Below are 69,282 nucleotides of genomic sequence, written 5' to 3'. Positions count from 1 at the left end.
ATTTTCAGTGCAAAGCTCTGGAACCTTGGATGGGGTGTGCGTCTGGGCTGTGTGCGGCCGAATGGCAAAAGTGGGGCTAAGTATGGCCCGGCGTGGCTGGTGCGGACATCTGGGGTTGCTGCCAACCCTGGGGCAAGCGGTGGGGGGTCCCCCGAGGTCTGTTTCTCCTCTGGACCTTAATGACCAGGCTCCCAGCGAGGAGCCAGCAGCTGGGGCAAGGGGAGTGATTTCAGCGCCCTCTGCCCCGAAGCAGGAACTGCAGGGCCAGCCGGGGGGCGCCCAGCTTGAGCTCCAGGCACATCTGGACATCTGCGCTTTGCCCAGAGTTGCTTTCTCAGAGGCTCCAGTCAGAGAAAAGTTGTGCTGGTTTTTCCTGCTGTTTCCCGTTGGTCCTCTTTGGCCTCCGTTTTTGTTCCATGTCTTCCTGTAGTCCAGGTTCTTTCTTCTGAGTCATGTGGGACAATCCGGATGGGTCTCCACCTTTAACACCCTGGAGCACGCACAGCAGAATGCTCTCCGGTGGAGGGAGACTTCACTCCATCGTCTTTTCCTCCCTTTTCAACCATTGAAATCCAGGAAAAAAATCGCAGCCCCGCCCTTCAGCACTGGGGTGGTTTTGGAGGCGTCGCCTGCCACCTCCTGGCAGACGCCACTGTGGCAGCTTCGCGGCCACACAATGGCGCGGGAGCGCGGCCAACATCCCGACGATGTTTGTCTCTCGGCCAAGCAGTGTTTTTCTTGTGAAATGTTGCTCGTTTTTTATTCCCGTTTACTGAGGAAATGGTGACAGAACGAATGTCGGCCTCAAAACTGAGGATTCAAGGTAGTGATTTTCCAAAATCACTCAGCAAATAACCACCATCTGCTCCTCTGGATTCACTGAAGAAAGGACAATTTGCCTCCCTCCTGCACCCTCCCTCGTCCCTGCTAAATTATACCCATGAGTGTATGAAGTGAACTTAAGGCACTGCATATAAGCCACGGACTCTAAAGCAATGGGATGTAAATTTCTTTCCCTCTTACACCAGGATAAAATGGGCTTAGAATTACTTGTCAGTGTAGGCTGGGCGCGGTGGCTCACGCCTGTAATCCCAGCACTTTGGAAGGCTGAGGTGGGTGGATCACGAGGTCAGGAGATCGAGACCATCCTGGCCAACGTGGTGAAACACTTTCGCTACTAAAAATACAAAAAATTAGCCGGGTGAGGTGGCGGGCGCCTGTAGTCCCAGCTACTCGGGAGGCTGAGGCAGGAGAATGGCGTGAACCCGGGGGGCGGGGCTTGCAGTGAGCCGAGATCTGGCCACTGCACTCCAGCCTGGGCAACAGAGCGAGACTCCGTCTCAAAAAAGAAAAAAAAATTACTTTCCAGTGTTTACATTGCTTTTTCTAAACAAGGACAAAGTAAATACATGGTTTATTCTTGCACTGTTATTTTGTAACAAGAGTCAGCGGGAGTATAACCCAGGGAACAAATCCCAGGAGATTGGTTTTAGGCTGGAAAGATCTGAGCTTCCTTTTCCTGACTCCTGCTTCTTGAGCACTTTCCTGAGGTGTCTGGGGAGACTGGAACGGGATGAATTTGCGTTCTCCAGGCCGCCCGTCCACCTGTCCTCTGCTCTAGCCTTTGTGAGCAGTGTTGCGGGCAGCCACTTGCATGTGCAGCTCTGGGCAGGCCCAGACCACAGCGGGGCCCCGGAGCAGATGCTCAAATATTCAAATGTCAGCCTGGGAGGACGCTGTCCCTGCAAACACCGTCCCCTGGAACATGCCAGAGCATCCCACCCTGCCCCCCGGCACGTGAACCATGCTTAGTCATTTGCTTCTCCCGAGAGGAAGTTTTACCAGGAAGTTGGGGGAGTAGAAAAGAAGGGGTGGGGGCATGGTTTCTCCTGGGCACACCAGCGACGCACTTGACCTCCCTGGAGTGAGCAGCTGAGGGGCTCCCAAAGAATCCAAACCGTTACGGGAGCCGCTGGGCAGAAGGGTGTGGGGAAGCACGTCTGGTGGTGTTCTCAACTCCAACCATGTGTGTGGCCGCAAAAGCAGTGCTTAAAGTGAGTCCCATACTCCCCCCACCCACCCCGTCCCCACAGTTCCGTATAGATACAGTGACCAGCATCAGCACCTGCCCTGAAGCACCTGCCCTGGCTTCATCCTGGTTTGCCCTGGTCCCTGGAGGGGCTGAGAGAACAGAAGGGCCCTGCCGCTGTGTTGTGGGCGTTCATCCTCAGAACCTTGGCCTCTAAACATTGGGGGGTGAGACGTAAGTAGGGCTAACACAGGGAACCAGGAAACAGTGACACTTTCATGACAAATGCAGGGTAAGGCTGCAGATTTTGAAATTCAGTTTTCTGCATAGACTTCCGTCTCTGCAAAAATCCTCAAAAAGATATCTGCAGAGGTGCCAAGGTCTGACACGGCCTGTTAAATTAAGCCATTTCTATGGATACATAAACAGTGGCTCAGTGAAGGCATGAACAATCTCAAAGACAGATCATCTGAGCCCAGAGCAGGGCTACTGGATGCCAAGAGTTTAGCCCTCAGCTTCCTGGTATTCCCTTAGCCACGTCCTCGTTACCAGGCCAAACGTGACAGGTACTGTGACACACCAACCACACAAAACAACTGTTTAATGTAATCCGCTGCTCATAGTTTATTTTCCACTGACCAACAATCATCTGTGAGTGACGTGGCTGTGACCTGTAACTGGTGCTTGACGATCGCAAACGCCCACCAGCTGGTGGAGCGGACGCCTCCCTGCCCAGGTTGATGACAAACCCACCAGCTGGTGAAGCGGACGCCTCCCTGCCCAGGTTGATGCTTCAGGAACTTCTGGGCACGAAGTGCTCCTGGTGGACAATTTTTAAAAACACACAGAGCCACGTGGGTCACCAAGAGAAAAAAGATAGAACCTTGAAATCAGTGATGCGATGGGAAGAATTTGGACCTGTTCTTTCTGAGGAAGTTCTTATTTTTCCCGTAACCGTGTGACGCATCACACCTGCCCCCTGAACGTGGGGGCCATAGTCACTGACTCTGCCAGCCTCCAACCCGTGTGCTGGTGTAGGAGGAGCTGGAGACGTCCTGAAGCAGGAGTTACTTCTGCGTCCTTCTCAGTGGTAACTCCTGTCCCTGCTCAAGTGCTCCGCCCTCCCCCGCAGCTGTCTTTTCCCTTCGAAAAGCAGGATGCTTGCCGCCATGGCCGAGTTGAGGCTGTCCACACCAGGCACGACGGGGATCAGCAGCCTCTTGCCACCAGTGCTCTCGGCCAGCTGCAGGGACTCCAGGCTCACGCCGTCAGTCTCCCCGCCAATCACCACAGCTGCCGGCGCCTCTGTCCAGTCCGAGTCGTAACTCTGAACCTCAACATCAGGCAGCCAATCTTGACTGGCTCCCGTTTCTACATGTTCCTCCTCTTCATACTTCTGAAACTTCAGCAACCGTTGGTTCGACACCCAGCCATGGTCACTGGCTTTATTAGACATCTGAGCCTGGGCATAAAGGCCACAGTTGTCAGCCACATAGACCCGGGTGTCAGGGGGCAGGTAATTGGGCACCGTTTCCCACTCCAGATTATTGATAATGGGCACCTGGAAATGTGCGCCCATACCCGCCCGCAGCACTTTGGGCTCCCAGGGATCCACACAGCCTGGAAAACAAAAAGACAGGATACAATCAAGATGTTACAAATCTTCCCAGACCAGGGGACTGTGGAGTAAGTCAGGTTAATTTTGGATCAGGAGATGAAGTTATTCTACGAGAGCTTTCTTGAGAGCTGGGACCTTCTGCCTCTCTGACTGTGACAGCATCCAGCAAAGTGACTACAGGAGTCATTCCTGCTAGTGCTGAAAATATTTTCTCTATCCTTTCAACATCTCCCGTACACACGTGCCAGACACTGCACAGAAGATGCAGAGAGAATTCAAGTCCCCAACCCCAAGGAACGCACAGTGTAGTGGGTGGTGGCCCTGGGTGAGTATTTAAACAGATGACTACAGTATCAGTAACTGATGTAAAAGCAGCACCAACACAGTCATAGAAAACCCATGGACAAAGCAGGGCAATGAGAAAAACCATCTAAAAGACTAGGACACGAAGAGAAAGGCCCAGGCAGAGGACAGGGCTAGAAGAAGTGGGAGAGTGGCGCAGCCTAAGGACTGTGAGCAAGGTGAGTCTGCCAATCAGCAATGGGGCTTTGGTGGCACAGGAGGTGAGCCGGCCAATGAGCACTGGGGCTGTGGCAGCACAGGAGGTGAGCGGGCCAATCAGCGGGTGGGGGGTGTGGTGTCAGGTGAGCTGGCCAATCAGTGGTGGGGATGTAGTGGCACAGGAGGTGAGCCGGCCAATCAGTCCTGGGGCTGTGGCGGCACAGGAGGTGAGCGGGCCAATCAGCGGGTAGGGGTGTGGTGGCACAGGTGAGCCGGCCAATCAGTGCTGGGGCTGTGGCGACACAGGAGGTGAGCGGGCCAATCAGCGGGTGGGGGGTGTGGTGTCCGGTGAGCTGGCCAATCAGCGCTGGGGCTGTGGCAGCACAGGAGGTGGGAGGTGGGCTGGCCAACACGCAGGCGGCCGCCTATGGGAAGCTGAGGAGTTTGGCATTTTATCTGAAGACAGTATCATGCCACTGAGGTATCTTAAGCAAAGCAGTGACAGAACCAGATCTGTGTTTCATCAAGACCCACCGGGCTTCAACGTTCAGTCTGCACTGGAGCAGGGAAGGCCCTAGAGAGGAAATGAGGCAAGAGGCCACCCCGGCAGCAGCCTCAGCCTGGCCTTTGCCAGGGCCTGCCCCTCACCACAGGCGGGCTGGAGAGCGGCCCAGGGTGGGGCCCCACAGGGACTGCATCACCTCCCACCCTCCCCCGCACAATTTGTTAGCGCAAGTCTTCTCCTGACGAGTTATTTTAAAAGTTCATTTGTCAAACCTCAGGATAGACGAACCAGGCAAACCAGATTTTAAAAGGAGAATAAGACACAGAGGATGTAACAGCGCCTGCAACCCAACCACGGCTTTCCTTTCCCTCTCCCTGCAGGAAACCAGAGATGGGCCCAGATGTGTGAGAGGAGCGGCCCAGGCTGACCCCTCTACCTGGAGGGGAGAAGGGAAAGGCGAGGCTTCTCCCGTCATCCTCATGTCCTGGTTACTGGGCACCACACCAAGTATCTCCTTTCTTTCCCCATTTCTTACACACCAGCCATCAGTGTCAATGTGAAAACCACACTGCTTGGATTATTTAGATTTATTTCCAAATCCCACAATAGCTATCAGAGCACTAAATAACGGGGCGAGTAAGCGGGGTACTGGTCACGGAACCCCGGCACGTAGCTCTCACATGGCACAGAAACGTACTCTAGCAAGGCGTGATGAGAAAGAGGGGCGAGCAGCAATTCAGGCAAGTCTCAACAACGGGTGCCACTATTAGTTTACTTTTAATGGTGGCTGGAGTGTTTCTGATGAATGGTACTCTCTGTCCTCTCACCCCCAAGGTGTAACAGACATTTTAGGCATGCCCCAGCTGTCAGGCAAGTCTGTTTAGAGCCAAGCCGATTAATCCCCATTTCTGATGATGAGAGACAGAAGTGTAATGAGGCGGATTTGTGTGTGGGGCATGTGACCCACGCTGAGGCTAAGGGAAACTAAGGGAAACGGATCACGATGACATTAGGATTCAGAGCTTCTGACCTCATTCCTAGCAGGTTTCATGATAATTTTAAAAGATAATAAACATCGGCTGGGTATGGCAGCTCACGCCTATGATCTCAGCACTTTGCGAGGCTGAGGCAGGAGGATCCCTTGAGCTTAGGAGTTTGAGATCAGCCTGGGCAGCAGAGCAAGACCCTGTCTCTACAAAAAACATAATTTTTTAAACAGAGAATCGGCCGGGCATGGTGGCTCAAGCCTGTAATCCCAGCACTTTGGGAGGCCGAGACGGGCGGATCACAAGGTCAGGAGATCGAGACCATCCTGGCGAACACGGTGAAACCCCGTCTCTACTAAAAATACATAAAAAACTAGCCGGGTGAGGTGGCGGGCGCCTGTGGTCCCAGCTACTCGGGAGGCTGAGGCAGGAGAATGGAGTAAACCCGGGAGGCGGAGCTTGCAGTGAGCTGAGATCCGGCCACTGCACTCCAGCCTGGGCTACAGAGCGAGACTCCGTCTCAAAAAAAAAAAAAAAAAAAAAGAGAATCAACATTTACTGAATTACTTGTGTGCCAGGTAAGGTTGAAGTACCTTATGTGCATCATCTCACTTAATCCTCATAATGACCAGGGAGATTCTGTTATTCCTCCCACTTCACCAATGAGGAAGCTGACACTTCAGGGACTACTGCTCAGGGACCGGAGCTAGTGAAGGCAGACCAAGATCCAACCCGTGTCTGCCTGCCCGCCCAGAGCCCGAGCTCACCTAACAATGGCCGAACCTGGCTGGGCGTGGTTGCTCATGCCTGTAATTCCAGTGCTTTGGGAGACTGAGGCAGGAGGACTGCTTGAGCCACAGCCAGTTCAACACCAGCCTAGGCAACATAGTGAGACCCCATTTCTTTTAAAAAAAAGACCTACTAATCCACCTGTTTTTTTTTTTTTTTTTTTGAGAGGGAGTCTCACTGTGTCGCCCAGGCTGGAGTGTAGTGGTGAGCTTGCTGCAGCCTCAACATCCCAGGCTCAAGCAATCCTCCCACCTTAGCCTCCCAAGTTGCTGGGACTACAGGCACACCCCACCACACCCAGCCAATTTTAATTTTTTTTTGTAGAGACGAGGTCTCACTATGTTGCCCAGGATGGTCCTGAACTCCTGGGCTGGAGTGACCCTCCTGCCTCGGCCTCCCAAAGGGCTGGATTACAGGTGGGAGCCACCGCGCCCGGCCTTGGATGCTCTTACCTTTGGTGAGTAGCACTTTGCTGCAGCCCGCCCCAGCTGCGGATCTCAGAATTGTCCCCAGGTTCCCAGGGTCACGGAGATTGTCACAAATCAATGATAAAGGCAGTGAATGCTGAAGCTGAGTCTTTGGATATGCCATCTTAACATGGTCCGGCTTGGCAAAAATCCCTGAGGAGACAAAACAGATGCCATCTTAACATGGTCCTGGTGTGGGCACGGGGAATAGTCTGACTTTTCATTTACTTATCAATCTTTATATGGTCTTAGTTACATAAAAATACATGAATACGGGCCAGGTGCAGTGGCTCACGCCTGTAATCCCAACACTTTGGGAGGCCAAGGCAGGTGGATCCCCTGAGGTCAGGAGTTCGAGACCAGCCTGGCCAACATGGCAAAACCTCGTCTCTAATAAAAATACAAAGATTAGCCGAGCGTGGTGGCGCGTGCCTCTAGTCCCAGCTCCTTGGGAGGCTGAGGGCAACACGGTGAGACTCCCTCTATTAAAAAAAAAAAAAAAAAAATACATTCTGATTGGCCAAATTCAAACAACATAAAATTCTACCATTACCACTCTCCTCCCCTCAACTGTTCTGCAGTGTATCCTTTTAGAACTTGTTCTATGAATCTACCTATATATACACACACCTGTCCATATATAAATGTATTTCTTTTACATTAGGTGTCATACTCTGTATTATTCTGTAACCTATTTTATGTAACAACATATCTTGAACTTACCACGTCAGTATTGTTTGACTCTACTTTTTTCCTTTAACTGCTGTAGGCCATTTTTTTTTTTTTGAGACAGAGTCTCATTCTCTCACTCTGTCGCCCAGGCTGGAGTACAATGGTGTAATGTTGGTTCACTGCAACCTGTGCCTCCCGGGTTTAAGCAATTCTCCTGCCTCTCAGCCTCCCAAGTAGCTGGATTACAGGGACCCGCAACCACACCCGGCTGATTTTTTGTATTTTTAATACAGACGGGGTTTCGCCATGTTGGCCAGGCTGGTCTCAAACTCCTGACCTCAGGTGATCCGCCCGCCTCAGCCTCCTGAACTGCTGGGATGACAGGGTGAGCCACCGCGCCCGGCCTGTTTTGTAGTATGAATGTACCTCAGTTCATTTTGCTCTTCCCCTATGGACTGTTAAATTATTTGAATTTTTCTGTTACAAATAATACTGCAATGGGTATCCCCGTAGGACTGTCTGTCCATGTGTCTAAAGATTTCTCTAGCATAAATACCTTGAGTGAAATGGACAAATGATGTGTGTCTGAACGTTCACACGGGCTCTTTCTGTTTATTCACATCAGGAACCCATAAATATCTGCTTCTGGCCGGGCGCGGTGGCTCACGCCTAAAATCCCAGCCTTTGGGAAGCTGAGGTGGGCGGATCACAAGGTCAGGAATTTGAGACCAGCCTGAACAACATGGTGAAACCCCGTCTCTAATAAAAATACAAAAACAAAAAACAAAACAAAACCTGTTTTCCAGCCCAAACCCTTCTCAACAGAGGGTCTATCACTTGTTTCCATTTTTCCCAGTGTGACAGAAAAAATGGCATGCCATTATTTTAACTTGCCTTTTCCCTGATTACTAGAGAAGCTAAACACCTTACTGACCGATTGCGACCTTCTTCAGTGAGTTCCTGTGCTCCCTTAACTGTCTTGTTTCTATAACCTGTGCCCATCTTCCTTCCTACCAGGTAGGCTTTTAAGAAACAGCTTGTAGGTTTAACTTAAATATTTAAAAAACAATTATTAACCTGCTATACTCTGATTTATCCGACCTTTATCACACATTTTAAAATTAAAAGTACATTCCTAGGAAAAAATCTGAATTTCAAAACTTGAACACATCAAAGTAACGACCCCTTTTTCAAATACACTGGCTCGGAAGCACTGTCTTAGGGACATACTCTGCAAAACAAAGGGGCTGTGGGTGCAGTGAACGCTTGAGTCACTTGTAAGGCCTCACACTGGAGGTACAGAAGCCTGGGAGCTTTAGAATGGGTATAGCCACTTACCCGTGACCTCTCTGTCCTCAGTCTGATACAAAAGAGTAAAATGGAGTCTGGGACTATCTGGGAAAATGAAAACCCCAAGTGGCCTTCTTAGTGGAAAATTCTCTATTTAATCTCTATATTATAAAATTATATATACATTATATAATAATCTACATTATCTAATCTGCATTATAATCTCTACATTGTAATAATCTCTAAAGTTTTATGGAAAGAATTTATGGGAAAAGAGAAAAACTGGAAAAAGGCTAACAACAATATTAAAAATGGCTTTAGAGCACATGAGATTTCTGTGGTATAGACGAAGTTATTCACATGGATGTATCACATATCCACAAGTTTCTTTTTGAATCACCATGTTTCCTGGTAGAGGTGATAATGATAACCTTTTAGTAAACATTTAGTAAAAGATAAATCTTTTAGTAAACATTTTTTTTTAGGCCAAGCACTACCTTGAACTCTTTATGTATAATTATCAAATATTCAAACCCTTTGTAGTCTGCTCCCAAGGGACTGTACAGATTTTTTTGAATCTTACTAGTATTTTGTCATATATAATTGCTCCAATAAATGGGCTACTGACTGAAGTCAGGAGATGAATGAACTAGTACTTGTACTGAAACAATCAATAGTACTTGTAATGATACAATCAAAGATTTAGGATTCTTTCTAAAGACAGTGCAGGTAAAAAGCCTACCCACCACTGAAGGCAATGGAAGGGTATTAGGCGTCTGTGTGCTGTGAGACAGCCTCCACTTCCGAGTCACAGATGGCCACAAGCCATTCGGTAGGGCAGGGGATCTTAGAAGTCCTTTACGTCTACTTGAATGTCTGTGGTGATAGGAACCCACCATACAGAGACCCTACTTACGTCACTGGATTCTGGAGAGTGTCTGTCTAAAGCTTGACAGGTGCTGCCAGTTCCTATCCATTTCTCCCTTATTCCTTGCCCTCAAATCTAAAATACAGTAACATAAGGATAAGCTAAATAATGTAAAAATTATAAAGCCAGGAAATGATGAAAGCAGGTATAATGATGAAGTTCAAGATGGGATGGCCACTGTTAGCACACGTGCCCAAAGTGAAAAGCTCAGTAAAAATGAATGACATGTTCACTGAAGCATCGAGTGTGGATTAGAGGGCTGTATCTAGTGAGAATATGGTTACTTAGCATGAGTAATTCCAGGTCCTTTAGTAATCCAAGTCCCCATCCTAGGATCTAAGAGTTCTGATTGTAGAGGCACAGATCCCTGTGACTCACTGGATTACAGAAACAAGAGACGGTCCCCCAGAATCTCCTCTCCCAACAGTTCAAGGGTTCAGTTTTCATATCTTAAATAAAACTCCAATGTCAAAAACGTATGAAAAACTTATCTTCTCATATTAAGACCAAAGACTTTGTAATTGCTAATCGACATTAGATAAGGTTAAGTTAGATTCAGCCAAATGAAGAAACAGACTAGAAGACAAGGTTCTCCGTTTATTGGGCTTAACAGGGCAGTATATTATGGCTTATACCTCACTTCTTAGATCTGCTTCTAGAATAAGGAATTTATTAACAGTTATCACCACATCAGCAGAGTTTTTGCGGAAATGAAGGGCTAACTCTTTTAGTAAACATTTTCTTAAGTTTTAATCTGACATAAAAAGTTGAAGACGTAATCTAAAAAATACAAGGTTTGAGGAATAGTGGTTCTTCCTAGAGATTATAAAGACCCACAACACAAATGATAGTGAAAAACGGGTTTCAATTTCCATTGAAAATATTCTAAGATACACAGGTTTGAGAATTATGTTTTTCTAATTGTAACATTTTGAATTTCATTTCAATGAAATCTGCTGTCCTAAGACAAGTATGAGAAATTAATCCTAGGTCTCCACACCTTAAGATACACTGCGTAAGGCTGGGCACAGTGGCTCATGCTTTAATGCCAGCACTTTAGGAGGCAGAGGCAGGAGGATCACCTGAGGTCAGGAGTTCGACACCAGCCTGGTCAACATGGTGAAACCCCATCTCTACTAAAAATACAAAAATTAGCCAGGCGTGGTGGTGCATGCCCGTAGTCTCAGCTACTCGGGAGGCTGAGGCAGGAGAATCCCTTGAACCTGAGAGGCGAAGGTTGCAGTGGGCCGAGATCGCGCCATTGCACTCCAGCCTGGGTGACAGAGCAAGACAAAAAAAAAAAAGATACACTGTGTAATAATCACTGACCCATTATTCCTTGTGGCGTTACGAGGTCGGACCAATCCTTGATATCCTCAAATTTCACCTTAATGAGGCTGACACCTTTCAGCTTATCGACTGGCAGCTCCTTTAGGTATTCCAGACGGCTAAAGAAGAACATTTTTGGCACAGCTCCAGCCTTGAGAGCGTCTGTAATGAGCCTGCGACCTTCCAGCAGGATCTTCCCTTGTTTTTCCCGAAACGGCCTGGACTTTACTATTGTCATTACACTGCTGTAGATGGAAATAAAAAAAACAGGTAACTATCAACATCCTTGTTACTGAGACACGCTTAGTTGTAACAGAAATAAAGAAAGCTAAGGAGAGGGCCGGGCGCGGCGGCTTACACCTGTCATTCCAGCACTTTGGGAGGCCGAGGCGGGCGGATCACCTGAGGTCAGGAGTTCGAGACCAGGCTGACCAACATGGTGAAACAAAAACAACAACAAAGAGCTGAGGGGAAACAGAAGCTAATTCCAAAGACACGTAGTCGGCCCTCTGTGCATAATACAAAAGCCAGCGGGCTGTACTGGAAGAAGTCCTCCGTCGGGAGAAGGAGGTTAAGGCTCCGCTGTGAGGCGGGAAGGGAAACGAGAACATTCGACAGGCCTCAAGACCCACATCACCTCAGCCTCCTGTCCCCGGGATAAGCTTTATCGTAGCGAAGCCCAGACTCTTCCCAGGTGCTGGGAGCGTGGGATGGGGACTCCTCAAGCGGTGGTTTCTCTCGCTGCTCCTCGGCACTGGCCTCAGATGCTGCCTTGCGGGGCTGCTTCCCGGGAGCGCGCTTCCGTTCCACCACCTCTCCGGAAGGAAACACCACTTTCACTGGGCTCCGCCGCAGCGCCCGGACCCAGCGCCTCGCGTCACGGTCCCAAGCCTGCACCACCTGCAGCAGCGGCCGCACGACAAACCTCGCGGGTCTCACCAGCGCCGCCATCTTCCCTGAGACCCGGGCTGCGTCACCAAGGCGCGCCGTCGGCGGCCAGTGACGTCACGGCCCGGGGCGCCCGTCGTGGGCTGGGCGGTACCGTGCGCGTGACGGCTGCGTGCGCGGGAGTCATGGCTGCTCGCAGAGCTCTGCACTTCGTGTTCAAAGTGGGAAACCGCTTCCAGACGGCGCGTTTCTATCGGGACGTCCTGGGGATGAAGGTGCAGGCCGGGTTCGACTGGGGCTGGCGCGCGAGGCGGGAACGGGCGGCCGAGCCGGCCCTGGCGGAGGGAGGGGAAGATGGGTGTGTCGTGAACCTCAGCCGGAGGGTGCCCGACCTTAGGCCCGGCGCGGAGTTCAGCTTCGGGAGCGGCGAGTTGCCGGTGGGGATCATAGGCCTTGGAGAGGGGCCTAATCGTGTTAGGTGTGCCCAGCACGTCCTTTCGTTTAAGTCACTCGTAGATGTTTATTGAGCCCCGCCCTTGTGGAGCTTACTGTCTACCGGAAAAGACGGTAAATACACAAAATGTCATATAATGCTTTCCAGTTAATATTTGTCTCTTCCGGTTTGGAGCCTTTGATGTAGGTAAAACCAGCATATTCAGAGCTCTGCTTCTGTCAGGGCTGGTCGGAATGGTTCCACTCGCGTACTCAGTCTCTCTGAACATGGGCTCCAACTCGCAACCCATTCCCTTTGCAACAGCACCCAGAAGCAGTCTCTCTCCGGTCCTGAGAAGCTGTCACTGCAGGACTCGGTTGGGGAACGGGGTTTGGGGGACCTCCTTCGATAAATCGGGGAGGTAGGGAGCACACCAGTAAGGAAGACTTGAAAGGTGCAAGAGCGCGGTTTAGTGTGGAGACGGTGCGGTGGGGGGGGGGGTCTGAATTCGTCAGATCATTTTTAAAATATCTGCTGTTTTGCCGGGCGCGGTGGCTCACGCCTGTAATCCCAGCACTTTGGGAGGCTGAGGCGGGTGGATCACGAGGTCAGGAGATCGAGACCATCCTGGCTAACACGGTGAAACCCCGTCTCTACTAAAAATACAAAACATTAGCCGGGCGTGGTGGCGGGCGCCTGTAGTTCCAGCTACTTGGGAGGCTGAGGCAGGAGAATGGCGTGAACCCGGGAGACGGAGCTTGCAGTGAGCCAAGATCGCGCCACTGCACTCCAGCCTGGGCGACAGAGCGAGACTCCGTCTCAAAAAAAAAAAAAAAAAAAAAAAAAAAAAAAATCTGCTATTTTTAGGGTACTACATTGAGTTTTGGCAACAAAGGTTCAAATGACCCTAATGGATAATCCTCCATTAGAGCTCATGGCCTGGGTTGGGGTGGGAGTTGGAACTGGATATGTACCTAGGTGATGGTAATGGAAGTCAGAATTTGATAGTGAAAAACCACAAAACTTTCGATAGCAGAAACCACAGAGCTGTCCCTTGTTAGTATTTCTTCGTTGATCAAAAGGTTGCTGTAAAGACTAAACATGTGCCGGGCGCGGTGCCTCACACCTGTAATCCCAGCACTTTGGGAGGCCGAGACGCGGATCGCTGGAGGTCAGGAGTTGGACACCAGCCTGGCCAACATGGTGAAACCTCGTCTCTACTAAAAATACAAAAATTACCCGGGCATGGTGGCGCACACCTGTAATCCCAGCTACTCAGGAGGCTGAGGCAGGAGAATTGCTTGTACCTGGGAGGCAGAGGTTGCAGTGAGCCGAGATCGCGCCATTGTATTCCAGCCTGGGCGGCAAAAGCAAAACTCCCTCTCAAAAAAAAAGATTAAACACCTTATTATATGTATAGTATTTAACATATAGATGATAGTACATTATGTAAGTATTAGCAACTATTATGAAAATACAAAAGGAGAGGTTTTTCCAACCTGGGTGATGAGGAAATAATTCCTGTAGACCTTGTATTTGAGTTGACTTTTTTTTTTTGAGACAGAGTCTCGCTCTGCCACCCAGGCTGGAGTGTAGTGGCACGATCTCCGCCTCCGGAGTTCATGCCATTCTCCTGCCTCAGCCTCCCCAGTAGGTGGGACCACAGGCGGCCGCCACCACTCCCGGCTCATTTTTTTTTTTTTTTTTTTGTATTTTTAGTAGAGACGGGGTTTCACCGTGTTAGCCAGGATTCGAGTTGACTTCTAAAGTTGGGATATCCACAGATAGATTAGAGGGGGAGCTACATAGTAACACTAAAGAGCCAGTGCAGTGATGTTACATGTTTGCGAAGCCACTGGTTTTATGTGCCTTTAGTTGAGGTTGCTTAGTTGAAGTTGAGGAGATGGGATATCAGGATGGACAGGTCGGCATTGCTTCTAAAAATATCTTGAATGCTATGCTAAAGAATTTGGATTTTATGCTGCAGTAAGAAGGGAGCTCACTTACGTTCTTAAACAGGGCAGTGATGGGATCAGAGCTGTGTGCTTTAGGTGTGTACTTTTATGGTGGTATTAAGGAAGGAAATCAATAAGGATGATTTTTAATAGTCTGAGCAGAGCATTGGGAACTTGAACTGGCAGGAGCTGTGGAAATCAAAAAGGAAGACTAAAGCTAACACATCGAGAGCCTGCTGTGTGCAGGGTTCTGTGAGATGCTTTAATAACTTCCATTCCCATCACATGTTAGGAGACTGAGACTCAGATTCTAACTTGCTCAGAGTTACACAACTACTAAATGACGGAATTCCAAATCAGACTCTTTGCTTTTTTTTTTTGAGATTGAGTTTTGCTCTTGTCACCCAGGCTGGAGTGTAATGGTGCAGTCTCAGCTCACTGCAACCTCTGCCTCCCGTGTTCAAACAATTCTTCTACCTGAGCCTCCTGAGTAGCTGGGATTACAAACAGCCATGACCACGCCTGGCTAATTTTGTATTTTTAGTAGAGACGGGGTTTCACTGTGTTGGCCAAGCTGGTCTCGAACTCCCGACCTCAGGTGATCTGCCCACCTCAGCCTCCCAAAGTGCTGGGATGACAGGCATGAGCCACAGAGCCCGTCCTTTTTTTAAATTCATTTTGAAATGGAGTTTTGTTCATCACCCAGGCTGGAGTGCAGTGGCGTGATCTCTGCTCACTGCAACCTCCGTCTCACGGGTCCAAGTGATTCTCCTGCCTCAGCCTCCTGAATAGCTGGGATCACAGGCACGTGCCACCTCGCCTGGCTAATTTTTGTATTTTCAGTTGAGATGGGGTTTCACCATGTTTGCCAGGTTGATCTTGAACTCCTGACCTCAGGCGATCCACCTGCCTTGATCTCCCAAAGTGCTGGTATTACAGATGTAAGCCACTGTGCCCGGTCCAAATCAGACTTCTTTAATGCTGAAGGCTGCACTTTCCCACTGCATAGCACTGCTTACCAATCTAAATAGATTTCACAACTGATTTGGTAGCCCGACCCTTGATGTCAAACTGTTCTTGCTTCTACTGCTTCTATCCTGGGAGAAGTATAAAGCTCATTTGCTTTTGTTCTTTTACAAGTAAAGCTTACAAATGATAATATCTGTGTTTTGACATTTTAGTTTGTGCTAAAGATGCTGTGAACAATACTAGTAACACTTCACAATTTATTCTAAATCTCACACCAGGTTCTGCGACATGAGGAATTTGAAGAAGGCTGCAAAGCCGCCTGCAATGGGTATGATACCTTGTTTCTTAAAATCTCCTTTAGGCTCTGACTACACCGGGTTAACAGAAGACAGTTTCTCAAAGTGAGTATAAAGCAGTGGAATTAATTCAGGAGGCAGTAAATTGCAGAGGCGACTTCAGGAATGTCAGGAACACATACTCTGTTTTCTCTGCACCCTCATAGTGAGTATAAAGCAGTGGAATTAATTCAGGAGGCAGTAAATTGCAGAGGCGACTTCAGGAATGTCGGGAACACATACTCTGTTTTCTCTGCACTCTCATACAACACTTGTGGCACGTGAAGCAGTTCTCCAGATCTCTGATACCAGCCGGCTGTCCTGTTATTTAATCCGATTCTGACTCTACCTGGAGTTAATGTCAGATCCCACAAGTTAAGGGCTCAGTCCCAGAAGATTTCCGCCACGTCAAGTGCCGGTCACAGTCTGGACCTCCAGGATTTCTGATGACCAGCTACAAGTCAGGGCTTTCCGCTCCTGCTTCCTCAGGTTTGATAATCTACTGCAGTGGCCCGTGGAACGAAGGGAAACGCTGGAAACACTTGCATTTACTGGTTTATTATAAAGGGTACGAGTTAGAAACGGCTGGACAGAAGAGATACATAGGGCAGGGCATGGGGAGTGGCAGCAGAACTTCCATGCTGTTCTGGGGCAGGTTCCAATCCAGCACCTGCATGCGTTCAGCATCCCAGAAGCTCATCAAGTCTCGTTGTTCAAGCCTAATAGAGCCCAGTCTCCATCCCTTTCCTTCCCAGAGGTTGGTGGGTGGGACTGAAAGTTCCAGTCCTCTAATCATTTGTCTTTCTGGTGACCAGCCCCATCCTGAGTCTATGTAGAGGCCCCACTCTAAGTCTCCTCATTAGCATAGACTCGGGTGTGACCGACAGGGGCTTATTGTGAATAACAACAGATGTTCCCGTCAGGAAATCCCAGAGGAACAGGGGACAGTGACCAGAAATGTTGCATATTATGCCACAAATGCAAATACATACATTAGAAATTAGCAGCTTCTAATGTCTTTGTTTTTTTTGAGACAGTCTTACTCCGTCACCCAGGTGAGAGTACAGGGTCATTATCCTGGCTCACTGCAACCGCTGTCTCCCGGGTTCAAGCAGTTCTCCTCCCTCAGCCTCCCTAGTACGTGGGACTGCAGGCACGTGCCACTATACCCAGCTAATTTTTGTATTTTTAGTAGAGACGGGGTTTCACCACATTGGCCAGGCTGCTCTTGAACTCCTGACCTCAGGTGATCCTCCTGCCTCGGCCTCCCAAAGTGCTGGGATTACAGGCCTGAGCCACTGCGCCCGGCCATCTCTTAATCTTAGTACCATGACAAGTTGGAACAGTCCAAGTCCATACTTGTTGATTGATAGTCAAGGAAATAACAGGTCAGTTGGAGAACTGTCTTTAGGATTCTGTTCCTTGCTTTACAGAAAAGATGAACAAATCTTTCCTTCAAGTAGATGCTGAATAGACAGTCTTAGGAGCTTGTAGTAGGGTCCCATGAGCACTACCCACAGCTGCTTTCTGCACCATCTGAAGTCATCTCATCCTTAAGAGAACTTTTAGGACCAGACAGGACTGCTCATGTCTCTGTGCCCAGTAGTTCTCTGGGGGTGGCCTGAGGCCGATTTGTCTATGGTCACTGAGTTCATTTACTTTTATTTTCTAGGCCTTATGATGGGAAATGGAGTAAAACAATGGTGGGATTTGGGCCTGAGGACGATCATTTTGTTGCAGAACTGACTTACAATTACGGCATCGGCGACTACAAGCTTGGCAATGACTTTATGGTAAATACTGTTTTTTTCTAGTGGATTTTTGGCTGGGGGTAGGTAGCTGGTTGTAAATTTGAGTAGGGTGTTGAGGGTGTGTGTGAGTGAAGAGATAACATTTGAGCAGAGGCTCAAAAGAGGTCAAGGAGTTAGCCATGTGGGTATCTGGGGACGAGCATTCCAGGCAGAGAATAGCCTATGCAAGAGCCCTCAGGTAACATCTGGAGTGTTCAAGGAGGTGTAAGGAAGCCAGTGTGGCTGGAATAGAGAATGAGAGGGAACGTGGTAAGAATGGGGTCAGCAGTGCCATGGGGTAAGACTGTAGGGGGCCTCCTAGACCATAAGTCATCCGAGAGAAATGAGCCATTGGAGGACTTTGAGCAAAGGGAAAACAAGGCTGGCTGCTGTCTGGGGGTGGACTGTAGGATGCATTTTGGAAAGTTTACTTTGGCTGCGGAGTGGATAATGGATTTACAAGACTGGAGGCAGAGAGGCCATTATAATAATCGAAGCTAGAAACAAAGCTGGTCTTATCAGAAAGCATAGGTGTCCATTTCTAGACACTTTGATTAAATGTAAGGAAACCTTGATAGTTTGCTTATTTTTGTTTTGTTTGTTTGTTTGTTAAAAAAGCAAGAACAGTTCACCTTAAATAGGTAGCTAGCTGGCAGACCAGGTAGCATCAAGATTTCTCTGGCTAGATCTTTAGAATTAGAAGAGGTTATCTTTGTTGTTAAATGAATCCGACTTCACTGGCGTTTCAATTTCTGTCTTATTATTCATGAAGAGCTGAATGTTTGTGGGATAAAACATTGAAAACCTGTTTTTAAATCACTAGAATAAAATGTTGGATGCCAGTTAATCTTAGGTGATTTTACCTAAAGGCAGTAGGCAGTAGGGGTTGGGCTCATTGTCTTGTTCTGTAAAGTATCTGTTGTGATCATGTACTTGGATGTACTGTGGTTTGTTTTAGGGAATCACGCTCGCTTCTAGCCAGGCTGTCAGCAACGCCAGGAAGCTGGAGTGGCCCCTGACGGAAGTCGCAGAAGGTGTTTTTGAAACCGAGGCCCCAGGAGGATATAAGTTCTATTTGCAGAATCGCAGTCTGCCTCAGTCAGGTAATTATACCAAACCAGAAAAAGCCTCTGTCTAAAGGCATCTTTGAGGAAAGGAGAGTGAGGGCCGCCTGTCTTTTTTCTGTGTTCACGTGACGTGTCTTCCCCAGCCAATGCTTTTACCTGTTACCGGAGAAATTATATTCTCTTTTTTTTTTTTTTTTTTTTTAGGGCGGGAGTCTCGCTTTGCCCCGGCTGGAGTGCAGTGGCCGGATCTCAGCTCACTGCAAGCTCCGCCTCCCGGGTTCACGCCATTCTCCGGCCTCAGCCTCCCGAGTAGCTGGGACTACAGACGCCCGCCACCTCGCCCGGCTAGTTTTTTGTATTTCTTAATAGAGACGGGGTTTCACCATGTTAGCCAGGATGGTCTCGATCTCCTGACCTCGTGATCCGCCCGTCTCGGCCTCCCAAAGTGCTGGGATTACAGGCTTGAGCCACCGCGCCCGGCCGAAATTATATTCTTATATCAGAACTTTAATACATAGCAATAGGGGATCTAGACTGGTCCTGTTCTACTGGTAATTTATTGATTTGTGAGTCTTTCATCTGTAAATAACAGAAAACCCAACTACATTGAACAGTTATGGAATGTTTTAGCTCACAGAGCAGGCGTTCTATAGTTGGGGAAGATTTCAAGGTTAGATGATTCGCCAGCTCGCCACATTTTTCTCTTTCTACGTTCTGTTGTTCTCTGCAGGTGCCTCTCCTAGAGCTGGTCCCCTCAAGGTTGCAGGAGGGTTGCCAGGAGCAGGCAGGGCCGCATGCTCCCACATGCCTATCTGGTAGGAGAAGAGATGCTGACTTCTTTTTGCTTTTTTTTTTTTTTTTTTTTGAGACTCTGTCACTCTGGCTGGAGTGCAGTGGCATGATCTCTGCCCACTGCAACCTCTGCCCTCTGGGTTCAAGCAATTCTCCTTCCTCAGCCTCCCAAGTAGCTGGGATTACAGGCGCCTGTCACTACGCCCAGCTTTTTTTTTTTTTTTTTTTGTATTTTTATTACTTTTTAAAAATTATTTATTTTTTGAGACAGAATCTTGCTCTGTCGCCCAGCGCCCAGGCTGGAGTGCAGTGGCACAATCTCGGCTCACTGCAACCTCCACCTCCCAGGTTCAAGCAATTCTCCTGCCTCAGCCTTTCCAGTAGCTGAGATTACAGACAAACGCCACCACGCCTAGCTAATTTTTGTATTTTTAGTAGAGACAAGGTTTCACCATGTTGACCAGGCTGGTCTCGAACTTCTGACCTCACTTGATCCGTCCGCCTCAGCTTCCTAAAATGTTGGGGTGACAGGCATGAGCCACCATGCCCGGCCCTTTTTGCTTTCTTCTTTTTTTTTTTTTTTTTGAGATGGAGTCTTGCTCTGTCTCCCAGGCTGGAGTGCAGTGGTGCAATCTCGGCTCACTGCAACCTCCGCCTCCCAGGTTCAAGTGATTCTCCTGCCTCAGCCTCCCGAGTAGCTGGGACTACAGGCACTCACCACCACGCCCGGCTAATTTTTTGTATTTTTAGTAGAGACGGGGTTTCACCGTGTTGGCCAGGATACTCTCAATCTCCTGACCTCGTGATCCGCCCGCCTCAGCCTCCCAAAGTGCTGGGATTACAGGCGTGAGCCACCGCGTCTGGCTTGCTTTCTTTTTAAGAGCAGAAGAAAAACTTTCCTAGAATCTTCCAGCAAACTTCCTGGTCAGATCTGATATACTATGCCTGTTCTGAAACCAATCACTGGCAAGAGAAATAGGATCATCCCCAAACCATTTAGCCTCTGGAGCCGAGGTCCCAAACTTTAGGGTCGGTACTCGGCAAGGGATGGCGTGGAAGTGAGGAGCCCCCTCGCTGACTGCCACACAGAACAAGAAGGAAACTTTGCAGGGTTTGTTTTGTTGGCTGCAGAGACAGCCTCATCAGTGTTTCATTTTGTATTTAATGCCTGCAAATTCACCTACCTGCCCTGCCAAAACAAAAGCAAAAACGGGGAAAACGCTGGTGAATGGCAAAGGCACTTGTGCCCACTGTCTCACTTGGTGAACGTATGACCGCAAGTGGGCCTTAGAAAGGAGTCCTGGAAATTCTTCTTCCACTGGTCGGCCTCCTGTCCCCAGTGCCCCCCTGCTGAGTCTGCGTAGGATGTTGAATGCTCCTTGTTTATCATCTGGTGCTCAGCAAAAGAAAGATCAGTCCGTTCAGTGTGGGAGGCTAGACTTGGCTGCGTGAGACTCGTAAAGAGATGGTGTTTCTCTACTTCACTGGTGATTTAAAGGGTGTTTATGGTGTTTTTTTGTTGATAGGTGATTGATCCTTTGCTGACTTTAAAACTTAACTCTTGCAACTGGCTCCACCATCCATTTTTTTTCTCCAGCCTTAGTGATATGTCAGTACTTAAAATAATAGAGAGCTCCACAGTGCTAAGATGCTTTTGTCCTTTGGAATGGAAATCCCTTTGGGCGTTTCTGGTTGGTTGTGGTCAGACCTTCTGTCTGGCTGGCATTCATCTTTCCTCTGAATTACTTCTGTGCAGCTTCATCCACTTGTTAACTTCCTGTCCTGCGTCCCTTCAGGCTCCAAGTCAACTGGGATTTGTTGATTTTGAAGTAAATGGAAAGGACAAAAATGGAGCCTGCCAGGCGGAGGCACTTGTGAGAAACAGCGTCTTAGTCACAGTATTGCTGTTCTAACAAACAGGACTAAGGAAGTGAAAAACGAAAGAAAAATGTAATGAATGTATCGTAGTCAGATGGAGACGTGGAACAGCTCTTTAGAAAGTCACTTTAAATGTGAAAAGTTTCCAATAACAGTAGGTGTTTCAATATGACTTTTATTCTTTTTACAAAATAATCAAGTTTCTTCTTTCAACAAGCAGATAAGCCGAAAAAAACACACACACCCATATATCCAGAGAGAACCACTGCTGACGTTTTAGAGTATATCTTTCCAATCTTTCGTCAAAAATACATATATATAATTAAGTGTATACATTTCTTCATATCCTTTTATAGGAATTCCATTGTATTATTACATTGTAGGAAGATAAACCATTCTCTGTTGTTGGATATTTATGTCGTTCCTAGTGTTTTGTCGTTCTAAGCAACACTGATGAATGTCTTTGGGGTAAAAGCCCGTCATACATCCACAATTACCTTTTGAGTGGCTGAAAATTGACTTGTTCTTTCAAAAGCAATGAACATTTTTTAAAGCTCTTGGTACAGTCTGTCAAATTATTGCCCAGAAATGTACTAATTTACACTTTACTAGTATTGTAAGATTGTGATTTTCCCCTCTACACTAATAGAGTTAACACTGCCGACTTTTAACGTTATTTGTACATTAGATAACAAAAGATTTTATGTGAATTCTAATTTCTTTGTTTTTTAGGGGGGTCAGGTTGAATTTTTTTCATATGTTAATTGACCATTCTAATTCCTTCTTCTGTGGATTATTGCTTTGTGCCTTTTGCCTATTTTTCTAGCATGTTCATTCTTTTCCTATTAATATTTACAGGTGATTTACATAGTAAGGACTTTTTGTCCAATGTATTGCAGTTTTTCCCCCTACTGTGTTGTATACTCTGGTTTTGATTGTAATTCTTTGTTTGTTGTCTAGTTTTCCATTTTGTGTAATTTGCGTAGCAGAATTTTTTTCTTCATAGTTTTTCTATCTTTGGTGTCAGGTTTAAAGAAAAATCTTCCTGGCCGGGCGCGGTGGCTCAAGCCTGTAATCCCAGCACTTTGGGAGGCCGAGACGGGCGGATCACGAGGTCAGGAGATCGAGACCATCCTGGCTAACACGGTGAAACCCCGTCTCTACTAAAAATACAAGAAAATTAGCCGGGCGAGGTGGTGGGCGCCTGTAGTCCCAGCTACTTGGGAGGCTGAGGCAGGAGAATGGCGTGAACCCGGGGGGGCGGAGCTTGCAGTGAGCCGAGATCGCGCCACTGCACTCCAGCCTGGGGCACAGAGCAAGACTCCGTCTCAGAAAAAAAAAAAAAAAGAAAAGAAAAATCTTCCTCTACTCAAAATTGTATAAATAATCGTCTATATCTAGTATTTTCATGATTTTGTTTTTTAAACTTATTTTTTTAACCCATCAGGAATGTATTTTGTCATTTATTTCAAAGATGTAAGTTTTTCTTACCAAATGATTGGCCAGTCTTCTTAGTGCCATCCATTGAATAATTAGGATTTTCATACTGTCTTTTTTTTTTGTTTTTGGAGACAGGATCTCACTCTGTCGCCCAGGCTGGAGTGCAGTAGTGCAGTCTTGGCTCACTGCAGCCTCGACCTCCTGCACTCAAGCGATCCTCCTGCTTCAGCCTCTCAAGTGGCTGGGAATACACACATGAGCCACCAAGCCTAATTTTTTTTTTTTTTTTTTTTTTGAGACGGAATTTTGCTCTTGTCTCCCAGACTAGAGTGTAGTGGTGCCATCTCGGCTCACTGCAACCTCTGCCTCCCAGGTTGGAGCGATTCTCCTGTCTCAGCCTCCCAAGCAGGTGGGATTACAGGCACCCGCCACCACACCCAGCTAATTTTTTTTTTGTATTTTCAGTAGAGACAGGGTTTCGCCATGTTGGCCAGGCTGGTCTCGAACTCCTGACCTCAGGGGATCCACCTGCCTCTGCCTCCCAAAGTGCTGGGATTACAGGCGTGAGCTGAGCCACTGCGCCCAGCCAGTTTTTAAAAATTTTTCGTCCAGGTGAGGTCTCACCGTGTTGCCTGGGCTGGTCTTGAATTCCTAGGCTCGTGCAGTCCTCCTGCCTCAGTCTTCCAAAGTGCTGGGATTACAGGCATGGGCCACCGCACCTGACTTCATACTGGCTTAAAATCCCTTTCTTAACATAAGCTGAATTTGTATGTATTCATGAGCATGTTTTGGTCTTTCTGTTTTATTCCATTAAATTGATCTGTCTGTTCCTGCTTTATCACCCAACAGATCCTGTATTAAAAGTAACTCTAGCAGTGTCTGATCTTCACAAGTCCTTGAACTACTGGTGTGATCTACTGGGAATGAAAATTTATGAAAAAGATGAAGAAAAGCAAAGGGCTTTGCTGGGCTATGCTGATAACCAGGTGAGCAATCTTGGAGAAGAATAACTAACCTGTTACTTTGAATTTGGCTTATAAATGAAGCTTATAAATGGCTTATAACCTATATGAATGAGGTTAACATGAAGGTTGTTCCCATAGTTTCTTCACAGTGATTCAATATTTATATAGATAAGCAGAAAATGAAAATAAGTGATAACCTCACCACCCAGATATTACCTTGTTTATATTTGGGGATATATCTCTTCAGAAGTGGAATTGCTTAATCAAAGAGATTGAATGGATTTTTTTTTTTTTTTTTTGAGATGGAGTCTCGCTCTGTCACCTGGCGCGATCTCGGCTCACTGCAAGCTCCGCCTCCCAGGTTCACGCCATTCTCCTGCCTAAGCCTCCCGAGTAGCTGGGACTACAGGTGCCCACCACCACGCCCGGCTAATTTTTTGTATTTTTAGTAGAGACAGGGTTTCACCATGTTAGCCAGGATGGTCTCGATCTCCTGACCTCGTGATCCGCCCTCCTCAGCCTCCCAAAGTGCTGGGATTACAGGTGTGAGCCACCGCGCCCGGCCCTTTGAATGGATTTAATACAAGATCTTTTTCATCTTCTTTTGCTAATAACCCAGCATTTGAGCATGATGTAGTTCTTGCCCTTTGACCCTGCAATTCTACTCCTAGGAATTATTTACAGAGGTACTCCGCACACAGAGGCACACAGAAGTGTGTGCAAGGTTGTCTGTTGCAGCATTGTTTGTAATCACAACACGTAAGAATTTCAGTGTCCTATAGATTAGAGACATACTTCAGTAATTTATGGTTCATTCGTGGAATGGATTACCACGTAGCTAGCAAAGAGATTGAGGCAAATCTTTATGTATCGATATGGTGACATTAAGTGGAGAAAGACAAGGAACAGAATAATTTGTAAATTATGCTACCATTTGTGTAAAAAAAGATAGATGCGTGCACGTGCAGTGCTTCTAGAAGGATACACAGGAAACTGCTTACTAGTTGTCTCCGGGGTGAGAGTAGGCTAGAACCTTAGTTTTTACTTTATTCCTTTTGTATATACTGTTTGAATTTTTCTGCCACGTACATGTAATGTAGAACCTGTTCCAAAAAATAACCCCATTTCCTATTTCAGTGTAAGCTGGAGCTCCAGGGCGTCAAGGGTGCGGTGGAGCACGCAGCAGCTTTTGGAAGAATTGCCTTCTCTTGCCCCCAGAAAGAGGTAATGCTTGATACGATTGTTTGAGCTCTGTGACTAGGTGGTTCAACCCAGCTAAGAACCTTGCCCTTCCCTTCTCGAGGTCCTTTTGACTGTGGCTTTAGTATCAAAGTCAGCAGTTGTTTGAAGAGCAGCTGAGATAGTAAATTCAAACACACGGCGCCTTGGTTCTTTCTGGTGTCTGATACTCCTGTAGGGCTGACGAGGGCCGTGTCCTGAGTAGTGTGTGACCCCTGGCTCACGTTGCCCCTTTGTTTTCCTCAAGTTGCCAGACTTAGAAGACTTGATGAAAAGGGAGAACCAGAAGATTCTGACTCCCCTAGTGAGCCTGGACACCCCAGGGAAAGCAACAGTACAAGTGGTCATTCTGGCTGACCCTGTAAGTATTCCTCAGGCAGGGGGCAGGCTGGACCAGGGGTTTCTTCAAGGATGTCTTTGGCAGGTGTCTATTCTCTTTATTGGTGTAGGACGGACATGAAATTTGCTTTGTTGGGGATGAAGCATTTCGAGAACTTTCTAAGGTGGATCCAGAGGGAAGCAAATTGTTGGATGATGTGAGTGTCACTTCTACATTTGTGTCACCATGGGCCTGAGGGGGTGGCATTAAGTGTGTGTGGGAGGGCTTACACAACAGGGTCCAGGTTCTTACGGTCAGAATCACGTCCTTTCGCTGTTGGGTTGACCTGAGCCAAGGACTGATGTCTTCACTGCCACCTGTGGAGACCGCTTGTCTAGACTTGGCATTTGTGCCTTGCCACAACCTCAGGCTGCCCTGGAAGCAGTGCTGCTGGATCCGTCCTTATTCTGCTCTCTGCATGGAGATGCCTCCATCCCATCCCCCTCAGCTCTGCAGCTCCTTTGATCATCTCTTCTCCATTCTGCAGCATCCATCTCTTTTTTCTAGTGAGTTATTCTCGCCAGCATGCAAACAGGCGCTGAAAGCTCCATCCTTTAAAAACCTTTTACTGACCCAATATCTCCTCTCTAGATTCTTCTTCTGAAAATCTGAGTGCGCACTGTTTCCCTTTCTTAAGTCCTCTCCAGATTTCTTCTTCTGAAACTCTGCGCACTGTTTCTCTTTCTCGCCTCCCGTTTTCACTTCAGTCTGTTGCGCACTGGCTCTCGTTACTCAGTGAAGTGCTTTTGTTTCTTGCCAAATATAGCAACTACTTTTAGATTCTCATCAAACTCAGTAATGCAGAAGCATTCAAAGTAGTTTTCGGATCCTGGCTCCTAGCACATACCTGGCGTGTACTAGACGTTCTGCAAATACTTTGTTGAGTGATTAAAGGAACAGATCTGTCTTTCTTGGTTCGGTCATGTAACTATGTGACTGACCTTAAACAGTTCACTTAAATTCTTTGAACTTTAGTCTTCTTATCCAAAAATTTCAGAAAATAAGAGCGTCTATCTCATCAGCTTGTTATAGTTTATAGAGCTTGGCAAATTACATAATAGTAGATGCACAATTCACGTTAAAGCAGGAAATATATAGAAAATAGTCTTTTGCCGGGCGCGGTGGCTCAAGCCTGTAATCCCAGCACTTTGGGAGGCCGAGACGGGCGGATCATGAGGTCGGGAGATCAAGACCATCCTGGCTAACACGGTGAAACCCCGTCTCTACTAAAAAAAATACAAAAAAAGTAGCTGGGCAAGGTGACTGGCGCCTGTAGTCCCAGCTACTCGGGAGGCTGAGGTAGGAGAATGGCGTGAACCCGGGAGGCGGAGCTTGCAGTGAGCTGAGATCCGGCCACTGCACTCCAGCCTGGGCGACAGAGCAAGACCCCGTCTTAAAAAAAAAAAAAAAAAAAGAAAATAGTCTTTATACATTTTATTCTGAAGGAAGATAGAATCTCAGTCATCCTCTCAGCTGACAAATTTGCCAGACTCTTTCTCCTTGCTCTTTATTTAATTAAATTAATTAATTAATTAAATTTTTTGAGATGGAGTCTAGCTCTGTCACCCAGGCTGGAATGCAGTGGTGCAGTCTCGACTCACTGCAACCTCCACCTCCCAGGGTCAAGCGAGTCTCCTGCCTCGGCCTCCCGAGGAGCTGGAAATACAGGCACCCGCCACCATGCTGGCTCATTTTTGTATTAGTAGAGACGGGATTTTGCCAGGTTGGCCAGGCTGGTCTCAAACTCCTAGCCTCAAGTGATCCACCCACCTCAGCCTCCTAAAGTGCTGGGATTACAGGTGTGAGCCACTGCACCTGGCCCATTTTATTTTATTTTTTGAGATGGATTCTTGCTCTGTCACCTAGACTGGAGTGCAGTGGTGCAATCTTGGCTCACTGCAACCTCCACCTCCTGGGATCAAGCGATTCTCCTGTCTCAGCCTCCCGAGTAGCTGGGATTACAGGCACATGCCACCACACCTGGCTAATTTTTGTATTTTTAGTAGAGACGGGGCTTCAACGTGTTGGCCAGGATGGTCTCGAACTCCTAACCTCAGGCTATCCGCCTGCCTTGGCCTCCCAAAGTGCTGGGATTACAGGCGTGAGCCACCGCACCTGGGCCCATTTTATTTTTTTAAAACGGGGTCTCTGTCACCCAGGCTGTAGTGCAGTGGCACGATCTCAGCTCACTGTAGCCTCCGCCTCCTACACTCAAGTGATCCTCCCACCTCAGCCTCCCGAGTAGCTGGAACCACAGGCGTGTGCCACCATGCCTAACTAATTTTTGTATTTTTTGTAGAGATGGGGTTTCACCATGTTGCCCAGGCTAGTTTCGAACTTCTTGGGCTCAATCGATTGATCCATCTTGGCTTCCCAAAGTGCTGGGATTACAGATGTGAGCCAGCACACCCAGCCTCTGCTCACTCTTCCATAGCATTGATGAACTCCTGCTCCCTGGCGATCCTGATATTTTCTTGTTCTTTTTTTTTGAGACGGAGTCTTGCTCTGTCGCCCAGGGTGGAGTGCAGTGACGCGATCTCAGCTCACTGCAACCTCTGCCTCCCAGATTCAAGCAATTCTCCTGCCCCAGCCTCCTGAGTAACTGGTAGCTGGGATTACAGGCACGCACCACCACGCCTGGTTAATTTTTGTATTTTTAGTAGAGATGGGGTTTCCCAATGTTGGTCAGGCTGGTCTTGAACTCCTGACCTCAGGTGATCCGCCCACCTCGGCCTCCCAAAGGACTGGGATTACAGGCGTGAGCCACTGCACCCAGCCATCCTGCCGTTTTCATCTCCCTGACAGTTTCTCCTCAGACACGGGCACCTCTTTCTGTGTCTCATCCCAAAGTGTTTTTTACCCACAGCCCTGCTGTGCCGTGTTTCCCATTCTGCATTCTTCCTCTACTCTGGTGAGAGCTTACCTGCGACTCTGCTTACCCCTGCTCTGAACTTAACCATCATCCTTGCTCCAGCTTCCTCACTTCTAGTTTTTAACTCCTTCCTGAGCTCAGACAAGTGGTGGTTGTTGATGAGGCATAATTTAGGTAGAATTTCAATGTGTTTTGACAGTTGTGTTTACTCATACAACCATTGCTCAAAATACACACCATTTTCCCAAGAAGTTCCCTCATGCCCACTTCCAGTGAGTTGGCACCCTCATCTCCCAGATCAGCCGCTATTCTGACTTCTGTCACTGTAGGTGAGCTCGCTCTTGGACTTCATACAAATGGGATCATTCAGTATTCTCTTGTGCCTCGCTTCTTTTGCTCAACGTGGTTTTGAGATTCTGCCGTGTAACTGCATATCACAGCTTGGTGCCGTTTTTTGTGGGGTTTTTTTTTGTTTTTTTTTTTTAATTGCTGACGGATACTCAATTTTATGAATGTAACAATTTGCTCATTCATTCTTCCAGTGGTGGACGTTCGGTTTATTTCTAGATTTTTTATCTAAGGAAGACTGCCATGAACATTCTTGTGTAAATCTTGTTGTAGATAGATAAATGTTTCATTTCTCTTGAGTAAATATCTGGGAGTAGAATTGCTTTTACCTTATAAAAAAGTGTCAGACAGTCATTGAAAGTAATAGGACCATCGTTTGTCTATGATAGGTCCAGTTGTTCTTCATTCTCACCAACACTTATTTTGCTTTTTGTGGGTTTTTTTTACCTGTTCTAGCACATGTGAAATGGTTTAATTGGTGCAATCAAGTGATCCTTCCGCCTCAGCCACCCACATAGCTAGGGCTACAGGTGCACCACTATGCCCAGCTAATGTTTTTTATGTTTGTAGAGACAGATTCTTGCTGTGTTGCCCAGGCTGGACTCCAGTGATCCTTCCAGCTCAGCCCCACAAAGGTTTAATTTTTATTTCCCTGATGACTGCAGGGATATTTCAATGATGTTGAGCAGCTTTTCATGTGCTTATTAGCCATTTACTTCTTTTTGTGAATTTTATGTTCAAGTCTTTTGTCCATTTTTAAATAACTTTTAATATTTCACGATGAAAAGTTCCAAGTATGCACAACCGAAGAGAGGATGGCCGACCCTTACGTGACTCTTACCTCCACTCTGTACCGCAGTTTCTCATCGTTCCTTCATCACTTGCAAATGCAAGTATTTTTCCCAGCCATTAATTGAGTTTTTGAAGACCAGGAATTTTTTATTTTGGTGAAGTCCAGCTTATGAACTTTTTTTCTTATGTGTAGTACTTTTTCTGTCCAGACCAACGTTACATCCCGAGAAGCTCTTCACTTAGGAAACCCACCATGTATCAAACTCAGCGTGTCTATAACTCATCTTACCTCAAATCCGTTCCTCTTCCAGTAATATTAAATAAAGGCTACTTGGGAGTGTAGATTCTGGAAACCTCAATCTATGTTCCTGGGTTGCCGTCTTCAAGGTTGGCCCAGATAAACTCTCTATTTATAGTAAAAATATATAAATAAATAAAAATAAAAAGAAATAAATGCTACTATATCAATACATTCTTAAGTGCCTTGTTTTTATTTATTTATTTATTTTGAGACGGAGTCTCACCTGTTGCCCAGGCTAGAGTGCAGTGGCGTGATCTCAGCTCACTGCAGCCTCCGCCTCCCGGGTTCAAGTGATTCTCCTGCCTCAGGAGAGTAGCTGGGATTACAGGCGTGCGCCACCATGTCCAGCTAGTTTTTGTATTTTTAGTAGAGAGAGCGTTTCACCATGTTGGCCAAGCTGGTCTCGAACTCTTGACCTCAGGTGATCTGCCCGCCTGCTTCCCAAAGTGCTGGGATTACATCCAGCCTTAAGTGCTTTATATACATTCTCTGATTCATACCATAACCTGCAAGGTTGATAGCATCAGCCTTTGCAAATGAGGAAACCGAGACTAAACATGATTAAGTCATTGGCCCTCACCCTTGAATACCATACACCAAGTGGCAGGTAAGGGCTTGGATGGTGATGAAGTCATTCCCCCTCACCCCTGAGGACCACACACTGAGTGGGAGCAGGCAGGGCCTGGACGGATGCCTTTCAGGCTTTACCGTCAGTCCTTTTTCTTCCTCTCTGCCCTGCTCCCTCCCTGGACAGGACAGCGTATCTGTGATCCTGCTTGTTCCCACTGGAATCCTCGGAGCCGGTTTTGGTGTTATTTTGTTATGTTTTGTTTTTTTAACATTTAATAGACGTTTTAGATTTACAGACAGTAACTTTTGAACATTATTTCTCCTCATCCTTAAATTATTTTAGCTGTTAGTCACCAAGAGCTGTGAGTTCTACCTCTGAAATTTCTTCTGCCTTTCAGCTTTCCCTCTGAAAGGCCTTATTGTCACCTTACGGTCTGTCCCAAAGCAAATATCCAGTCATTTTTAAAACTGTTTAATCTGATAGCTCTCTCTTGCCTCTGAGATAAATTTCAAACTCTGTGACAGAGCATGTGACATATTTGGACATTCTCTACCCTCTGACCTTCTGTCCTGCCTCCCTCCCTAAGTCCCTAACCCATCCCCATTCCAGTCCCACCGAACTGTTGCATTAGCTAAGATACATCTTCTTGCATCCAACCTAAAGGGTTTTTCCCCCCTCCTCTTTTAATTGTCCTTCAATACTTAAAAGCTTTCTTAGGTTCGGCCGGGTGTGGTGACTCATGCCTGCAATCCCAGCACTTTGGGGGACCAAGGCGGGTGGCTCACCTGAGGTCAGGGGTCCCAGACCAGCCTGACCAACATGGTGAAATCCTGTCTCTACTAAATACAAAAAATTAGCCGGGCATGGTGGCGTATGCCTGTAATCCCAGCTACTTGGGAGGCTGAGGCAGGAGAATCGCTTGAACCCAGAAGGCGGAGGTTGCAGTGAGCCAAGATTGCACCATTGCACTCCAGCCTGGGTGACAAGACCGAAACTCTGTCTCAAAAAAAAAAAAAAAAGCTTTCTTAGGTTCTCCAAATCATTTAGTTGTTCTTTCCTCCCACTTTTTATGGCTCCTAAAAGACAGAAACGTGCATATTTGTGAGCTGTGGTTTTTTAAAGCGTATCTTTGATTTTTAAATACTTACTTTCATCAAGATAATAAATCAGATAGTACTAAGATATTTTAGAAATGAAACGGTCTATCTCTGAGTTACACTTCCTAGGACAGCCACTTTCACCTTCACTGTTTCTAAATAATAAATATATTTGTTTCTTCATTTTCAATTGCCCACTCATCTTGTGACTTCCTGCTGAGGTAGATATTATAGCAGATGCTTCAGGACACATACATGCGTACACACACTCCGTCATGCAAAATACTTGTTTCCATGTCTGAGTTCTCCGCTGTTCTGTACACTCCTCGAAGCTTCCAGCTGCCTCTGCTGACACCCCGAACCCAGCAGGGTACGCAGCTCTTTTTGACTAAGTAAATGAATGTTTGTTCTTGCTAAACAACTAAAGGGATGCTTGTGGAACCAAAAATTGTGAAGGCTTTCTACTTACTTATGTATTTTTATTTGTATCTTTATGTATATATATGAGACAGGGTCTCACTCTGTTACCCAGGCTGAACTCGAATTCCTGAACTCAAGTGATCCTCTGGCCTCAGCCTCCAAGTGGCTGTGACTATAGGTGTGACCACTGGGCACGGCTTAAGGCTTCCTTTTTAATTGAGATGCCCAAACTAAACAGAACCAGCATCAGAAGAGTAGGCTGGGAGGAGACTTATGAAAAAGGAATCATTCCAGGCTTCATCACTAAAACATCACATAAGAGTTTCATGTTTGACCTCACTATCAGACTGAGTTTCGTGATACTAAAGATTCCTGAGTATCTGCCCAGATGCTGTGAGTGGAGAGGCAGCACTTTCTCTTTTACCAGAGATCCTACTGCCTGGCATGCGGGTCCCTGGTCTAGTTGGTCCTCCAGCCACACTTCCTGGCTACAGGCTTTGCCCTTGACTTTGCAGAGTGAGGGTCCACAGTGGCTCATTACTCACCAGTATCTCTTGCCTCATTGAACATAATACTCTGTACTCTGGATTAATACTCTTTAAATGTTAACAAAAAATTTTATTTCTCTTTTCTTTTTTTTGGAGCGGGGGGTTGGGTCTTTTTTTTTAATGTTAATTTTTTTACTGTGGTCAGTACAGTGAGGTATAAAGTGGGCTATATCTTTTGTTTTTCAGACTTGGAGTCAATGATTTTTATTCTCTTTCTATTTTACAGGCAATGGCAGCAGATAAAAGTGACGAGTGGTTTGCTAAACACAATAAACCCAAAGCTTCAGGTTAATGGAAGACGTGATGCAGAGCAAGCCTCTGTGATTCCTGCCCAGCACCTGTGAGGCCTGACGTGTCAATTCCTGATAAATGTTCTTCTGATTTGTTTCCCCTACAGGCAAGGAGGCTTGGGTAGTGCAGATCTGTGTATTTCACCCTTTGAAAGGTCTGATGTATTTTAGAAATGAAATCCAATCATGAGTGCAGGTAGAGAACGCCTGCTATAATCTACAGTGTTGCTGGGACTGCACATTCTGTATATAACTGTGTTCGATTAGTGACAGATGATTGTCCAGACTAGGACAGCGGCATGAAACATGACTTTGGTTGGGATTGCAGATGGTTAGGGTTAACTCTGAATCATGCAGATTTTATGAGAGCAGCTGTTCAAGTCAGTCCAAATTAATGGCTTGTCATGGTGCCATTCCCAGCCCCTGATAATGATAGGCTGTTCTGCTATCTTCTGGCGGGTTTTGACATTTTAAATTTTCTAAAGAAATTTTATTCCTTGGACCAAAAGTTTTGGTTAACCATCCCCATCTTACTTACTTTTACATTTTGAGCATCCAGAGGAAACAAAGGAATGAGTGTGTGACGTTGCTGCACACCTGGCTCTGTGCAAGTTTCTTTCTGTATATATATATTTTTTTGTTTTATTTTTTTCTGTGTATATTTTTAATCCCGACAGAACATCATGTGAGATTTCCTTAAAAGGGATTAAATAATTTCTTCAGCCTGAAAAAAAAGTTTTAAAAATGTTTTCTTGTAGTTTTGTTTGGTTCTATATAACAAATAGGTTTTAGTCACTCGAAATGGAATTATATTGTGTATTCATCGAATAATTAAATTTTTTTTTTTAAAGTAAACTTCCAAAATCAAGCTGTTACACCAGTCCCTAAGTCTCATCATTTAAAGTGGTGGCCAGGTTCGGATTTTTAAAAATAAACTTAGGAGATTGGAAGGAATTGACTCAGAGGATCCTGGTTCCAAAAGAACATACATAGAATTACTTGTAAATCATAACCTCTGCTGTCCTCCCTTACTGGCAGGGCACGGGGCATGGAAATTTTGGTTGCATTTCAGCTTATCTTCTTATAGGTGTGATACTATTATACCTTCACTGAGAGAAAGAAATTATCATCCAGCTCTACAGCTTTTCATTCAGCTTAAATTCTGTATCCTGGGGAAGCAATCTTGAGTTTCAAAGCAAACCAAGTTATATATGGCCCTCCTTTAGGTAATTGGTTTTTTTTTTTTTTTTTGAAACAGAGTTTCACTCTTGTTGCCCAGGCTGCAGTGCAATGGCGCGATCTTGGCTCACTGCAACCTCTGCCTCCTGAGTTTGAGCGATTCTCCTGCCACAGCCTCCCAAGTAGCTGGGACTACAGGCATGCGCTGCCACGTCTGGTTAATTTTGTATTTTTAGTAGAGACGGGGTTTCTCCACGTTGGTTAGGCTGGTCTTGAACTCCCGACCTCAGGTGATCCACCCACCTCAGCCTCCCAAAGTGCTGGGATTACAGGCGTGAGCCACCGTGCCCAGCTTTTTTTTTTATACATGTGGAAATTATTATATGAACTTTGAATAACCAGATAAACTTCTGCTTCTCTTTAGAATGTATGTTAATTTTCCTATTTCCTATTAGATTAAGTAATTTTTAATGTTCATCTCTAGTAATATTGTCCTCGTGAAAAGAAACGCCTTTTCCCAGTGTATTGGACCGCTATAATGTGGCCCTCGAAGTTTGTTGTAGTAAAATAAGTGATTTATGTAAGTACTGAATGACTGAATAACATACACTGGTTTCCCTTTTATCTGCTTATCTTGTATTTTGCATACCAAAACATTTTTCTCCTAAATATACAACTGTGCATGATAGTGGGCACCATGCAGGGTGGAAGATAATGCTGTGTGTCTGCACGGGACATTTTCGCTTTAGCAGATCTGCCTCCTTTTATTTATTTCATCGCTTGTCATGTCTTTTGCGTTGTTGCATTTTGTTTTTGTTTTTGTTTATTTTTGAGACAGAGTTTCACTCGTCACCCAGGCTGGAGTGCAGTGGCACAACCTCGGCTCACTGCAACCTCCGCCTCCTGGGTTCAAGCGATTCTCCTGCCTCAGCCTCATGAGTAGCTGGGATTACAGGCATGTGCCACCACGCCCGGCTAATTTTTGTATTTTTAGTAGAGACGGGGTTTCTCCATGTTCGTCAGGCTGGTCTTGAACTTCTGACCTCAGGTGATCAGCCTGCCTCGTCCTGTTGTGTTTTTTTTAAACATTTTATTCATCCTAAAGCCCTCGAGTGTACAACTTTGGCTTTTTATCAAGGAATCCAGAAGCTTGCTTCTGCACAGTTCAGCTAAGTAATTCTAAACCAAAAAACAGTAATTTTTAAAAATTATTATTTAGGCCAGGAGCAGTGGCTCATGCCTGTAATTCCAGCACTTTGGGAGGCTCAGGCAGGTGGATCACCTGAGGTTGGGAGCTCGAGACCAGCCTGACCAACGTGGAGAAACCCCATCTCTACTAAAAGTACAAAATTAGATGGGAGCTCGAGACCAGCCTGACCAACATGGAGAAACCTCATCTCTACTAAAAATACAAAATTAGGTGTGGTGGCGCACGCCTGTAATCTCAGCTACTCAGGAGGCCAAGGCAGGAGAATCCCTTGAACCCGGGAGGTGGAGGTTGTGGTGAGCCGAGATCACACCATTGCACTCCAGCCTGGGGAACAAGAGCAAGACTCTGTTTCAAAAATATATGTATATTATTTAGCTATTCATAAGATCTGCAAAAACTAATTTTAAACTAAAGTTACTACTTTCCCACATCTGGGGGATATGATCAATTAGAAAATGAGGATATAAGAAAGAGAGCTTTGCCCAAGCTGGTGTTTTGTTTTTGGTTTTGAGACATTGCTCTGTCAGCCAGGGTGGAATGCAGTGGCTTCATCATGGCTGTCTGCAGCCTTGACCTCTCAGGCTCAAGAGATCCTCCCACCTCAGCCTCCTGAATAGCTGGGACCACAGCCACGTGCCACCACACCCAGCTAATTGTTTGATTTTTTGTGGAGACACTCTCACTGTGTTGCTCAGGCTGCAAGTGGTGTTTTAAACAGATGAAGCTGGAAAGTTCTTCAGCTTCTCCAGAGTTGTTTTTTTTGAATTGGGGGGTTATGGAGCCTACATGTAAATACAAGTGTACCTTGAGTTAAATCTCCAGAAAGATTTAGAATGGCCGTGTTGCCAGAGCGCTCCTAGTTAGCCTGCAGGAGTGTCTGAAGTCCATGTCTGTCTGACATGTTACCGGAATTAACAAACCCAGGGACGTTCAGTGCTCCTTCATGTGACTTTCTGGCTATCTCACCTGCCACTCAGTGCCACTGTGATTTAGCAGCCAGAGTTTTCCGGAGACCTCCAATGTGTCTGTTGAAATTCCGGGCAAGAGTTGAGAAGTTTCCCTGTTTGTTCTAAGAGTTCTTACCCTTACCTTAGGCGAAATCAATAGTAAATTTACTCTGACTTTAATGATCAATAAAGAAGTGCCCTTGCTTCATCCTCTTTATATAAAGCAATAGAGTCACATGGTTCAAAAATCAAAACAATATGAAAAGGTATTTTAAACCAGATAAGTGTCTGAGACAAGTCTTGCCCATTTAGAGGTTTATTTTGCCAAGGTTGAGGATGTGCCTGAGAAGGAGACACAACCACAGATCTGTGGCCTGCACTCTTTCCAAAGATGATTTTTAGGGCTTTAATAAGTGGGATATGATGAGGTTTCTCTTCAAATAATCTGATCAATATTTTATTCTTTAATTCTTAGTCTCCCCCCCCCCCCTTTTTTATCCTTTTTTCCTTTGTTAGATGCCCAGGCATGCCACAGTACCAAGTGTTATCAGTGCCAGCTCACATTCCTTTCCTTATTTGGAAAGAGGACTAATTTTCTAGCTCATTACAGACACCCCTTCCCCTTCCTCTCCACTTTCTTTTACGTGCCCACCCTATCTAAAAAAATCAAGTGTTTAGCCAAGTGGGATTAGTTTAGATTGTACGACCTGACCCCGGCCAATGGAAAAAGGTACAGGGGCAGGACTTGTGTCAGGAATAAAGGCTTTCGTGCCCCTTTGTTCAGGTGTGCTCTCATGGCAACTGGCCAACGAGGCACCCCTCTGCGCAGAAGTAAAATTGCTTTGCTAAGAATCCTTTGTTTAAGTGTTCAATTTCCTTAGGATTTTGAGTGTTACTCCTAACAAGTATTTAAAAGGGAAAGAGCAGGAAGGGAGGGAAGAGGGAAAGGAAAAATAAAGGAGGGTAGGTAGGGAGATAAGTGGTTACATTCTTGTGAGGCTTTGATTAGTGCCCACCAAATCTACATGTCATAGTGAAAGGAGGGGGTAGAGGAACAGTTATGCATTCAGTTCAGTGAATCTACATGTAGCGCTCACCAAATCTACATGTTACAGTGAAAGGAGTGGGCAGAGGAACAGTTATGCATTCAACTCAGTGAATCTACATTTAGCACTCACTAAATCTACATGTTACAGTGAAAGGAGCAGGCAGAGGAACAGTTATGCATTCAGCTCAGTGAATCTACATTTTAGCGCTCACCAAATCCTGTAATATTTTGCAGTGAAAAGGCCCGAGGCAGAGAAGGAGTCATTTATGCATTCAGCTCAGCAAATCTACATTTAGCACTCACCAAATCTATGTGTTACAGTGAAAGCAGTGGGCAGAGGAACAGTTATGCATTCAACTCAGTGAATCTGCATTTAGCACTCACCAAATCTACATGTTACAGTGAAAGGAGCAGGCAGACGAAGTTATGCATTCAGCTCAGTGAATCTACATTTAGCGCTCACCAAATCTATGTGTTACAGTGAAGCGTGGGCAGAGGAATGGTTATGCATTCAACTCTGGTGAATCTGCATTTGGCGGCTCACCAATCTACATGTTACAGTGAAAGGAGCAGGCAGACGAAGTTATGCATTCAGCTCCGTGAATCTACATTTAGCGCTCACCAAATCTATGTGTTACAGTGAGTGAAAGGAGCAGGCAGAGGAACAGTCAGTTATGCATTCAGCTCAGTAAATCTATATTTAGCGCTCACCAGATCTACATGTTACAGTGAAAGCAGCGAGCAGAACAGTTAGGCATTCAGCTCAGTACATCTACGTTTTGTCTCAGGGCTGGTGGGGGATGGTTTGTGGTGTTGTCTTTGTCCCTTTCCTATGAAGATAAGCTGTTAATTTATATTGTCGGGTGAGGGAGACCACCTGGGGAGATATGTGGCCTTCTGTCTTGTAGCTTATCTATTTAGGAACAAAAGGAAAAGTTTTTTGCATGTTCCATGACTCAGTTTCCAAGCTTAACTTTTCCCTTTGGCTTAGTGAATTTGGTCCCAAGATTTTATTTTCCTTTCACAGTATACCCCATGCCCATCAATCCCATTTCCCCTGCGTCCTATAGGTAACCCCTTCGTAAGCAAATACAACTAGATAAATCCTTATTTTCTCTCTTTTTAAAAACTTTATCTTACTGTTACTTTCTGCTGTCCTAATTATGGCACATTTTTACTTTCTAGGTTCTGTGATTTACAGTGTTCTGGCTATATAGACAGCTTCTAAATTGTCACCACATTTTGGAACAAGATGTATTATTTTTACTATTTACATTTAACATGAATCATGATCCTAAGTGCATCAGAACGTCTTCGTAACATTCACCAAAGAAGAGAGGGCAGCACTGCTCTTCTCCAGTGTGGCTCTCGCCTGGTCCAGTTACCAGAAATAGTTCTTTCGTCGCTGTGATGTCCTGGGTGGGCTTCATTTTTTAGTAATGTACTTTGTCTATAGCAACTTCCTGCAACTGTGTGAACAGATCTTGAAGACACACAGTGAGGTTTGTTTCCTTTGTCCTCTTAAGTCTTTATGGTTGTTGCTCCTATTGTTTTATTGGTCCCAATGAGAACTGGAGCTGACCTGATGTCATGATATGTGAAAATACTTTCTATTAAGGAAGAAGTACCAGGAAATCCCATATGCCACTGTAGACCTGCCTCTCTGGATACCATTCACTATTCCATACTCCAGCTGCCATGCACAATGGTTGTGCATTGAGGCCCCCGTGATCATTAACAGGAGTAGAAGCTGGGTTCAGACACTCTGGCACTTGCATAGGTCAAGGGGTGTGTTGTGCTCTTGCAGCAAATCCAACATAGACATCCATATGCATATTGTCCCACCAACATCCCCTAAGCAGAAACCAGGGTTAAGTACAGAACAGTCCCGAGAACATTTGGGTTGCCCAGCCTTAGGTGAGCCTTTCTGGGGCTGGGATTTTGACACCAATCTGCTCCATTGTTTCTCAGCTGCTGTGTTCTGACCCATCAATTGTTTCACCGCATTATCATCACGGAAAGCTTGGTCTCCCTCAAAACATGAACTTAGTAGGCCCTGTGTTCCAGTGGGGGCTTTTGGACTTCAGTGTTTAGGACAGAGTCCCTCTCCCCTTTGTGGTGTTGGGGTATTAGTGAATCCGCCTTGAAGAGAGAAGGGGCTGGGGCCTCAGCCTCCCAAGAGGCCGTCACTGGAGAATGGTCTCCTGCCCTCAGATCTTGGGCATTTCCACAGCACACTGTCCCCCTCTCTCCTGCCAAATACCTACATACGCTCTTGTAATAGGAGGGCTGGGAACTCCACCCAAAACCATACAAAAAGCCAGTCTGTGTATCTGGACGCCTCCCCTGCACTCAGTCACCGAGTTCCTCCAGTTCCTCTGTTCCAACAGCAGTCGGTCACTCTCACGCAGTGTAAGTGATTTATTGATGTCTCGGCTAAGCTTGCGACAGTTTCAGGACGTTTCAGCCATGAAGGTCTAAGAAGCCCTTTCCATTCCCGAGGAGCCCTCAGCCAGCCTCCTCCTTCTTCAGCTCCTCACTCTGGCCGCCTAGCTCCTCACGGCGTCCATCTTGGACACCCCTTGGTTCGCGCTCCATGCCCCCCGCTTCCTTCTTCTTCAGCTCCTCCACTTTGGCCGCGTAGCTCCTCATGGCGTCCATCTTGGACACCCCTTGGTTCGCGCTCCAAGCCTCCCACTTGGCCCTGGCCTTCACGTCTGAGGCCGGAGGGGCGGGGATGCCGCAGTCGCCCTGGGTGGCCTGTTTGTAGAGGCCGTAGATCAGCAGCTTCTCCGCATCGCCCACAGGACCCTTCAGCTGCTTGAGGGCCGCGCGCGCCAGCTCGAACTCCACCTGGCACATGAGCGGGTGGAGGCGGTGCCCGGTGCTAGAAGCTGGAGGTGGAGAGTTGGAATGGCGGTTACTACTCGATCTCAGGGGAGCAGGCAGGCACACGATGTTCGTGTTTTCTCAAGCACAGGCTGCAAGCTCGGGGTCCCGCGTACTGGCGCCACCCCACCATGTTCGGGCGCACACGGCGCATTTTCTGGGGAGCACCAGCCGTCAAAAGCGTCTAGGATCCGGGCGGCTGCTGTCTGAAGGGCGCGGCGCCGCGGCAGGAGCGCGTTGAGGGACTGTGGGGGGGGCGGGCTGGACGCGTGGGAGTGGAAGCCTCGCGCGGTGCGGCCGCGCTGGGTAGTGGGCGGCCCGCGGGAGGCGCTCGGTGGGGGTGAGCTGTGTGCGGGGCACGCCCGGGGTTACCGGGTGAGGGTGAATGCGGGGCCGGGGACTGGTGAGCCGCACCCGCTGAGACCCCGGAAGCGGGCCCGGGCAGGGGACGGTGCGGAGGGGTCTGGGGAGCGACGCGCGGTACCTGAGGGTGGGTGGGAGGCCTCTGCCGGAAGGCGGCGCTGTGCGCTTGGCGCGCTCGTTCGTGAGGACTGCGCGTGCGCGGGGGAGACTGTGGGCGGGGCCGGGCGGGTTTGTGGGCGGGGCCTGAGCGCCGCCGCCGTGGCGCCTGCGCCGTCCATTGTGCTGTGCGTCCCGCGCCGCGTTCGCGTTCTCGGAGTAGAGGGGGCGTTGGCCCCGCGCGGCCCCCGGCGTCGCCGCCATGGACCTAGGTGGGTGTCGCGTCTCCTCAGCCCCGGGCTGCGTCCCGCGATGCGCCACCGGGACGATGCCGCCCGGTCGCGTCTCCTCCTGCCGCGCACGCTCGCGCGGGCCCGGGCCAAAGCGTCCCCCACGTCGGGGCGGGTCTGGGGGTCCCCGGGTGGCCTTGACGGGGGTGGTCCGGGTCCCGCTGCGCGTTGGGCCGTGTCTTGCCCACTCCACGGGAAAACACCGAGCAGACGTAAAGTGAGAGCCCCTGGAAACGCCCGGGGCCCGGGGCTCGCGCACGTGCTTTGAGAAACGGGCTTTCTCCGAGCACCCCCGGGTGCCCCGGCGGCCTCATTTCCTGAACGGCAACTGCGTTCTTGAGCAAGCGTCTTACGCTCCACGTGTCTTACGCTCATCAGGTTTCCTCAGCGACAGAGCTGGGAGAATGGCAGTGTGTCTCCCCACTGAGTGTTGGGCGACTTTTCATGGAGATCGCCGAGGTACAGTGCCCCGTGCGGGGCTGCGCGGGTCACACCGCGGTTGGGGCGGCTGTGTTCCTGAGGCGTCACTTTCTGAACCTGCGTGCGTCCTGATTCAGAATCTTGCAAGGTCTGGGAGAGGAGGAACCCTGGAACTAGGAGCTCCCTGCTAAGCCTCGACACAGGCTGCTAAGACCAGGAGGCTGTTCTGGGAGAGCTGGGGGTGAGGCACCCCGAGATGTGTCAGCAGTAGTAGGCTGGGGGGAAATGGTCTGTTCCCCGCCCCCAGAGAGCTCTTCAGGAGCGGAATGGCAGAGCTCTTAGGGCTTGGAGCCCCTCAGCCGTAATTGCTTCCCAGCCCCACCACATTCAGGCGGGGGCACCTTCAGCAAATCGTTTCTGCGCCTCAGTGTCGTCTTCTCTAAAACGGGAATAATAGTCCTCAAAAGGTGGTTGTGAATCGAAGAGATCTTACCTGTGCACCACCTAGCACCGTGCCTGGCGTGGAGTAGGTGCGTAATAAACCTTAGAAGCGGGCTCTGGCAAGCACTAGTTAACCATCCGTGATGAAGCACCGGAGTATTTTCCAGCTAGTAACTGCCCTGGGACTTACTACTTCAAACGGTGGGTACTTACTGCGCCTGGAAGGCAGGTGTTGAGGGCCAAACATCTGCTCAGCTAATCCAATAATGGAATAAAATAAAATTTACCGCGTCAGGAGGGACCATATTTTGGGACCCTGGGAGAGCCTCCTGAGCCAGAAAGAAGGGCCGTCACCCCCAGAGAGGTCCCCTCTGCAGCCTGACCTTCCCCGGGAGTCAGACTCAGCCACTGTGAGCTGAGATGGATTGCCTCCACAAGTGAGTTACGTAGTGCTGAACCCTTGTCCTGCTGCTGCTCTCATAAATGGTGGGAAGGGTAAGATGGTCCTTAGTTTCCTGGAGTCAGTGTTTTCTCTGCTGGTGTCTGGCCTGGGAAACTGGGGAATATGAGCTCTCGTGGGCATGAGAGACTGAGGAAGGAGTAGCATCTCTCAATCCTAGGAGAGGGAAGAGGACTCAGGAATGAGGAATAGAAAGCAGTATTTGTACCCTCGTTTTAGTTTCTAGGCCAAAGGAAACATGCCTGATAAAGGCCTACATCCTTTGATGTTTCTGAGCTGGGGGAGGCAAAGAATAGTGACAAGATTCTGGTCCTGCCAACTATGAAAAGCTTTGGGGAAACCAACATTTACTGAGTACCTAACTAGACTCTGTAACCCGATTCTTATTGTAGCTGTATTTATCTATCATAGCGTCCCGGGGAGATGGGGTCAGGAGATAGCAATACCAACCCACTAGAAAGGGCTTGACTGGTATATATCACATGATCCTCAAAGTTATAACATGAAGTCTGTATTATCCCCACATATGCAGAAGGAAGGCTTGGAGAAGCAACTTGACCAAGATTACATCCTTTTTTTTTTTGTGGAGATGGAGGGGGGTCTCATTATGTTACCCCAGCTAGTCTTGAACTCCTGGCCTCAGGGATCCACCTGCCTCAGCCCTGCCAAGTAGCTGGGATTACAAGTGCTAGCCACTGCACCTGGCCAGAATCACATTTAAATGGCTGAGCTAGGATTTAAACCCATGTCTGATTAAACATCCCAAGATGCTTTCCATGGTAAGTCTGTGTCAGTCGTTAGTTCCCTGAAGGAAGGCTTAATCTAGCACAGTATTTTCTGTATCTACTCCCTGGTTTCTCCCACAGAGCAGGGCCATGAGTAGCTTGTTTTTGACCAGAAGGAGCTGTGGGGTGGACTGTTTCCCTGAAAGGTAGAAGAATGTTTGAGGCCTGTTCCCAAGGCAAGGTTGTAAAGGGTGAAGGCAGGGCTTGTCTGATTCCTTCTGTGCCCATTACTCCATGGCTGTGTGATTGCTCTGTGCCCATTACCCTGTGACTGTGTGATTGCTCTGTGCCCATTACTCTGTGGCTGTGTGATTGCTGTGTGCCCGTTACCCTGTGGCTGTCTGATTGCTTGTGTGCCCGTTACCCTGTGGCTGTGTGATTGCTTCTGTGCCCGTTACCCTGTGGCTGTGTGATTGCTTCTGTGCCCGTTACCCTGTGGCTGTATGACTGCTTCTGTGCCCATTACCCTGTGGCTGTGTGATTGCTTCTGTGCCCATTACCCTGTGACTGTGTGATTGCTTTTGTGCCCATTACCCTGTGGCTGTGTGATTGCTTCTGTGCCCATTACCCTGTGACTGTGTGATTGCTTGTGTGCCCATTACCCTGTGGCTATGCCCCCTTCATCTGTCATGAGAAGCTCAGCTGTCATGTCCTGTGGTACATGCTCAGTGGCCCCTGTAGTTTGCCTTCCTGCTATTTCTAAACCGCTCTCCCCACATCCTCTGCTGGCCCACCCTTTGCTGGAGGGTCTGGCCTCAGCAGCCCAGCTTTTTCTTTTCACACACTTTTCCTGAAGGATCTCATTCACTGTCTTGGTTCCAGTGATCCCTCTGGGCAGATAACTCTCAGAATCACATTTCCCAGCTGACTTCCCTCCTGAACTTCCACCCGGTATTTCCATTTTTGGAGGACGTCTGTACCTCGATAACCAAAGCTGAACTCATCTTTCCTCACACCTGTTCTGATTCTCCAGCATTCCCTATATGTGACGCCACCCGGTTCCCAGGCTGGAGAGCTCGGAAGCCATTCTGGATTCCTCGGCCAGGTCCTTCTGACTCCAGCTCTGCAGTGGCTCTTGTAGCCATCCCTTCTCCCCTTCCGCTGATGTCATTTAAAACCCTTGTCATCTCTAACCATGACCACCTACTAACAGCAGTGGCCATCTGGAAACATTTTCACTATACTGTCTTATTTGGCTTGTCTACGTGCAGGGCCCTTGAACATCTGTGAAGAAATGACTATTCTGCATGGAGGCTTCTTGCTGGCCGAGCAGCTGTTCCGCCCCAAGGCACTGGCAGAATTGACAAAGTCTGACTGGGAACATGTTGGACGCCCCATCGTGGAGGCCTTAAGGGAGATCTCCTCGGCCGCGGCACACTCCCAGCCCTTTGCCTGGAAGAAGAAAGCCCTGATTATCATCTGGGCCAAGGTTCTGCAGCCGCACCCCGTGACCCCCTCCGACACGGAGACACGGTGGCAGGAAGACCTGTTCTTCTCGGTGGGCAACATGATCCCCACCATCAACCACACTGTCCTCTTTGAGCTGCTCAAATCCCTGGAAGCTTCTGGACTCTTTATCCAACTCCTGATGGCCCTGCCCACCACCATCCGCCATGCAGAACTAGAGCGCTTTCTGGAGCACGTGACTGTTGACACTTCTTCTGAAGATGTGGCCTTCTTCCTGGACGTCTGGTGGGAGATGATGAAGCACAAGGGTCACCCGCAGGACCCCCTGCTCTCCCAGTTTAGTGCAATGGCCCATAAGTACCTGCCTGCCTTAGATGAGTTCCCCCATCCTCCAAAGAGGCTTAGGTCAGACCCAGACGTGTGCCCCACCATGCCCCTGTTGGCCATGCTGCTCCGCGGGCTGACGCAGATCCAAAGTCAGATCCTGGGCCCGGGGAGAAGGTGCTGTGCGCTGGCCAACCTGGCCGACATGCTGACCGTGTTTGCGCTGATGGAGGACGACCCCCAGGAGGTGTCTGCAACCATGTATCTGGACAAACTGGCCACCGTGATCTCCGTGTGGAACTCAGACACCCAGAACCCCTACCACCAGCAGGCGCTGGCAGAGAAGGTGAAGGAGGCAGAACGGGATGTCAGCCTGACCTCACTGGCCAAACTCCCCAGTGAGACCATTTTCATGGGCTGTGAGTTCCTGCACCGCCTGCTGCGGGAGTGGGGGGAGGAGCTGCAGGCCGTGCTCCGCAGCAGCCAGGGGACAAGTTATGACAGCTACAGGCTATGCGACAGTCTGACTTCCTTCAGCCAGAACGCAACGCTCTACCTGAACCGCACCAGCCTGTCCAAGGAGGAGAGGCAGGTGGTCTCTGAGCTGGCGGAGTGTGTCAGGGACTTCCTGAGGAAAACGAGCACGGTGCTGAAGAACAGGGCCTTGGAGGACATCACAGCTTCCATCGCCATGGCCGTCATCCAGCAGAAGATGGACCGTCATATGGAAGTGTGCCACATTTTTGCTTCTGAGAAGAAGTGGGCCTTCTCGGAGGAGTGGGTAGCCTGCCTGGGGAGTAACAGGGCCCTCTTCCGAGAGCCAGACTTGGTGTTGAGGCTGCTGGAAACAGTGATAGACGTCAGCACAACTGACAGGGCCGTCCCCGAGTCTCAGATCCGGCAGGTGATCCACCTGGTCCTGGAATGTTACGCAGACCTCTCCCTGCCAGATAAAAATAAAGTCCTTGCAGGTATCCTGCATTCCTGGGGGCGAAAGGGCCTCTCTGAAAAGTTGCCGGCTTATGTGGAAGGTTTTCAGGAAGAACTCAATACGACTTTTAACCAGCTCACTCAGAGTGCCTCCGAACAGGGCTTGGCAAAAGCTGTGGCCTCCGTGGCCCGCCTGATCATAGTGCACCCCGAAGTCACGGTGAAGAAAATGTGCAGCCTGGCTGTGGTCAATCTCGGCGCCCACAAGTTCCTGGCCCAGATTCTCACTGCCTTCCCTGCCCTTCGGTTTGTGGAAGAACAGAGTCCCAATTCATCTGCCACGTTCATGGTGTCATGCCTCAGAGAAACCGTCTGGATGAAGTTCTCTACACCCAAGGAAGAAAAGCAATTTTTAGAGCTCCTGAACTGCCTGATGCATCCCGTGAAGCCCCAGGGGATTCCAGTAGCTGCTCTTCTTGAGCCAGAGGAGGTGCTGAGGGAGTTTGTCCTGCCTTTCTTGAGGTTAGATGTTGAAGAGGTAGACCTCAGTCTGAAGATCTTCATCCAGACTCTAGAAGCAGACACATGCCAAGAGGAGTACTGGCTCCAGACCTGCTCCCCGTTTCCACTCCTCTTCAGCTTGTGCCAGCTCTTAGACGGCTTCAGCAAATACTGGCAGCTCCCCAAGGAGAAGCGGTGCCTCTCTTTGGATAGGAAGGATCTGGCAATCCATATCCTGGAGCTCCTGTGTGAAATCGTATCAGCCAATGCCGAGACCTTCTCCCCGGACGCCTGGGTCAAGTCCCTGTCCTGGCTCCACCGCAAGTTAGAACAGCTGGACTGGACTGTGGGCCTGAGGCTGAAGAACTTCTTTGAGGGGCACTTCAAGTGTGAAGTGCCAGCCACACTTTTTGAGATCTGTAAGCTTTCGGAAGACGAGTGGACCTCCCAGGCCCACCCAGGCTACGGAGCCGGCACGGGGCTCCTGGCCTGGATGGAGTGCTGCTGTGTCTCCAGTGGCATCTCAGAGACGATGCTGTCTCTCTTGGTGGTGGACGTGGGCAATCCTGAGGAGGTCAGACTGTTCAGCAAAGGCTTTCTGGTGGCCCTGGTACAAGTCATGCCTTGGTGCAGCCCTCAGGAGTGGCAGCGCCTTCACCAGCTGACCAGGAGACTGCTGGAGAAGCAGCTTCTCCATGTCCCGTATAGCCTGGAATATATTCAGTTTGTTCCCCTGCTCAACCTGAAGCCGTTTGCCCAGGAGCTGCAACTCTCCGTACTCTTCCTGAGGACTTTCCAGTTTCTCTGCAGCCAGAGCTGTCATAATTGGCTTCCTCTGGAGGGCTGGAACCATGTGGTCAAACTCCTCTGTGGCAGTCTGACCCGCCTGCTGGACTCAGTCAGGCTGATACAGTCAGCTGGCCCTTGGGCCCAAGGACCAGAGCAGGACCTGACCCAGGAAGCCCTGTTTGTTTACACCCAGGTGTTCTGCCATGCTCTGCATATCATGGCCATGCTCCACCCGGAGGTCTGTGAGCCACTCTACGTTTTAGCCTTGGAAACTCTCACCTGCTATGAGACTCTGAGCAAGACCAACCCTTCTGTCAGCTCCTTGCTCCAGAGGGCGCACGAGCAGCGCTTCTTAAAGTCCATTGCTGAGGGCATCAGCCCGGAAGAACGGCGCCAAACCCTGTTGCAGAAGATGAACAGCTTCTGACCTGCGTGGGGAGCTGGGCCCCAACATGGCGGGTCTGCAGAAGATCAATAGCTTCTCACCTGCATAGGGGGAGCGGAAAAGCTGGGCCTCAACATGGCAGGTCTGCAGAGGCCAGACCCGAGCAGCCTGGACTTGACGGTTACGTGATACTGTCCCCAAAAAGTCATGGCAATAATGGTGTACAGAAAATAGTTTGTTGGGTATTTATAACGTACAAAGTATCATAAAAATTCTCCTCTTTTGCATCTCACTTTGTCTCTTCTAAGTCGGCCTCAGCAATAGCCCAGGATTAAGTATGCTCTGAAATTGGGTTTAGTGTCTTCAAGATCAAATGCAGCCAGGAGGAACATGTTCATAACTGGACTTTTCCATGCTAGATTTTGGCAAATAAGCCCAAAGTTGAAACCATGTGAGTCGAAAAAGCAGTACAGGGTACGTATAACCCCCTTCAAGAGTTATTTCGTCTTTTAATGTTTTTTCTTGAGGTATCTTGGAAAGGACAGCAGCTTGGAAAATAATCCAGTCCAGCCCTGGTTCTGCCTCTGGCCATGAGATTGCTGTGCCCGAGAGGCCTGCACAATTCTAAAGTGAGAGGATTGGAGGACCAAGATAAACTCAGCAGCGAGGGGCTAGGTTAATGACCTCAAGAAAATGGGTCCCCTCTGAATTGAGGAGTGTGTACAGTCTGTTGCTCAGGCTGGCTTTGAACCCCTGGCCTCAAGTGATCTCCCACCTCAGCCTCCTGAGTAGCTGGGACAATAAGCACTCCCACTCACCTCCCATACAGTCTTAACTCCATCTATTCAGTCACCCGCAAAGGGGCTACTGTGAAGACGAGACCTGGCAAACCCAGCGGAGATGTGCTGAATGGATGAGTCACATTAGCTTCTGCCTTAGGAGGGGCTGTCGAAGTTTGGATGAATGAATGGTTTGGATAAGGGAATGACGTGTGCAGGAATGTAAAAAATGAGTTTGGGCCGGGTGCGTTGGCTCACACCTGTAATCCCAACACTGGGAGGCTGAGGTGGGAGGATCACTTGAGACCAGCCAACATATGAAGGCCCTGTCTCTTCAAAAACAAAAACAAAAATTAGCTGGGTATGGTGACACACAACTGTAGTCCCAGCTACTCAGGAGGCTAAAGCAGGAGGATCACTTGATCCTGGGAGGTAGAGGCTGCAGTAAGCTGAGATCACACCACTGCATGCCAGCCTTGGTGACAGAGTGAGACCCTGTCTCAAAAAAAAAAAAAATTGAGAGTGGGCTAGACATGGTCACTCACACCTATAATAATCCCAGTGCTTTGGGAGGCTGAGGCAGGAGGATCACTTGCCAGGAGCTTGAGACCAGCCTGGGCAACCGAGATAACCTGTCTCTACAAAAAGAAAAAAAAAAAAATGAGTTTAAGGTGTTTGAGGTATGAGGAAACAGAATTGGCTGGGGACATGTTTATTGTGTGAGATGAACAGGGGGAAAAGAGTATGTCCCATCACTACCTCCACATCCACACCCTCCTTCCCAGTGGGGCATCACTCAGGTTCTCTCCTCAGGTAAAGTAGGCTTGGCTCCTTGACCAATAATCGGGCTTCCACTCTCCCAATTCTTAGGAAGAAAGGGTCTCAAGTTACATGTGACCACTATACGCTTGAACTCTGGGAACCTTCAGTGTATTATTGGGACCATGAACCACATAAATAGGTTTGAGTAAGGTGTGAGCTAGACCTTTCTGGAGGCTGACAGCACTCACAACACACCCCTCTGCTAGTTACATGGACATAGACGTGGAGCTACAGCACACAGCAGCCGGTCAGGTTGGGTCACAGGATGATTCTTGCAGGAAACTGATATCGATGTATTTCACAAATGAGAATAAGTTGGGAATGTTAGTGCAATTTAATCACCGTAAGGGTGACTTAAAGATACACTGATAGTTTAAAAAACAAAAAAAAGACAATTAAAAAATAAGCGTTTTGTTCTTTAAATGGTACCCATTAAACAGTCAAAATGAGACAGATCATTCAGTCCTTTAGACGTTCACAACTAATTAAAAGGCACTTTAAAAATCCACTTTTTAAACTACCACTTGAGAACACATGGTAGCACAGTCTCGAACCCATCCTAGTTGATAGGGAATGATGAGTGTTGGCACCAGAAAATCCTGCTTGCAGAAGGGGGCGCAGGTGTCGGTCCACAGGACAGCCTCTGGCCAGGCTGGCTGCCCTCTCGCTCTGCAGCCTTCTGTGGCTAAATGGCAGGACACTCACACAGGAATGGGCCTTGCACCACAAGCTCTGGCGTATCAGGAGGCTGAGTACTCAAGTATTCTGCAGTCTAGATGACACGTTTTGTGGTTTGGAGTACAGAAGTTGGTTTTCACATCACATGAAAAGGACGGTGTCATAGAGTGGGGTTACCCAGTAAACATCTACCAGAGCCTTCATTTCATGTTGCCCGTGTGGTTTTTATGAGCATGTCCTCTGCATGTGGATATGGGGAAAGCTGGGCATGAAGGGGTGTGTTAAAAAGAACAGTATCTGTGACTGACTGCAGTACGCTCACAAGTTTGACACTGTCAGACTTACCAAGTCAGCCTGCAAAGGTTGTGCTGGCCTCTTGGCCACACCTACCTACTCAGGCTCCCATCCTTGCCTCCTGCCTGCCCCCACCCCCAGCCCCACCAGTGAAACTTATGATTGGAAGTCAGTCAACTCTGACCCATGGGTGAGAGGATGACGCAAAGAACCAATGGGTTATCTAGTAAACGATCAAAAACTACCTACCCACAGTGATCGTCCCAGGCCAATGTCACAAGAAGACATTACTTGCTTCTGTGGGCCCAGTGCCGTGGGTACTGCCCTGAGTGGTTGGAAAGGTAGGTAGCTGCTGATAGAGGGACAGGCAGATGCGCAGACGCTTATCACCCTGGTCCACCGATCACACCCCATGCTTCCACCTCCCAGAGCTCTTGAGATAAGACCCAAAGGATCCTTGGGCTTGCATTAAAACCACTTTGCTGTCCGTGGAGGTCTGACAGGACTCAATAGTTGTTACTACAAAAGTGCTTTTGCAAATAGGGCAAGTTAGAAGAAGGAGGTAATACGAATATTCTTTAGAAAAACTCAAATCCATCTGCTTATCAATACCCAAAAGTCTGAGGCCACCCAGGGCACAATTCGGTCCATGGAATGCTGAGTGGAGGAGGCAGCTGGTGTGAGGCTGCGCCCGACTCCCAGGAGCATTTAGCCATCCTTTTTGGCTTGGGGAGTGTCAAAGAGCCGGACTGCCTTCCTGCACAGCAGACAGAACCAGTAGAGCTGAGGAGCTATGAGGAAGGCATTGGCCATGTTGCAGTAGAAGGGGATGCTGAAGGGTACTTGGAGCAGGCTCAGTCCCTGCTGGCGGCCATAGGACCAGTACATGAAGGGGAAGAGAAGGATCCGACAGCAAAAGAAGGTGGCCAGTGTGAGGATTCCATTCACCTTGTACAGAAGGGTGTGCTGCTGCTTTAGCTGCAAAAGAAGAGGAAGGAAAAAGGTAAGGTCCCTAAGAAGCTGGGCATCAGGGAGCGACTGGCCCAAGTCTCACCACAGTGAAAGCCATGCAGGTGCAGGTGCTCATCAAGACCTTGGCTGTCAGATTCCCTGGCGCCCAGATGTTTGTCTAGTTTTCTAACACTTGGAGAAGACATTCTTGAAGACTATCATATTGATATGTACAGATAACCTCATTTTCCCCAATAGTGATGTTGAATTTGACCCAGGCCACCCAACTAACAGGAGTATAGAAACCATGGATTGAAGTATGTGACCAGGGAAAAGATAGAATGAACTGTATCAAACTTAGATCAAACCTACAATTTCATCCCCATTGGCTGAGATGACCAGCCAACCTGTAAGGCTGTTGAAGGATCTCCCATCCCACTCCTCCTGGCATTAGGGGTTTCTCCACACCTACCATCTCTGAAGGAAAAGCAGAATCCACTCCCTCCCACACTCCTGCCATTTCATTCATACATGCCTGAATCAGAACCCTGCCCAGTGACACAAATGGAGTGCTCAGTTCTGCCATGAAGATGCAGCCAACAAAGAAATCCCCGAGGTCTCCCCGAAGGCTCTGCAGATGACAAAACGAAAAGGGGAAGTAAGTGGAGGTTAAGAAACCACCAGAAGGAAAATTCCAGCGGGGGCTATTGAAAAGGGTAACCGTGAAGGGCAAGGGCAGACCCAGTTACTGTCCCGCGGCTTCCGTGGCAACAGCACTTTGATGGTCCAAGCCCTAGGATCCAGAGGCAAATTCAGACAGGATGATGGCATCACACACCAAGCTCTGAATTTTGATGACAGCCGGAAGGAACGCTGCAGCCTACTTTTGTGTATCGAACTGAGTCATGCCAAGACACTCAGCCTGTTCGGTTCAACAAAATGTGCCAGGTCCTGGGCTAGATGTTAGGGTCTGAAAGCACCCTAGATGTTCTGGTTCCTAGATGGTAGGTCCCAGAGACTTCTTAAAGAATTTAGTGCACGTTACCTCTTTATTTTTATGTATTTGTTTGTTTGTTTATTTTTGAGACAGAGTTTTGCTCTTGTTGCCCAGGCTGGAGTGCAATGGTATGATCTCAGCTCACTGCAACCTCTGCCTCCTGGGTTCAAATGATTCTCCCACTTCAGCCTCCTGAGTACTTGGAACTACAGATGCACATCATCATGCCCGGCTAATTTTTGTATTTTTAGTAGAGATGGGGTTTCACCATGTTGGCCAGGCTGGTCTCAAACTTCTGACTGGGATTACAGGCGTGAGCCACCTCGCCCAGCCTCCTTTTTCAGGAAAGCAATAAGCATGGTAAAATACCAGCTCTGCCACTTAGTACCACTGAGTGATATAAGAATACTCTTAGAGCCCCCGTTTCTTCATCTACAGCTAATAGTTTCTAATATTTAGCAAGCTACGAACTTTTAAATCACGTGCCTGGCAGGGTGCAGTGGCTCATGCCTATGATCCCAGCACTTTGGGAGACCGAGATGGGAGGATCCCTTGAGCCCAGGAGTTCCAGATCAGCCCGGGCATCATAAGGAGACCCCATCTCTTTATTTAAAAAATAATAAATAAATAAAACATGCCGGCCAGGAGTAGTTGCTCACGCCTGTAATCCCAGCCACTTTGGGAGGCTGAGGCGGGTGGATCACTTGAGGTCAGGAGTTCAAAACCAGCCTGACCAACATGGTGAAACCCTGTCTCTACTAAAACTAAAAAAATTAGCTAGGCATGGCGCCGTGCACCTGTAAACCCAGCTACTTAAAAGGCCGAGGCAGGAGAATCACTTGAACCCGGGAGGCAGAGGTTTCAGTGAGCCAAGATTGCACCATTGCACTCCAGCCTGGGCAACAAGGGCAAAATGCCATCTCAAAAAATGAATAAATAAATAAATGAATAAATAATAAAAATAAATAAAACGCATCCCTTCCCCCTGGCAGGCATTCAAGAACCAGGAGTTTCCCCTCAGCTTTCCCATTGCTTTTCCTTGTTAGGTGGGCTTTTATGGGGAAATGGATCTGGGGAGAAATTAGTAGGATATTTGTTTTGAGAATCTGTGTTTTGTGACGTCAGAATAATCCACACAGTGCTCTCTGACACGGTTGTGTTGCTTTGTATTATATTTGTATTTTATGTCATTTTTATCTTGTATTGAACTAAGGATAGAACCTCTGACAAACACTAGGGCATCACAGAGGGCTGGGGGTTTGTTAAAAAGAATGCTGGGGCCAGGCGCAGTGGCTCACGCCTGTAATCCCAGCACTTTGGGAGGCCAAGGCAGGAGGATCAATTGAGTCCCAAGAGTTTGAGACCAGCCTGGGCAACATGGAGAAACCCCTACAGAAATTACAGGAATTGGCCGGGCGCGGTGGCTCACGCCTGTAATCCCAGCACTTTGGGAGGCCGAGGCGGGCGGATCACAAGGTCAGGAGTTCGAGACCACGGTGAAACCCCGTCTCTACTAAAAATACAAAAAAATTAGCCGGGCGCAGTGGCGGGCGCCTGTAGTCCCAGCTACTTGGGAGGCTGAGGCAGGAGAATGGCAGGAACCCGGGAGGCGGAGCTTGCAGTGAGCCGAGATCGCGCCACTGCACTCCAGCCAGGGGAACAGAGCGAGACTCCGTCTCAAAAAAAAAAAAAAAAAAAAAAAATTACAGGAATTAGCTGGACGTGGTGGCGTGTGCCTGTGTTCTCAGCTACCTGGGAAGCAGAGGTACGAGGATCACTTGAGGCCAGTAGTTTGAGGCTACAGTGAGCTGTGATCGCACAACTGCACCCCACCCTGGGTGACAGAGTGAAACCCTGTCTCAAAAAAGAAAAACAAAAAGGATGTTGATGTTGATGTTGGTGAGGAGGATCACGAGCGTTTCACACATAATGGTGTTCCTCCACTGTTCACCTGGGGGAGGTGGCTGCTGAAGCAGCAGGCACAAGGAGAATGGGTGCCTACGAGTGGGAAAGAAAAGAGGGGCAATCCCGACTCCTAAGTAACGGTCAAGATGTCCAGCTCAGGCCAGGCGTGGTGGCTCATGCCTGTAATCCCAGAACTTTGGGAGGCTGAGGTGGGTGGATCATTTGAGGTTAGGAGTTTGAAACCAGCCTGGCCAATATGGCAAAACCCCATCTCTACTAAAAATACAAAAAGCCGGGCATGGTGGTGGGCACCTGTAATCCCAGCTACTCAGGAGGCTGAGGCAGGAGAATCACTTGAACCTGGGAGGTGGAGGTTGCAGTGAGCCGAGACAGTGCCACTGCACTCCAGCCTGGGCAACAGAGTGAGACTCCGTCTCAAAAATAAATAAATAAATAAATAAAGACATCCAGCTCAACCCAGCTGCTGGTCTGCTGTCCTGGAAGGCCATACCTGTGCGACTGGCACAAGGACAAAGAGAATGACCGCATGATGTGTGATCATGAGGCGGTTTCGACTTAGGAAGTTTCGAAGCGTGAGGGAGGGCCCACGGTTCTGGTCTCTGGTTCGGCACCAATCACAGAGGTACATGGCGTATGAGTCATAGATCATGTATGGAATCAGAAACCACACATACTCCCGGGCAAGCCAGTGCCTGAAAGAAAGCATATGAATGGCCCGTGAAATCATTGTGGATATCCATTACGAAGGCTCACAGCCAAGCTTGGTGCTTGATCAGCTATTATTACTCCAAATACTTTACAGTGAAGATGTTGCAACTGATAAACACGGAGAGCAGACCACTTTCCGTTTCAGGGCTGATTCATGAGTGTCAAAGGCAAAAAGCAGGCATTCACTCAGCCCACCTGTTTAAGCAGCTTGCTGTCACTACTTGCCTGACTTAGCTACTAATTTGTAATACATGTTCTGGCATTTTGTGATAAAACTGATTTTGATATAGATAGATATACAAATAAATCAACAGCCCCCGCAAGAAGCTGGTTTGGAAAGTGTCCCAAATCACAAATCCAATATTTCTGGTTTAACTCCTTAGTTGCTCAACAGTTGGGGGTTTACTGACTTAAATCCTGGAACCTGTGAGTTTTGTGTCTGCATGTAACCCCACTCTACAGAGTTTCTGGGAGGCAACCCTGGCCATTTTCTTTACAATTCTAGAGCTAGCCGGGCGCGGTGGCTCAAACCTGTAATCCCAGCACTTTGGGAGGCTGAGGCGGGTGGATCACGAGGTCAGCAGTTCAAGACCCACCTGACCAACATGGTGAAACCCCGTCTCTACTAAAAATACAAAAATTAGCCAGGCGTGGTGACATGCACCTGTAATCCCAGCTACTCAGGAGGCTGAGGCAGGAAAATCGCTTGAACCTGGGAGGCAGAGGTTGCAGTGAGCTGAGATCGTGCCCCTGCACTCCAGCCTGGGCAACAGAGTGAGACGCTGTCTCAAAAAACAAAACCAAAAAAAGCAGGTCTGGAAATAAGCCTGAAGCTCAAGGGCCACATTATGGCAGTTAGGTACCAGCAGAGAGGCTAGGTCAAAAGACAGTTTTCCCATTTACTTGTCCAAAGGGGCTGAATCAGTATTTGCTGAATGGAAATAATAGTTGATCACTGTCCTAGAGCAGATTAGAAGGGAAGTCTCTACAATTCATACCACGTGGTTCCCAATGATAAAGAAGCATTCCACAGATGTTTTCTGTGAAGAAACATCTAAATGAAATCACGTACTATCCAAGGATTCCATTCACTTGGTCAGCGAATGTTTGATGCACATCCACGGGTGAGGTAGAAGATCATTCAGTTGCCGGGCGCGGTGGCTCAAGCCTGTAATCCCAGCACTTTGGGAGGCCGAGACGGGTGGATCACGAGGTCAGGAGATCGAGACCATCCTGGCGAACACGGTGAAACCCCGTCTCTACTAAAAAATACAAAAAACTAGCCGGGCGAGGTGGCGGGCGCCTGTAGTCCCAGCTACTTGGGAGGCTGAGGCAGGAGAATGGCGTAAGCCCGGGAGGCGGAGCTTGCAGTGAGCCGAGATCGCGCCACTGCACTCCAGCCTGGGCGACAGAGCGAGACTCCGTCTCAAAAAAAAAAAAAAAAAAAAAAAAAGAAGATCATTCAGTTGTATGGTTCTCAAGCTACCTGAACATCAGAATCACCTGCAGTGCTTGTTAACAGCTCCAGTCCCCAGAGATTCTAAATTGTAAGCCGAGGGCCCTCAAATCTGTATTAACTTTCTCTGATTTCGGACAGAGCCAGTCCACTGAACTGCAACATTGGAAATACAGTCCACAGAGGCACCATCTGAATTTCTGCTCGAGTAACTCCACACTTACCACGGCGTAAATAATGCATAAACAAATCAGGCAAGCAAGTAATGGCAAGTATGACACACTTGTAGGTGAATTCATTAGCCAGGCTTCTTTTTTGTTTGTTTGTTTTTTTGAGACAAAATCTCGCTCTGTTGCCCAGGCTGGATGTAGTGGCGCAATCTCAGCTCACTGCAACCTCCGACTTGCGGGTCCAAATGAGTAGTTGGGATTAGAGGCACCTGCCACCACATCCGGCTAGTTTCTTTTTTTTATTTTTATTTTTAAGTAGAGATGGGGGTTTCACCATGTTGGCTGGGCTGGTCTCAAGCTCCTGACGCCTCAGCCTCCCAAATTGTTGGGATTACAGGCATGAGCCACTGCACCTGACCTAGCCAGGTTCCATGTGACTAAAAAGATGCAGTACTTATTCCAGTGCCCATCTATGGTCTCAGGTGCTTTCTTGAAGCTGTTTCAAGTAAAATACCTACAAACAGCTACTAAAATTTTAGCTGAAATATAACTGGCCTCTCCCCTTGAAGGGAACCTAAGGTTTTCATATTTTCACCAATTCAGAGATGAGATCTGGAATTGTGACTCATGGGTAGACTCCTCTGAAGATTTATGAGCAAGAGATCTAGATTATAATCTTCACCACCACCAGCCTGTGATTTAACTTTCTTTGTAAAATGAAGATGATAATCCTTGTCTTTACCTGTCAAAGTTGCAGTGAAGATTACATAATTAAATGTGGGAAAGTCGGCCAGGCACCGTGGCTCATGCCAGTAATCCCAGCATTTTGGGAGGCCAAGGCGGGCGGATCATCTGAGATCAGGAGCTCGAGACCAGCCTGGCCAACATGGCTTTACTAAATATACAAAAATTAACCAGACATGGTGGCACATGCCTGTAATCCTAGCTACTCAGGAGGCTGAGGCAGGAGAATTGCTTGAACCTGGGAGGTGGAGTTTGCAGTGAGCCAAGGGCGTGCCCCTGCACTCCAGCCTGAGTGACAGAGACTCCATCTCAATTAAAAAAAAAAAAGCAGGGGAGGAGGAGTCCTTTTAAATGTTAAAAGGTACTATACAGGCTGGGCATGGTGGCTCACACCTATGATCCCTGCACTTTGGGAGGCCTAAGTGCGAGAACGGCTTGAACCCAGGAGTTCCAGACCAGCCTGGGTGACAGAGCGAGACCCCATCTAAAAACAACAAAGTACTATCTGAATTAAGTACTTAAATTGAGAAAACAACCTGGAGCTGTGACCTAGCCATTTTAGGGGTCTGAACCCCTTTAAGAATCTGACTAAATCCTTGGCCCCATACCACATTCTGCCTATAATTTGGGGGAATTTATAGATAACTCCTCCTATCTAATCACATTCTATATGAAGACATAAAATGAGAAGGCACATAATAGAAAAATATTTAGTGTATGGTATATGAACCCTGAAAGGGCTTTTCTGGCCGGGCGCAGTGGCTCACGCCTATAATCCCAACACTTTGGGAGGCCCAGGCAGGAGGATCTTTGGAGGCCAGGAGTTCAAGACCAGCCTGGGCAACACAGGGAGACCCCTGTCTGCCAAAAAAAAAAAAAAAAAAAAAAAAAGCCAGGCATAGTAGTGTGTACCTGTAGTCCAAGCTTGGGAGGCTAAGGAAGAAGGGTGGCTTGAACCCAGGAGTTCAAGACTACGGTCAGCTATGATCATGCCACTGCACCTCAGCCTGGGCAACAGAGACCCTGTCTCCACGGGAAAAAAATAAAGTAAAAATGTGCTGGGTGTGGTGGCTCACGCCTGTAACCCGAGCACTTTGTGAGGGTGAGGCAGAAAAATGACTTGAGCCCAGGAGTTCAAGACAAGCCTGGGCAACATAGTGAGACCCTGTCTTTAAAAAAAAAAAAAAAAAGAAAAGTTGAACCCAGCCACGCAAATATTAACCTCTGGTGTCTACAATCAACCTCACTTGGTCTATCTTCTCTTCGCATCTACTATTCATCACCAATAGCCAGTTTTGTTTTTAAAAAGGCAGAAGAGGTGGGGCGCAGTGGCTCACGCCTGTAATCCCAGCACTGTGGGAGGCCGAGACAGCCGGATCACGAGGTCAGGAGATCGAGACCATCCTGGCTAACACGGTGAAACCCCGTCTGTACTAAAAATACAAAAAAATTAGCCGGGTGTGGCGGCGGGTGCCTGTAGTCCCAGCTACTGGGGAGGCTGAGGCAGGAGAATGGGGTGAACCTGGGAGGTGGAGCTTGCAGTGCGCCCAGATTGCGCCACTGCACTCCAGCCTGGGCGACAGAGTAAGACTCCGTCTCAAAAAAAAAAGAAAAAGGCAGAAGAAAAGCACAAAAATCATGACAGCAGGATTGATCCCAAGTAAGACTGCAGGCTAGAATGAAACAGACGGCCTGCTCAGGCCCCTCGCAGTCCAGTCTCAGCAGATGAGAAGCAGGACTTGGCAGAGCCCACAGGAGACAGCAGGGCCTGGAAAGGCCGTTCAACTTTCCTGCACGTCCGACTGTGGTCCTTTAACTTGGGAGAAAGTGAGTGTGATTCTAGCAAGACCGGTGGGGGAAAAAAGAATTAAAATAAAAAAATAAAAGCACCACCATTGCCCAGGTCTAAATATTATACAAAGCAGACTATTCTGGTCTTAATTTATGATTTGTTTCACTGGAACTGCAACTAGGTGCTCATTTCCTGACCTGCCTGTGGACTGAGCTCTAACAGACATACCCGTGTTCTAAGCGCTGGGAGCCTCTCCATACCCTTTAGCAAATCTGCAGGAAGAAGGAGAGCGGCGTTTGCATGGAAAGGGGAGGTGGGTTTGTTCCTGTCCATGGGGGGGCTCTGCTAACCACCCTGGACGTGTATTAGCCAATGATGCTTCAGAGTGGGAACCCAGTGAAACCAGCTACAAGAATCAGAAGCCATACTCCCAAGCCGTAAATGCTTCCACGCTTCTCTCTTTCGTGAAGGACCTGGATCCCTGGCCCACGCTGTCCGCTCACACCACCTGAAACCAGACTCCGCCTCTGTCGTCCTCTCTCATTTCCGCGGACTTTCTCCTAAGCTGGGGGTGCTCGAAGACTCCGGAGAGGAAGAAGGAGCCCATTGTGCAGCCAGCTTTTCCCATTAGTCAGCTCTCTAAGCGCGCGTGTGAGAAAGAGCCACTGAAAGGTGACATTTGCAACAAGCCCCTGGCCCGGGCTCTTACCTGCCGGTGATCACGTCGTCGCAGGAGCGAATGATGACGATCCCCGAGCCGGTGGCCAGCACGGCGTGCACCGAGGAAACCAGCCTAGCGCGGGGGAGAGGAAAACAGCGCGCGCGCTCAGTCCCGTCCGCGGACCGCCGAGAGCCCAGCCCAGCCCCTCGGCCTGACTCCCCCCCGCCGCCGGCAGACGTGGGGAGCGGGCTCCGGAGACTCACCGGCCACTCCCGCCCGCCCCGGCCCCGCTCCCGCCAGGGGAGGACGCGGAGGGGCTTCGGTAGCTCGGGCCGCCGCGCCCCGGAGGGAGCAGCCCCCCGGCTTCCTGCCGCCCCCCTTTTCCGCCCTGGGCCCCGCAGCCGGCCGGGGTGGGGTGGGCAGCGGCCCGGGCCTCGGGGGCGTCTCGGCGGCGCCGGTACCTGGTGCTGATCATCACGCAGTCGGTGCGGCTCCATCCGGGCCGGGAGCGGCGCAGCGCCCAGGTGCAGAGCGCGAAGAGCCCCGGGAAGAAGAGCGCCCCCCAGGCCAGCGTCAGCAGCATCGGGGCTGCGGGTCCGGCCGCCTCGCTGGCGCCGCGTGGCTGGGTTCGGCTCGGCGCGCCCCGGCCCGGCCGCGCGTTTCTACCCCCCGCCCCGTCCCCGTCCCGCCTCCGCCCGAAGCTGGCCCCGATCCCGCGGCGCGGCTCTGCGCGTGACCAGGCCTGGCGGCCGCGATAGGGCGGGGCGGGGTCTCTCGCCGTCCCTGGGCCCCGAGGGTTCCCCGGCGTCCCCGGCGGGCGGAGGCGGAGGCGGAGGCGGGGGCGGGGGCGGGACCGAGGCGGTGGCTCCGGCCGGGGCCGCGGCGCGCGCGAGTTCCGAGTTCCGAGTCCGCCGCTCCCTCCCGAGCGGCCGCGGGGCCGAGGCGGAGGCGGGAAGGGCCGCGGCTCCCCGGCTTCTGTTCCGTCACCCGACGCGCCCCTCCCCGGCCTGCTCTCCGGGCCGGCCCCGGGCGGAGGGGCGGGGTGGGCGCGCGGCCGAGGAAGCCAGGTAGGAGCCCCCGCCGGGGTGGGGCGAGCCCTCGGGAAAGGAGGGAGGGAGGCGGCCTCGTCCGCCAAGCCCTGGTGCTTCTCGGGGGGAGTCTTCAGGATGTGGCCTCTTCCCGTCCCGCCGCGATGCCTTTCCCGGTCCCTCCAGCGGCCGCAGCTGCCCCGGGGGGCTCAGAAAGCCTGAGGTCCAGCGCCGCCTGCAGCCCCCTCTCCACCTGCACCAGGAGGCCGACTGCGGAGGCTGCGGCTTCTGCCTCTCGGCCGTGGATCTCTCCGGAGACACCATCCGGAGACTCAGTGGCTGTGCTGTTGTTCTCAACGTGTCATTATTTAAAAGGATCGGGGCCGGGCGCGGTGGCTCAGGCCTGTAACCCCAGCACTTGGAGAGGCTGAGGCAGGCGGATAACTTGACGTCAGGAGTTCGAGACCAGCCTGACCAACATGGTGAAACCCCGTCTCTACTAAAAGTATAAAATTAGCCGGGCGTGGTGGTGCACGTCTGTAGTCCCAGCTATGCAGGAGGCCGAGGCAGGAGAATCGCTTGAACCCGGGAGGCGGAGCTTGCAGTGAGCCGAGATCAGGCCACTGCACTCCAGCCTGGGTGACAGAGCAGGACTCTGTCTCAAAAAAATAATAATAAAAATAAAAACAAGTTATCGGGACAGGCGTCTAAACTTGAATGAATTGTAATATATTTCATTCGTGCAAGCACCAATCACATGGATGAGGACAGTAATTTCAGTATCATTGGCTTCTCTCCTTTAGGAACTTCCAGCTTTATTTTGCTTTGCTCTGTATCTTCCTCAGCTAACAAATGTAGGGGGTGGGAAATACAGTTCATTTATGTTACTACAAATGAAGAGGTGTGATGGGTCTCCTCAGATCACCGTCATGCAAAATGCTGACCAAAATGAAATGACAGGGAGGTTGGGTTACTAGCTCTTTAAAGCTCTAGAGTCTTACCAGTCTAGGACTTTTACAAAGTGGCAGATGATTTCTGTTAGATGCCAGTTAAATTACTTTAACATGGCAGTTAGTGATGCAGGAACTGGTGTAGAGTGAGCACTTGTTTTTTTCAATTTGGGTTCATTTGTTATGGAGTCTGAAGATGTTTCTCAGGTTTAAAAGACAGTTTTCCTTTAGCGATAGTATCGGTTATTAGGTTGTGACCATTTGGAATGAATGTAGCCTCTAACATCTTCCTATATGTGGTTAAGAAAAGGGACTTAGCCAACAGGAAGGTGGCAGACAGCCTCAGGAAAAGCCTCAAACTTCATCCACTTAGGGCAACATCTCTAACTCCCAGATTCACTGCTGACATACTCAGAGAAAGGAGAAAGCCACCTCAGTTTGGTCCCAAGTTACCTGACAAATGCATTGCTCTCCGTATTTTCACATTTGCTTGTGGACAAAACCAGCTACCTGTGAACTCTCCATTCTCTCCAGGAAAACGACCCTATGAAGTCCACTGTCTCTTTCTTAAGCATTTATCACAGTGCCCTCCAGCGCCAGCGTTTCCAGAGACAGGTGGTTGCAAGTCCTCACTGCCTTCCCTCCTTAAAGGGAGCAGCACCTTGGCACTGAGTATGCTCACACTTTGAAGTGGTGGGAACCAGTCTCCCCCCACACAAGAAGTTGTTTGTACAGCTTGTAAGGCATCTTTATGAATTGAAAACAAAACAACACGTGTTTCATGTATAGAAAATAGCAAGTAAAGGCCGGGCGCGGTGGCTGACGCCTGTAATCCAGCACTTTGGGAGGCCAAGGCGGGCGGATCACGAGGTTAGGAGATCGAGACCATCCTGGCTAACACAGCGAAACCCCATCTCTACTAAAAATACAAAAAATTAGCCGGGCGTAGTGGCGGGCACCTGTAACCCCAGCTACTCGGGAGGCTGAGGCAGGAGAATCGCTGAACCCGGCAGGCAAAGGTGGCAGTGAGCCGAGATCCGGCCACTGCACTCCAGCCTGGGTGACAGAGCGAGACTCCGTCTCAAAAAAAAAAAAAAAGAAAATGGCAAGTAAAATCAGTTTCAACACTCTGTTCAGTGAAGTCACCAGAATGTTTACACTGAATCACCATAAAGCTAACAAGCGTCAACATGAACCTCAGCTTTTCCAGCGATCAAACCCCCTGTGGGCAAATGATAAAGCCAAACGCAAACCACAAGTCTGGTTTTTACACAAACTTCTGCTCATCCTTCAAAAGTCTGGAATCGGCTGTTTCCTTCTCTCAGGAGGTTTCCAGGTCTGCCTTTGCGTTTGGGTCACGGGCCTGTTGTTTTCTTATTTGGATGTTTCTCCACCAGACTGTCAGGTCCTAGAAACAAGGACTGTGTCTTTCCATTTTGTACCCCCAGTCGGAGGCTGGCACATTCTGAGGGTGCAGTAGGTGTTTCATACTGTCCGAAGCTCATGCCTGTTGAGTACTTACTGTTTCTAGGTCCTGTATCAGACATTTTGTGTACCTTGTCTCATTAAATCCTCACAACAAATGTTATTCTGTGTGTGTGTGTGTGTGTGTGTGTGTGTGTGTGTATGTATCAGCAAAATGAGACTCAGACCAGAGCAATTTAAAAATTGCCCCAGGTCACACTGCTGGTGGCGAGCTGGGATTTGAACTCGGTAGTTTCTGCCTTTAGTTCCATGTGCCGAATGACTATACTGCCTTGGAGCCTGATAAGTGAGGAGGGAATAATAATTTCTCACAATGTAGTTTCTGATGAATACGGTTCCTAATTATTTACTCATAAATATAAATGTGTATGGTGAATTTATGGGCTCTGATGCTGCCATGAGCACTGTTGTATGTTTATATGTAACTTTACAAATGTTCAAAGCACTTTCACGTGTATTATCTCACCTGGGTCTCAAAATAACCCAGTGAGGTTGGCTAAACTTATTTCCATGTTACCCGTGAAGAAAGCGACGTGCAGGATGGGCCGCTGACTTGCCACCCTGTGAAGTGACAAGGCTCAGGTTAGAACCTGGGGCTGGATTCGTGTTCCAGGGTGGTTTTCACTACTCCATGCTGCGGCCCTGGGGTTTCACGAGTTTGTCATTACGCTGCTTGTGTGGGTTTCCAGAGTGAAGTTTGGGCTACTTAATGGCAACATAAAACTCACTTACCAAATTTAGACTGTCACCCTCTTGAACAGAGAATTTATAAAGCTCCCCATTCTGAAGGGCTACGGGGGGATTTTGTCCGCCTTGAAAGCATGTGGGCCTGCCTTTCCGTCTGCTGTCCCCCATTCCTCTGGACTCCACTCGCTATCATTAGGGAATAGGACACAGGGACTCTCCCCATATCTGCTTCTTGGTTTTTTCAGCCTTAAATGGAAAATACCATATTTACTTGTAAAATACTTTACGAGTTCTCAGGTGAATGCCATTAAGATATGTGATGTGTGGCCGGGCGCGGTGGCTCAAGCCTGTAATCCCAGCACTTTGGGAGGCCGAGACGGGCGGATCACGAGGTCAGGAGATCAAGACCATCCTGGCTAACCCAGTGAAACCCCGTCTCTACTAAACAATACAAAAAACTAGCCGGGCGTGGTGTCGGGCGCCTGTAGTCCCAGCTACTCAGGAGGCTGAGGCAGGAGAATGGCGTGAACCCGGGAGGCGGAGCTTGCAGTGAGCTGAGATCCGGCCACTGCACTCTAGCCTGGGTGACACAGCGAGACTCTGTCTCAAAAAAAAAAAAAAAAAAAGTTCTGTGATGTGTGGGCAACTACCCTTGATCAAGGACCTTTTCCTTCTGTCTCGAAAAATCATGGACATGAAAAAGAAGTGAGATCACACGTGAGATACCTCCACATAGTGAGTACCAGAACCCAAAGGGAACTTAGGGGTCTCTGTCCACTCATCCACTTCAAAAATCCGAACACAGGCTGGGCACAGTGGCTCACAGCGGTAATCCCAGCACCCTGAGATCCGTCCAAGGCGGGAGGATCACTTGAGCTCAGGAGTTGGAGACCAGCCTGGACAACATGGCAAAACTCTGTCTCTCCAAAAAAAAAAAAAAAAGCCGGATGGGGAGGAACCCACCCCAGTAACTATAGTCCCAGTTACGCAGGAGGCCAAGATGGGAGGATTGCTTGAGCCTGGGAGGCAGAGGTTTCAGTGATCTCAGATTGTGCCACTGCACTGCAGTCTTGGCGACAGAACAAGAACCTCTCTCAAATAAATAAATACATAAATACCCTCACAGAGAAAATGGACATCTCTTCTGAAATAAAAGTTACTTTGTTTAGAACCATACTTCATTTCCGCATTAGGGACCATTGAAGCAGAGACAGAGCAGGAGGGACAGAAGGAGAAATGAAGAAATAGGAAGAGATATAGAAAGATACAGTACACGGGGTGGGCACGGTGGCTCCTGCCTATTATCCCAGCACTTTAGGAGGCTAAGGTAGGAGGATCACTTGAGCCCAGGAGTTGGAGACCAGCCTGGGCAACGTGGCAAAACAAAAAAATACACAAATTAGCCGGGTGTGGTGGCGCAGGGCTGTAGTCCCAGCTACTCGGGAGGCTGAAGTGGGAAGACTGCTTGAGCCCAGGAGGTTGAGGCTGCAGTGAGCCATAATCACAGCACTATACTTCAGCCTGGGCCACAGAGTGAGATCCTGTCTCAACACACACACACACACACACACACACAACCCCAGTATACACTCTTCGATACAGGAAGATAGACACAGAGATGAAGATCCAAAGATTGGCACAACGGAACACGAGGAAAAGGTCAGACGTGGAAAGGCAGGAAGGAAGGAGGCGTCCGAAGAGGAGAGCAGCAGCCTTCTGCAGGACTTCATTCCCTGTAGCAACAAACACGGCAACAAAAGCCACACACATCTGAAGAAATACGGTACAGAGAATGAGGTGACTTGCTCTTAGGGCTTGGAATGTGGCCGGAAAGAAGTCAATCGCCCTGCTCTTAATTTCTCCTTCATTTTGTTTGCCTGATCAGTTTAGCCCTGCGCTGATATGTGTATGTGCGTTTCTCTAGCAGACCACATGCGCCCGGTGGTAGGGGCTGTCTGCCTGGGAGGCAGCCATGGCATAGCGCGCTGGATCAGAGAACCTGAGTTCCAGTCCACGCTCCACCACCCAGAAGCTGTGGGACCCGGTGAAGACACTTTGCCTCCTTCCCCAGTAAAATGGGGGTTCCTCCCCCTACCCTCCAGGATGGCTGCGAGAATTAAATGAGATCACGTTTTCAAAATGTTAAACTGTGTGCTCGGCACAGGCAAGGGATTCTTGTTCTTTGTACTGGATCCCCAAGGCATAGCTCCCTGCTGTTAAACTTCTCAACAAGCACCTACTGGATTACAGATTCCCAGGCTGGCCTTAGCCAGACTCCAGACAGCACCTTCCTTGGTTTTATCTTAGATTCTTTGCAAGACCAAACTATGAGGCCAAGAAGCATAGCCGCACCCCAGACACGTGGTTTCTACAAACAGCGACTGCAGCTGCATGCTACAGGGGAAACTTTGCTCTGATTCCTGTCGGTAAAAACCATAATTTACACAAGGAACAGATGATGGAGTGCTGCTTTTATCTATTGCTTTGTATTTTTCAAACTACTTTCACATACACGTTTCTTTTGCTATAAAATGCAAAATATGGCTTGTTTGCAGATAGTCACACCTATCTAAAAGCAAACATTTCTAAACTCAGGTTTAAAAAATATTTAAGGGCCTGGCACAGTGGCTCACTCCTGTAAATCCAGCACCTTAGGAGGCCAAGGTGGGCAGACTGCTTGAGGCCAGGAGTTCCAGACCAGCCTGGGCAAAATGGTGAAATCCCATCTCTACAAAGAAAAAAAGAGAGAGAGAGCTGGGTGTGATGATTCGTGCCTGTAGCCCCAGGCACTTGGGAGGCTGAGGTGGGAGATCACCTCAGGTTGAGCCTGCAGTGAGCTGTGACTGTGCCAGTGCACTCCATCCTGAGTGGCTGACTGAGACACTGTCTCAAAACACAAAGGCGGGAGTGTGTGCCTCACTCTGTTGCCCAGGCTGGTCTCAAACTCCTGGCCTCAAGCGATCCTCCCACCTTGCCTCCTCAAGTGCTGAGACTGCAGGCATAAGCCACCACGCTGGGCTTCAGACCTACTAAATTTTGTCTGTGGCAAGCATGTCATACTCATGAGGAAAAGAAGGACAAGGAAAACCACAGAAACGATTAGCTTTCTATCTGTAAAAAATAAAGTTAGAAGTGAAGTCGTGTTCCCCACAGTTCATGCCTACCTAGAACCTCAGAATGTGACCTTATTTGGAAAAGGGCTCTTTGAAGATATGATTAAGGTAAGGATTGAGATGGGACCATACTGGATTAGAGTGGCCCCTAAATCCAATTAGAAGAAGATGCACGGACACACAGAGCAGAAAGCGACTTGAGGGTGGAGTGAGAGACTGGAACAGTGAGTCCACAAGCCAAGGACTGCTGTCAGCCCCTGAAGCTGAGAGACAGGCATGGGAGGGTTTTTCCCTCAGAGCCTCCAATGAGAAACCGGTCCTTGAGCGTGTTGATTTCAGACCTCTGCCTACAGAACCCTGAGGAAAAGCCTGTTGTCGTAAGCAACCCAGCCTGTGGCCACTTGTTAAGACGGCCCTGGGAAACCGATACACAAAAGTAAATTCAGGTATATCAAGGGCTAACCATTACAAACGTACTTAAAGAAAATTTTGAAAAATATTTTATAAATCATAGACTAGAGAAAGTTTTCCCAAACAAGGCATAAAACCCAGATGTCATATAGAGAAGGACTGACTGATTTGTAAACATTAAAACACATACACACACACACACACACACTAGTACATCCGAAACCACTATTGGCCAGGCACAGTGTCTCATGCCTGTATTTCCAGCACTTTGAGAGGCCGAGGTGGGTGGATCGCTTGAGCCCAAGGGTTCGAAACCAACTTGGGCAACATGGCAAAACCCCATCTCTCAAAAAAAAAAAAAAAAAAAAAAGGAAAAAAGCCGAGTATGGTGGCCCATGCCTGTGGTCCCGGCTACTTGGGAGGCTGAGGTGGGAGGATCACTTGAGCTGGGAGGTGGAGGTTGCAGTGAGCCATGATCATCCCACAGAGTGAGACCTGGTCTCAAACAAAACAAGATTGTACATCAAAAAGCACGACTAAAAGACAAGCCGGGCGTGGCGGCATGCCTGTAGGCACAGCTACTTGGGCGGATTGCTGGAGCCCAGGAGCTCAAGGCTGCAGTGAGGCTCCGCTGCACTCTAGTCTGGGTGACAGTACCACAACGAAAACGTTGAAGACAAGTAACAGAACGTGTTTGTAGCATATAGCAGGGTAAGGGTTAGTATCCAGAATAGTCAGAGATCCTACAGATTATTAAGAAAAGTAAATGATCCAAAAGAATTTTTTAATTTTTTAAATGATACAAACTGGAAACACACAGAAGAAATATAAAAAGGCCAATTGAAAACTTTATAAGTAGGGCGGGCACAACGCCTGTAATCCCAGTGCTTCGGGAGGTGAGGTGCGAGGATCACTTGAGACCAGGAATTCGAGACCAGCCTGGGCAGTGTAACAAGACCCTCTACAAAAACATTTAAAAATTATCCAGGTGTGGTAGCGTGTGCCCGCATCCCAGTTACACGGGAATCAGAGGTGGGAGCATCCCTTGAGCCCAGGAGTCTGAGGCTTCAGTGAGCCATGATCCTGCCACTGCACTCCAGCCTGGGTGACAGAGCGAGACCCTATCTCTCAAAATCACACACACACTGTCTCTCAAAATAACACACACACACACACAACTTTATAAGTGAATACTGAAAAGACTGAAAATGTCCAGCGTGCCTAAGTAGACAAGGACTTAAGCACTTTTTTTATAGTGCTGGTAGAATTAAAATAATATAGTATTAGGCCAGGCACAGTGGCTCACGCCTGTAATCCTAGCACTTTGGGATACAAAAATTAGCAGCGTGGTGGCGGGTGCTTGTAATCCCAGCTACTTGGGAGGCTGAGGCAGGAGAATCGCTTGAAATCATAGGTGGCGGTTACAGTGAGCTGAGACTGTGCCACTGCACTCCAGACTGGGCAACAGAACGAGACTCTGTCTCAAAAAACCTAATATATATATTATATATTAAAAATACATATATTATAAATATATATTATAGATTATATAAGTTATAATTATATAAATTATAAAATATATAAATTATAAATATATATTGTATGATTAAAAATCTATAATATATATTATAAATATATATTATAGATTAAAAATCTATAATATATATTATAGATTAAAAAACTAATATATATACATAGTATTGTTTATAATAGCAAAAAATTAGAAACAGCCCAAATATTTAGGAATAGAATAAATAAGGCCAGATGCGGTGGCTCACGCCTGTAATCCCAGCACTTTGGGAGGCCAAGGCGGGCGGATCACCTGAGGTCAGGAGTTCAAGACCAGCCTGGCCAACATGGCGAAACCCCAACTCTACTAAAAATACAAAAATTAGCCAGGTGTGATGGTGCATGCCTGTAATCCCAGCTACTCAGGAGGCAGGAGAATTGCTTGAACCTGGGAGGTGGAGGTTGCAGTGAGCTGAGATAGTGCCATTGCACTCCAGTCTGGGTGACAGAGTGAGACTCTGTCCCAAAAAATAAAAATTTAAAAAAAGGAGTAGAATAAGTAATTTACAGTATCTTCCAACTATGGAACACTCTGTAGCCATTAAAAGGAGAGAGATAGCCGGACATGGTGGTGTGCACCTGTAGTCCCAGCTACTTAGGAGCCCAGGGGATCAAGGCTGCAGTGAGCTATGATTGTACCACTGCACTCCAGTCTCGATGACTAAGTGAGACCCTGCATTAAAAAAAAGATAATACCACGTAGATGGCGACAGGTTGAGACGACACGGGGAACTCGCCTCTACTAAGAACAGCTGGGGCACCGGCGAGAAGCGCCAGGTCTCCAGCACTGGAGGAATTGAGATGCGAAAGCATCCGCCATATTCCAGCTCATGACAGCATTCGGCCTCAAAAAAAAAAAAAAAAAAAAAAAAAAAAGAGGAGAAACAAACCAACATATAGAGAAGCCTCCTGAGTGGCTGGGATTACAGGCATGTGCCAATTTCTCACACCAGGTTGGTCAGGCTGGTCTCAAACTCCTGATGTCAGGTGATCCACTCCGCCTCAGCCTCCCAAGGTGCTGGGATTACAGGCACCCACCATCATGCCCGCTGACTTTTTGAGACGGAGTCTCTGTCACCCAGCTGGAGTGCAGTGGCCGGATCTCAGCTCACTG

General features: G+C 48.4%; 4 protein-coding genes across 8 annotated transcripts; 2 read left to right on the top strand and 2 right to left on the bottom strand.

Moving 5' to 3' along the window:
* Window positions 1–11,742: 11,742 nt before the first annotated feature.
* On the top strand, window positions 11,743–33,358 carry GLOD4 (glyoxalase domain containing 4). Of its 3 annotated transcripts, XM_017950230.3 has the most exons (9): window positions 11,743–12,277; window positions 15,638–15,687; window positions 17,367–17,487; window positions 18,443–18,587; window positions 23,511–23,647; window positions 24,764–24,850; window positions 25,113–25,226; window positions 25,315–25,401; window positions 32,420–33,358. In XM_017950230.3, exons 1-9 carry the CDS (start codon window positions 11,825–11,827, stop codon window positions 32,483–32,485), a joined length of 1,260 nt encoding a protein of 419 aa, XP_017805719.3. In that variant the 5' UTR covers window positions 11,743–11,824; the 3' UTR covers window positions 32,486–33,358. The 3 variants fall into 3 exon arrangements, with proteins under 3 accessions (XP_017805719.3, XP_031513090.1, XP_031513089.1); XM_031657230.1 differs by lacking the exon at window positions 11,743–12,277 and having other exon boundaries at window positions 15,648–15,760; XM_031657229.1 differs by lacking the exons at window positions 11,743–12,277; window positions 15,638–15,687 and adding an exon at window positions 15,711–16,183.
* Window positions 33,359–38,103: 4,745 nt separating this feature from the next.
* On the bottom strand, window positions 38,104–40,305 carry LOC101006273 (diazepam-binding inhibitor-like 5). The gene has a single exon (XM_021928174.2). It carries the CDS (start codon window positions 39,727–39,729, stop codon window positions 39,376–39,378), a length of 354 nt encoding a protein of 117 aa, XP_021783866.1. The 5' UTR covers window positions 39,730–40,305; the 3' UTR covers window positions 38,104–39,375.
* Window positions 40,306–40,327: 22 nt separating this feature from the next.
* GEMIN4 (gem nuclear organelle associated protein 4) lies at window positions 40,328–47,239 on the top strand. Of its 2 annotated transcripts, none has more exons than XM_003912037.4 (2): window positions 40,328–40,487; window positions 43,823–47,239. In XM_003912037.4, the coding sequence occupies exons 1-2, from the start codon at window positions 40,478–40,480 to the stop codon at window positions 46,987–46,989; spliced, it is 3,177 nt and encodes a 1,058-aa protein (XP_003912086.1). In that variant the 5' UTR covers window positions 40,328–40,477; the 3' UTR covers window positions 46,990–47,239. The 2 variants fall into 2 exon arrangements, with proteins under 2 accessions (XP_003912086.1, XP_009187552.1); XM_009189288.4 differs by lacking the exon at window positions 40,328–40,487 and adding an exon at window positions 40,627–41,567.
* A 1,714-nt stretch (window positions 47,240–48,953) lies between these two features.
* Window positions 48,954–60,157, bottom strand: TLCD3A (TLC domain containing 3A). 2 transcript variants are annotated; one of them, XM_021928171.2, is made up of 5 exons: window positions 59,387–59,603; window positions 58,974–59,057; window positions 53,885–54,086; window positions 51,007–51,102; window positions 48,954–50,498 (listed from the first exon to the last, which is right to left on the bottom strand). In XM_021928171.2, the coding sequence occupies exons 1-5, from the start codon at window positions 59,506–59,508 to the stop codon at window positions 50,229–50,231; spliced, it is 774 nt and encodes a 257-aa protein (XP_021783863.1). In that variant the 5' UTR covers window positions 59,509–59,603; the 3' UTR covers window positions 48,954–50,228. The 2 variants fall into 2 exon arrangements, with proteins under 2 accessions (XP_021783863.1, XP_021783865.1); XM_021928173.2 differs by lacking the exons at window positions 48,954–50,498; window positions 53,885–54,086 and having other exon boundaries at window positions 51,045–51,102; window positions 59,387–60,157.
* Window positions 60,158–69,282: the final 9,125 nt, after the last annotated feature.

The sequence above is a fragment of the Papio anubis genome, chromosome 17, assembly GCF_008728515.1.
Source record: "Papio anubis isolate 15944 chromosome 17, Panubis1.0, whole genome shotgun sequence".
Taxonomy (NCBI): domain Eukaryota; kingdom Metazoa; phylum Chordata; class Mammalia; order Primates; family Cercopithecidae; genus Papio; species Papio anubis.
This window is presented reverse-complemented; position numbering and strand designations above follow the sequence as displayed.

Excerpts from the sequence above, each read along its gene's own strand:
- GLOD4 (XM_017950230.3), top strand. The coding sequence starts at position 11,825 with ATGGGGACTCCTCAAGCGGTGGTTTCTCTCGCTGCTCCTCGGCACTGG. Across the intron at positions 12,278-15,637 it reads GGGACGTCCTGGGGATGAAG|GTTCTGCGACATGAGGAATT; the intron begins GTGCAGGCCGGG and ends ATCTCACACCAG. Across the intron at positions 24,851-25,112 it reads TCTCTTGCCCCCAGAAAGAG|TTGCCAGACTTAGAAGACTT; the intron begins GTAATGCTTGAT and ends GTTTTCCTCAAG.
- LOC101006273 (XM_021928174.2), bottom strand. The coding sequence starts at position 39,729 with ATGTGCCAGGTGGAGTTCGAGCTGGCGCGCGCGGCCCTCAAGCAGCTG.
- GEMIN4 (XM_009189288.4), top strand. The coding sequence starts at position 41,510 with ATGAAGCACCGGAGTATTTTCCAGCTAGTAACTGCCCTGGGACTTACT. Across the intron at positions 41,568-43,822 it reads GGGACTTACTACTTCAAACG|GGCCCTTGAACATCTGTGAA; the intron begins GTGGGTACTTAC and ends GTCTACGTGCAG.
- TLCD3A (XM_021928171.2), bottom strand. The coding sequence starts at position 59,508 with ATGCTGCTGACGCTGGCCTGGGGGGCGCTCTTCTTCCCGGGGCTCTTC. Across the intron at positions 54,087-58,973 it reads GACGACGTGATCACCGGCAG|GCACTGGCTTGCCCGGGAGT; the intron begins GTAAGAGCCCGG and ends GCTTTCTTTCAG. Across the intron at positions 50,499-51,006 it reads TGGGCAGGGTTCTGATTCAG|CTAAAGCAGCAGCACACCCT; the intron begins GCATGTATGAAT and ends CTTCTTTTGCAG.